At 41.4% G+C, this 72,089-nt stretch overlaps 1 pseudogene; it reads left to right on the forward strand.

Moving 5' to 3' along the window:
* Positions 1 to 22,879: 22,879 nt before the first annotated feature.
* On the forward strand, positions 22,880 to 31,778 carry LOC138426462 (pregnancy-associated glycoprotein 1-like; annotated as a pseudogene).
* The last annotated feature ends 40,311 nt before the right edge of the window (positions 31,779 to 72,089 follow it).

Below are 72,089 nucleotides of genomic sequence, written 5' to 3' on the forward strand. Positions count from 1 at the left end.
ATTTGAGGCTAACTACGTTACAATATTGTATCAGTTTTGCCAGATATTGTCATGACCCACCACACGTGTACACGGGTTCCTCATCCTGTACTCACCTCCATCTCCCTCCCCGTAACATCCCTCTGAATCATCCCAGTGCACCAACCCCAAGCATCCGGAATCATGCATCGAACCTGGACTAGCAATTCGTTTCACATAGGATAATATACAAGTTTCAATGCCATCCCCCCAAATCATCCCAACCTCGCCCTCTGCCACAGAGTTCAGAAGACAGTTCTATACGTCTGTGTCTCCTTTGCTGTCTTGCATACAGGGTTATTACCATCTTTCTAAATTCCATATATATGCATTCAGTTCAGTTCGCTTGCTCAGTCGTGTCTGAATCTTTACGACCCCATGAACTGAAGCAAGCCAGGCCTACAAGTCCATCACCAACTCCTGGAGTTCACTCAAACTCACATCCATCTCGTCCGTGATGCCATACAGCCATCTCATCCTCTGTCGTCCCCTTCTCCTCCTGCCCCCAATCCTTCCCAGCATCAGAGTCCTTTCCAAAGAGTCAAATTTTCACATGAGGTGGACAAAGTACCGGAGTTTCGGCCTCAGCACCATTTCTTTCAAAAAACGCCCAGGGCTGATCTCCTTTAGAATGGACTTGTTGGATCTCCCTGCAGTACAAGGAACTCTCAAGAGTCTTCTCCAAGACCACAGTTCAAAAGCATCAATTCTTTGGCGCTCAGCTTTTTTCACAGTCCAGCTTTCACATCCATATGTGACTATTGGAAAAACCATAGCCTTGACTAGACCAACCTTTGTTGGCAAAGAAATGTCTCTGCTTCTCAATATGCTATCTAGTTTGGTCATCACTTTCCTTCTAAGGAGTAAGTGTCTTTTAATTTTATGGCTGCAGTCACCATCTGCTGTGATTTTGGAGCCCCCCCCCCCCAAAAAAAAATAGACTCTGACACTGTTTCCACTGTTTCCCCACCTATTTCTCATGAAGTGATGGGACCAGATACCATGATCTTCATTTTCTGAATGTTAAACTTTAAGTCAACTATTTCACTCTCCTCTTTCACTTTCATCAAGAGGCTTTTTAGCTCCTCTTCAATTTCTGCCGTAAGGGTGCTGTCATCTGCATATCTGAGGTTATTGATATTTCTCCCAGCAATCTTGATTCCAGCTTGTGCTTCTTCCAGCCCAGCGTTTCTCATGATGTACTCTGCAAATAAGTTAAAGAAGCAGGGTGACAATATACAGCCTTGACGTACTCCTTTTCCTATTTGGAACCAATCTGTTGTTCCATGTCCAGTTGTTACTGTTGCTTCCTGACCTGCATATAGGTTTCTCAAGAGGCAGGTCAAGTTGTCTTGTATTCCCATCACTTTCAGAGTTTTCCACAGTTTATTGTGATCCATACAGTCAAAGGCGCAGGCATAGTCAATAAAGCAGAAATAGATGTTTTTCTGGAACTCTCATGCTTTTTCCATTATCCAGCGGATGTTGGCAATTGGATCTCTGGTTCCTCTGCCTTTTCTAAAACCACTTTGAATATCTGGAAGTACATGGTTCACATATTGCGGAAGCCTGGCTTGGAGAATTTGGAGCATTACTTTACTAGCATGTGAGATGAGTACAATTGTGTGGATGTTTGAGCATTCTTTGGCATTGCGTTCTTTGGGATTGGAATGAAAACTGATGTTTCCAGTCTTGTGGCCACTGCTGAGTTTTCCAAATTTGCTGGCATATTGAGTGCAGCACTTTCACAGCATCATCTTTCAGGATTTGAAATAGCTCAACTGGAATTCCATCACTTCCACTAGCTTTGTTAATATTGATGCTTTCTAAGGCCAACTTGACCTTACATTCCAAGATATCTGGCTCTAGATGACTGATCATACCATCGTGGTTATTTTGGTGGTGACGATCTTTTTTGTACAGTTCTGTGTATCCCTGCCACCACTTCTTTATATCTTCTGCTTCTGTTAGGTTAGTACAATTTCTGTACTTTTTCGAGCCCATCTGTGTATGAAATCTTCCCTTGGTATCTCTAATTTTCTTGAAGGGTTCTCTAGTCTTTCCCATTCTATTCTTTTCCTCTATTTATTTGCATTGATCACTGAGGAAGGCTTTCTTATCTCTTTTTGCTGTTAGTATACTGTATTGGTGTATTTGCAATATTTTATCAGTTTTGCCAGATATTGTCATGACCCACCACGTGTGTACACAGGTTCCTCATCCTGTACCCCCCTCTATCTCCCTCCCCTTTCTGGCTTACTTCACTCTGTATAATAGGCTCTAGTTCCATCCACCTCATTAGAACTGATTTAAAAGTATTCTTTTTAATGGCTGAGTAATACTCCATTGTGTATATGTACCATAGCTTTCTTATCCATTTGTCTGTTGATGGACGTCTAGTTTGCTTCCATGACCGGGCTATTATAAACAGTTCTGTGATGAACATTGGGGTACCCGTGTCTTTTTCAACTCTGGTTTCCTTGGTGTGTATGCCCAGCAGTGGGATTTCTGGGTCTTATGGCAGTTCCATTTCCAGTTTTTAAGGAATCTCCACACTGTTCTCCATAGTGGCTGTACTAGTTTGCATTCCCACCAACAGTGTAAGAAGGTTCCCTTTCCTCCACACCCTCTCCAGCATTTATTGCTTGTAGACTTTTGGATAGCAGCCATTCTGACTGGCATGAAATGGTACCTCATTGTTGTTTTGATTTGCATTTCTCTGATAATGAGTGATGTTGAGCATCTTTTCATGTGTTTGGCAGCGATCTGTATGTGTTCTTTGGAGAAATGTCTGTTCAGTTCTTTGGCTCATTTTTTGATTAGGTCATTTACTTTTCTGGAATTGAGCTGCAGGATTTGCTTGTATATTTTTGAGATTAATTATCAGTTGTTTCATTTGCCATAGTTTTCTCTCAATCTGAAGGCTGTCTTTCACCTTGCTTAGAGTTTCCTTTGTTGTGCAGAAGCTTTTAATTTTAATTAGGTCCCATTTGTTTTCTTTTTGCTTTTATTTCCAATATTCTGGGAGGTGGATCATAGAGGATTCTGCTGTGGTTTGTGTGGGAGAATGTTTTGCTATGTTCTCCTGTAGGAGTTGTATAGTTTCTGGTTGTACATTTAGATATTTAATCTATTTTTAGTTCATTTTTGTGTATGGTGTTAGAAAGTGTTCTGGTTTCATTCTTTTACAAGTGGTTGGCCAATTTTCCCAGCACCACTTGTTAAAGAGATTGTCTTCTCTCCATTGAGAGTTCTTGCCTCCTTTGTCAAAGATAAGGTGTCCATGGGTGCATGGATTTATCTCTAGGCTTTCTATTTTGTTCCATTGATCTATATTTCTGTCTTTGTGCCAGTACCATACTGTCCTGATGATTGTGGCTTTGTAATAGATCCTGAATTCAGGCAGGTTGATTCCTCCAGTTCCATTCTTCTTTCTCAAGATTGCTTTGGCTATTTGAGGTTTTTTTGTATTCCCATAGAAATTGTGAAATTATTTGTTCTAGCTCTGTGAGAAATACCTTTGTTATCTTGATAGGGATTGCATCAAATCTAAAAATTGTTTTGGTTAATATACTCATTTTCACTATATTGATTCTTCCAAGCCACGAACATGGTATATTTCTCCATCTATTAGTGTCCTCTTTGATTTCTTTCACCACTATTGTATAGTTTTCTATATATAGGTCTTTTGTTTCATTAGGTAGATATTGTCCTAAGTATTTTATTCTTTTCTTTGCAATGGTTTATGGATTGTTTCCTTAATTTCTCTTTCTATTTTCTCATTATTAGTGTATAGGAATGAAAGGGATTTCTGTGTGTTGATATATCCTGAAACTTTACTATATGCATTGATTAGCTCTAGTAATTTTCTGGTGAAGTCTTTAGGGGTATCTATGTAGAGGATCATGCCATCTGCAAATGGTGAGAGTTTTGCTTCTTCCTTTCCCATTTGGATTTCTTTATTTCTTTTTCTATTCTGATTGCTGTGGCCAATACTTCCAGAACTATGTTGACTAGTAGTGGTGAGAGTGAGCACCCTTGTCTTGTTCCTGACTTTATGGGAGATGCTTTCCATTTTTCACCACTGAGAATAATGTTTGCTGTGGATTTGTCATTTATAGCTTTGATTATGTTGATGTATGTTCCTTCTATTCCTGCATTCTGGAAGGTTTTATCATAAATGGATGTTGAATTTTGTCAAAGGCTTTCTCTACATCTACTGAGATATTCATATGACATTTAGTTTTCAATTGTTATTGTGGTGTATTACATTGGCTGATTTGCAGATATTGAAGAATCCTTGCATCCCTGGGATAAAGCCCACTTGGTCGTGATGTATGATCTTTTTATTGTGTTATTTAGTTCTGATTGCTATAATTTTGTCAAGGATTTTTGCATCTATGTTCGTCAGTGATTCTGGCCTGTAGTTTTCTTTTTTTGTGGCATGATTGTCAGGTGTTGGTATTAGGGTGATGGTGTCCTCATAGAATGAGTTCATAAGTTTACCTTCCTCTGCAAATTGCTTCAAGAGTTTGAGAAGGATAGGTATTAGCTCTTCTCTAAATTTTTGGTAGAATTCAGCTATGAAGCCGTCTGGTCCTGAGCTTTTGTTTGCTGGAAGATTTCTGATTACAGTTTCAATTTCTGTGCTTGTCATGTGTCTGTTAAGATATTCTATTTCTTCCTGATTCAGTTTTGGAAAGTTGTACTTTTCTAAGAATCTGTCCATTTCTTCCACGTTGTCCATTTTATTGGCATGTACTTGCTGATGGTAGTCTGTTATGATCCTTTGTATTTCTTTGTTGTCTGTTGTGATCTCTCCCTTTTCTTTTCTAATTTTATTGATTTGATCCTTCTCCCTTTGTTTCTTGATAAGTCTGGCTAATGGTATGTCAATTTTATTTATCCTTTCAAAGAACCAGGTTTTGGCTTTGTTGATTTTTGCTATGGTCTCTTTTGTTTATTTTGCATTTATTTCTGCCCAAATGTTGAAGATTTCTTTCCTTCTACTAACCCTGGGATTCTTCATTTCTTCCTTTTCTAGTTGCTTTAGGTGTAGAGTTAGGTTATTCATTTGACTTTTCTTGTTTCTTGAGGTAAGCCTGTGTTGCTATGAACATTCCCGTTAGCACTGCTTTTACAGTGTCCCACAAGGTTTGGGTTGTTTTCTTTCCATTTTCATTAGTTTCTATGCATATTTTGGTTTATTTTTTGATTTCTTCTGTGATTTGTAGATTATTCATCAGCATGTTGTTCACCCTCCGTAAATTGGAAATTTTAATAGTTTTCCTCCTGTAATTGAGACCTAATCTTACTGCACTGTGGTCAGAAAAGATGCTTGGAATGATTTAGATTTTTTAAAATTTACTGAGGCTAGATTTGTGGCCAAGAATGTGATCTATCCTGGAGAAGGTTCCACGTGCACTTGAGAAAAGGTGAAATTCATTGCTTTGGGGTGAAATGTCCTATAGATATCAATTAGGTCTAACAGGTCTATGGTATCATTTAAGTTTGTGTTTCCTTGTTAATTTTCTGTTTAGTTGATCTAGCCATAGGTGTGAATGAGGTAATAAAGTCTCCCACTATTATTGTCTCATTGTTAATCTCCCCTTTGATACTTGTTAGCATTTGTCTTACATATTGTGGTGATCCTATGTTGGGTGCATTTTTAATAGTTCTATCTTCTTCTTGGGTTGATAGTTTGATCATTATATAGTGTCCTTCTTTGTCTCTTTTCACAGCCTTTGTTTTCAAGTCTACTTTATCTGATATGAGGGTTGTTCTCCTGCTTTCTTTTGGTCTCTATTTGCATGGAATAACTTTTTCCAGCCCTTCACTTTCAGTCTGAATGTGTCCCTTGTTTCGAGGTGGGTCTCTTGTAGACAACATCTGTAGGAGTCTTGTTTTTGTATCCATTCAACCAGTCTTTGTCTTTTGTTTTGGGGGCATTCAACCCATTCACATTTAAGGTAACTATTGATAAATATGATCCCGTTGCCATTTACTTTCTTGTTTTGGGTTTAAGTTTCTACACCTTTTCTGTGTCTCCTGTCCAGAGAAGAGCATTTAGCATTTGTTGGAGAGCTGGTTTGGTAGTGCTGAATTCTCTCAGCTTTTGGGTGTCTGTAAAGCTTTTGTTTTCTCCTTCATATTTGAATGAGACCCTTACTGAGTACAGTAATCTGGGCAGTAAGTTTTTTTCTTTCATCACTTTCAGTATGCCCTGCCATCCCCTTCTGGCCTGAAGAGTTTCTATTCAAAGATCAGCTGTTATCCTTATGGGGACCCCCTTGTAATTGTGCGCTATTTGTTGTTTTTCCCTTGCTGCTTTTGATATTTGATCTTTGTGTTTGATCTTTGTTAATTTGATTAATATTTGTCTTGGAGTGTTTCACCTTGCATTTATCCTTTTTGGGACTCTCTGGGTTTCTTGGAATGGGTGATTATTTCCTTTCCCATTTCAGGGAGGCTTTCAAATATTATCTGAAGTATTTTCACATGGTCTTTCTTTATGTCTTCTTCTTCTGGGACTCCTATGACTCAAATGTTGGTACATTTAACATTGTTCCAGAGGTCTCTGAAGTTGTTCTAATTTCTTTTAATTTGTTTTTCTTTTTTCCCTTCTGTTTCTTTTATTTCTACCATTATATCTTCTACTTCACTTACCCTATCTTCTGCCTCTGTTATTCTACTCTTGTTTCACTCCAGAGTGCTTTTTATCTCATTAATTTCATTATTCATTACATATTGACTCTTTTTTATTTCTTCTAGGTCTTGTTAAACTTTTCTTGCACCTTCTCAATCCTTGTCTCCAGGCTATTTATATGTAATTCCTTATTGTTTTCAAGATTTTTGATCATTTTTACTATCATTATTCAGAATTTTTTATCAGGTAGCTTCCCTATATCTTCCTCTTTTGTTTGGTTTCGTGGACATTTATTCTGTTCCTTTACCTGTTGGATATTTCTTTGCCTCTTCATCTTGTTTATATTGCTGTGTATGGGGTCGCCTTTCTGTATTCTGGCAGTTTGTGGAGTTCTCTTTATTGTGAAGTTTCCTCGCTGTGGGTGGGGTTGGACAGGTGGCTTGTCAAAGTTTCTTGGTTAGGGAAGCTTGTGTCAGTGTTCTGGGGGGTGGAGCTGGATTTCTTCTCTCTGAAGTGTGAAGAAGTGTACAGTAATGAGTTATGAGATGTCAGTGGGTTTGGAGTGACTTTGGGCAGCCTGTATATTGAAGCTCAGGGCTATGTTTCCTGTGTTGCTGGAGAATTTGTGTGGTATGTCTTGCTCTGGAACTTGTTGGCCCTTGGGTGGTGCTTGGCTTCAGAGTAGGTTTGGAGGCGTTTGATGAGCTCTTATCGATTAATGTTCACTGGAGTGAGGAGTTCTCCAGTACTCTCAGGATTTGCACTTAATCCTCCTGCTTCTGGTTTTTAGTCTTACTCTTACAGTAGTCTCAAGACTTCTTCATCTATACAGCATCAAAGACAAAACATTTAGGTTAATGATGAAAAGTTTCTCCACAGTGAGGGACACCCAGAGAGGTTCACACAGTTACATGGAGAAGAGAAGAGGGAGGAGGGAGATAGAAGTGACCAGGAGTAGAAGAGGGGGAATCAAAAGAGGCGAGAGCAAACTAGCCAGTAATCACTTCCTTATGTGCTCTCCACAGTCTGGATCCCTCAGAGATGTTCACAGAATTACACATAGAAGAGAAGAGGTAGGAAGGAGACAGAGGTGACCAGGGGGATAAAGGTAGGAATCAAAAGGAGAGAGACAGTTCCAGCCAATAATCAGTTCCCTAACTGTTCTCCACAGTCCAGAACACACAAGAGATTCACAGATGTGGGTAGATAAGAAAAGGTGGAGGGAGGAGATGTGACCTGGTGGAGAGGTCCCCAAGGGGGAGAGAGCAATTGGGCCAGTGATTTCACTCCCAAGTAAAATTGGTTGCTGAAGATTGGGTTCTTAAAGGTACAAAATTGTTAACAAATATCAAAAAGCAAAGATTAAAAATCTAGAGTAGAGGCAGGATTCTCAAAATACAATAGTAAAGGAAAATAAAAACAAAATCACATAATATATATATATATACACACATACATATATATATATATATATATATACACATATATACACATATGAATTTTGCTTTAAGGAACAGGGTCTTTTTTTCAAACTAATTGTAGGTTATAATAATGAAAATTAAAGGAGTAATGGAGGACTTAAAACTCAAAAAAATAAACTTAAAGAATGAAAGTAGCAAATAATATAAGTAGGACTTTCTCTGGTGTTGTTGTGGACAGTGTGGGATGAGTTGCTTTCAGTTCCTTGATCGAGCTTATACCTCTCAAGATCTATAGGCCCCTTACTATGTAGTTGGTGCTAACTGCAGGGTTTTAATCTATTGAACCTGTCACTTCCAGGGCAGTTACTTGTGTTTTAGCTTTTTCTGTTTCCTAGTCTCTCGGTGTCTAATTTCTGCCCTGACCCAAAGGAGTGGTGGTGGACAATTTTTTAGGCTCACTTGTTCAGTTGTGCTGTGAGGAAGGATGGTTGCTGCCAACAGATAACAATGGCGTGTGCTTTCAGTAATTCGGCCACACTGGGTTTGCCACCGCTCAGACTGTATGCTCCCCCTGTCTAGACTGCTCAGTCTCTAGGTTGCTCTGCTGGGAACTGTCTGAGGCAAGCCCTGGGTTGCATGCACATCCCAGGTCTAAGCCACTCAAGTTCAGGTACTCGGGTACTCAAAGGAGAAGACTCGGTTGGGCCTGCGTTTTCTGCCCTTCCCATGTCCGAGCCGCTCAGGATATCAGGTGTTTGGGAAGCATGGTCACTGCGACTTACTGCCTCTCCCATTCCTGGCACTTGGTTTTCTGGGTATACAACCAGCACAACTTCTCAGGCAGTTGTTGACCGCCCAGAATCCCAAGAAGTCTTGGTTAGCAACAAAGCCTGCTTGCAGTTTGGTAGATGATGCCTCCCTGGGGCTGTGATTGCCCTCTTCCAGCCCTGGCTGCCCTCACATGCCTGTCTCTGGCAGGAGATGGGCCAGTCCGTAGCTGGCTAGCGCTGCTTACTCCTCTGTTCTGTGAGCAGGCCTGGCAATGTCTTACTTTAGGGCTTTTCCTGGGGTAGCTATCCCAGGATCTGGTTTGCTATCTCAAGTTAGTTCCCTCAGATTGCCCTTGGGGCATTCTGGCCCAGTCCTTACTCTAAGCAATGCAGCCAGCACCTCCCTGCCCAGCCTCCTCTTGCTAGTGGCAGATGCAGGTGTCTGCGCAGCTGCTCTGCTGGGAGTTACCTTTGGGCATGTAATCTGTGGGTTTAGATTATTTATTTATTTTTCCTTCCAGTTATGTTGCCCTCTGAGGTTCCAAGGCTCGCCACAGACTCGCCAGTGAGAGTCTTTCCTGGTGTTTGGAAACTTCCCTTTTTTAAGACTCATGTCCCAGGACGGATCTCCGTCCCTACCTAATTTATATCTCTTTTTATCTGGTACATTTTTTCCTACCTCCTTTTGAAGACAATGGGCTGCTTTCTGGGTGCCTGATGTCCTCTGCCTGCATTCAAAAGTTGTTTTGTGGAATTTACTCAGCGTTCAAATGTTCTTTTGATGAATTTGTTGGGGAGAAGGTGGGTTCCCTGTCCTATTACTCCACCACCTTAGGACTGACCCCAAAATTATTCATAATTCCCATGAGATCAATAGGGCCCTGAAGACAATATTGCCTTGCTAGTGGGGAATAGTAAACCTGGTCTAAAAGCTGGTTTCTCAGCTTAGACAACTTTACAGCAAGCCTTCAAAAATGCAATTGTTTCCAAGAAATTAACAGTGATTGCAAACAGAGAAAGGAATAATTTATAAAAATTTAAAAATATCCAGCATCCAAAGGTAAAGTGAGCACATCCACAATCCAGTTTAAAATTTCTATATAAATTGTGCAAGTATTTGTCCTAGTTTCATCTCAATATTGTAAGTTGATTATCCTCTGATTAAGATAATTAAATAAATTTAAAAAGAAAAAAAAATCCAGATGTGAAAAGAAGCCAGAAAATAACCATTATGAGGGAAAATGAACTAGTAAAAACACAAGTAAAATATATATTACATAATTAGCAGGGAAGGACAATAAAATACATCAGTTCAGTTTAGTTCAGTTCAGTTGCTCAGTCGCGTTCGTCTCTTTGCGATGCCATGAATTGCAGCACACAAGGCCTCCCTGTCCATCACTACTCCTGGAGTTCACTCAAACTCATGTCCATCCAGTCGGTGATGCCATCCAGCCATCTCATCCACTGTTGTCCCCTTCTCCTCCTACCCACCATCCCTCCCAGCATCAGAGTCTTTTCCAAATAATCAACTCTTCACATGAAGTGGCCAGTGTACTGGACTTTCAGGTTTAGCATCATTCCTTCCAAAGGACAACCAGGGCTAATCTCCTTTAGCATGGACTTGTTGGATCTCCTTGCAGTCCAAGGGATTCTCAAGAGTCTTCTTCAACACCACAGTTCAAAAGCATCAATTCTTCAGCGCTCAGCTTTCTTCACAGTCCAACTCTCACACCCATACATGACCACTGGAAAAAACAAAGCCTTGACTAGACGGACCTTTGTTGGCAAAGTAATGTCTCTGCTTTTCAATATGCTATCTAGGTTGGTCATAACTTTCCAAGGAGTAAACGTCTTTTAATTTCATGGCTGCAGTCAGCATCTGCAGTGATTTTGTAGTCCAAAAAGATAAAGTCTGAGATCGTTTCCACTGTGTCCCCATCCATTTTCTATGAAGCAATGGGACCAGATGCCATGAACATCGTTTTCTGAATGTTGGACTTTAAGCCAGATTTTTCACTCTCCTCTTTCACTTTCACCAAGAGGCTTTTTAGTTCCTCTTCACATTCTGCCATAAGGGTGGTGTCATCTGCATATCTGAGTTTATTGATATTTCTCCCGGCAATCTTGATTCAAGCTTGTGTTTCTTCCAGTCCTGCCTTTCTCATGATGTACTCTGCATACTAGTTAAATAAGCAGAGTGACAATATACAGCCTAGACTTACTCCTTTTGCTTTTTGGAACCAGTCTGTTGTTCCATGTCCAGTTCTAACTGTTGCTTCCTGACCTGCATACAGGTTTCTCAAGAGGCAGGGCAGGTTGTCTGTTATTCCCATTTCTTTCAGAATTTTGCACAGTTTATTGTGATCCACACAGTCAAAGACTTTGGTATAGTGATTAAAGCAGAAATAGATATATTTTGGAACTCTCTTGCATTTTTGATTATCCAGTGGATGTTGGGAATTTGATCTCTGGTTCCTCTGCCTTTCCTAAAACCAGCTTGAACATCTGGAATTGCACGATTCATGTATTGCTGAAGCCTGTCTTGGAGAATTTTGAGCATTATTTTACTAACGTGTGAGATGAGTGCAATTGTGGAGTAGTTTGAGCATTCTTTGGCATTGCCTTTCTTAGGGATTGGAATGAAAACTGACCTTTTCCAGTCCTGTGGCCACTGCTGAGTTTTCCAAATTATGTTAGCATATTGAGTGTAGCACTTTTGCAGCATCATCTGTCACGATTTGAAATAGCTCAAATGGAGTTCCATCATCTCCACTAGCTTTGTTCATAATGATGCTTTTTAGGCTCATTTGACGTCGCATTCTAGGATGTCTGGTTCTAGGTAAGTGATTGTCAATAATCCTTATATGCATGAAGCTGAAGAATATTCAGTATGTTAAATAGAGACATGCAAAATAGAGACATGTAAAATAGAAATGCAAACACCATGGAAAAAATTTATTGCACATCAGAGAGCTTTGAAGTAAATTTAAGTGTGCTAAAATATTTGTAAATGGAATCCCACAGGTAGTGAAAGACAGGAGAATAGAGCAAAAAAACTGCACAATTACTGGCTGAAAAATTTCCAGGAATGATGAATACTTTAAACCTGTTAACACGGAAGCTCAATTAATTCAAGGACAAGAAATATGACAACTATACAAAGGCACATCATAATTCATGGTTTAAGACAATAACCAAAGAAATGTAACCACAAGGAAAAACCGACACAGTAGAACAAGAAATGGGCATGACAGCAGATTAAGCAAAAGAAACAATGTTAGCCAGAGGACACTGGCACCACATCTTAAATGCTGAGAGGAACATAATGTACTCAGAATTCTATACCCAAGAAAAATACATATCAAAAACCAGATAAAGTACTTTTTCAGACATATAACAACAGCAAGACTGCATCACCACCAACAGACCAATGTAATAAATGTTTTTTTGAAAGGTTTCAAATCAGAAGGAATTTAAAACCAAGTGACAATCTGGGTCTACAGGGGGAATGAACAGTACTCAAAAATGATAAATATTTTATATGTATGAAAAGGCAAATATAGGGATTTCCTTGGTGGTCCAGTGTTTAAGGATCTGCTTTTCAATGCAAAGCATTTGCAAATGGCAAAGCATTGTTCCTTTGTCAGAGAACTAAGATCCCACATGCCACTGAGCACTAAGCCTGAATGTCTCACATAAAGTTAATGCTGCAAGTACTGAGCTTGCCCTCCTCAAATAGAGAGTCCCTAACACAAGGAAGTTCCTGCATGCCCCACTAAGACCCAGTACAGACAAAGAAATGGTAAATAAATAATTTAATAATTGTCATAATTAATAATGATAGAATAGCAAGTTAAAGATGCATACCATGGATCTTAAAACTACTTAAAAAAACAGATACAGTTAATAAAGTGACAAGATATAACAGGAAATCTGAAAAACTACTCAGCCACAGAGAAGTCAGGGGTAAAAAGAGACATGGGAAGAAAGAACATGGGACAAACTGAAGATAAAGAGCAAGATGATCGAATTAAACCCAACTAGAGTTAACTCCTCAGATGTGAACCCAGACTGAAGATATAACCCAGGGTCCAGACGACAGTAGATCCCCATACACTGCACTGTGCAGCCAAAACAGAGCCTGCCAGGCCCCAGGGACCCATGTGCCTGGGCACAGAACAGCATCAAAAGTTTTTATGGAACAGTACATTAGAAGACTTCAATCATACAATGTACATCCTCTGTTTATAAAAAATGGCATTAGAAATTAATGTTCACTGGACAGAAGAATAAGGTGCTAGCATAGTGCAGACATTCCCTCTTTTACAACTCTAATTCTTCTCAGGAGGGAGCAGATAAATTGACAGGTCTTACATCTCTTCAATACTAGACATACTTGACATATATGGACAACACTAGACATTCATGCTTGATTTTCATGGCTCAGTCTCCTCTCTCTTCTCCTCTTTTGCTCATCATGGGCAACAGGGACTGCTCATCTAAACCACAGCTCAACACTACACACAAAGCTGGATGATATTTGCCGAGTCTTTCACATAAACCAGTGAAAACTTGTTTCCTCCTATTTCGCACTCTTGGCTCTTTTCAACCAACCACGGCTCTCATCCTACCTCCTGGGATTCTGGTCCACTATCACTTGCAGCCATGTTCCCATACACAGGGCTTCCATTACACCAAATGAAATTCCTATTCAGAGTGGCCATAATACCCACAAAAAGGGGAAGAACAGGCAGCTCTTTACTCTCCTCTCTTGTTCCTTCACTACATACATCCACTGAAAACCTGTGTAGCAAGTTTGTTACATACAAATATTCAAGTAGAAAACTTTCAAACCTGTAAAAGTGCATTTGCAAGTGCAATCACATCAGTTAGTTCACAGATCTGACACACATTGTCATGGGTACATCCAAGACAAGTTGGTGTGCATTTGTGTACTTTACTGTACAGAACTGTATGGAGTACAATAGTGCATTACTTTTATTTCAAACCTATGCTGTCTGAAACGAAGAATAAATGCAGTGATAACATAGATGGCACTACTATTCTATTTTTAAAGGTGTGCTTACTTGCTCAGCTATGTCTGAATTTTCAACGAATGGACTGCAGTCTGCCAGGCTCCTCTTGTCATGGGGATTCTCAAGAAAAGAATACTGGAGTGGGTTGCCATGCCATATCCAGGTACTGCAAGATGAAAAATGTTTCTTTTGTTGTGTTTGTTTTTTTATGTTTTATTTGTGTGAAAAGTATCATAAAGCTATTAAACTACAGTAATATATAGCCAATTGTCTTAGTTGGCTACCTAAGTACCTTTGCTGGATTTATGAAGAAATTGGGATTTTTGAACACCCTTTTCATATGTAATTTGTTCATATACAGGGGACTCACTGTTCTGCTAAGACCTGTGGATCCAAAAGTAAATGCATCCCCTCCAGGTCCAAGGAAGTCACATTCTTGGTTGGGATTTTAGAGGAAACGTGAGATCTCCATAATTCTAGTCATTTCAGTCTTTTCAAAAGACCTTGATCAGGACAAACAACTACTAAAGTAGAAATAGTCATTCTGTTTCTACCCACTTCTAGAAAGTGTTGCTAAGTTCTCAATACTGGATATTGTAATGCTAGTGGACTAAATGGAGAAGTGATATGAATAGAAATAAGCTGAACAATTGAGAGAAATTTGGGACCTGAGTTGGAAAAGCAGTTTCAAACCAAATTGGGTCGTGTGGTATGTGTAATCCTCACTTCAGTCTTTAGAAGTCTCTCGTGACCAGTCTGCCTCTATTTCCTGGAGCACAGATCAGATCCATCTAGCTGTTTCTCATTGCTGCTCCTTTTCCCTGGCTCCCACACTGTGCCCAGCCGTTCAGGCTATTCCATTCTTGTGGTTGTTGTTATTGTTGTTCTTTAAGGAAGGCGCTGCAGGCTATCTACAAAATTATGTATTCCCTGGTTCTCTTTCAAAAGCAAAAATAGTTTGTTATATAGCCATCAGCCCAGTAGCTACAGAACTGCACTTCCTAACTACCCGTGCCCTTAGTTGTGACTGGTGACTTTGAGATGCAAGCAGATCTGTAAGAGGGATTTCTTAGAAGACTACTTTCAAGGAGCTGATTCAGCTGAGAGATGGGACTCTTCTTTTCCCCACCTACTTCGTAAGTAGGAGTTTGGTTTCCGGATTTTAGTTGTGATGGCTGGAACTCCTGCAGTTGTATTGGACAATCATGTAACCTTGGAGATAGATAGCTCGCAAGTTCTGGCTGGCCCACCTCCAGCTGTTTTTTCAGTGGGATAGAAAAATCAAATTTATCTTAATAAAGTTTTAGTTGTTTTAGTTTAACACAATGTGCATCCAAACTTAATCCTGATACTACTAGGTGTTTAATATGATGTAGACTTGTTATTTTGTTGTGTTTAGTGAATATATGTATATTTTACATTTCTCTTATTTTTATTTTATAAATTGATTTACCAACCATTATACCTAAATTGTATACATGCAAAATTATGACTATAAGCATGCTTTACTTTAGATTTTGAATTTTTATGCATTCTTATCTTCTTTCCATTCTTGTTTTTTTCCATATGTGTAGAGCCTGGGCCATGTCCTTTCTTAGAACCTCATCCATATCCATCTCTGCAGGCCAAAACAGACTGAGAGCTGTTTGGGAAGAACCAAAGAAGAATGAATACAGGGATATGAATGAAGGGTGGTGGCCCTTGTTGCTCATCGTGAATGTTATTCAGTAGGATCACATTCCCCTGCCCTTCTGTGTGCCCATAACCCCCAGGTTTGCCATGACAATGGAAGATACTTCGGCCAGTGGAATTGGAGTAGAGGTGATATGTCACTTCCAAATGGAAGTAGTATTTTCTGTCCCACTAGCTGGAATGGAGATATAATGACAGGAGCTGGAGCAGACATGTTAGACCAGAGGTAAGAAGCATAGGTGGAAGATGTGACAAAAAGAAGTGGGCCCTCATCTCTGTGGAGAGACCTGCAATAGCATTATATGAAAGATAATTGAAATTGTATTGTATTTAAGACAATATTAATAAGGTTTTGATTATAGTCATTGAACTTGTAACCTAACACTCGTAATAAAATAACTGATATTTGTGTTAGCCTTTTCTTGACATTAGGGTCTGAATGAGACAATATGTACTGAAGAATATTTACAAGTGAGTCAAGTGGCAGCCCTGCCCTCTGGAAGCTGTGCTCTAGTGTGGGATTCAGAAACTGAAGCAAGAACAAAGCCACATGGCAGGAGAGCTTCAAGATCCTGTAGGAACCCGGGGGCCAGGGGGCGGGGGGGACCTCAATCAGTCCTGATTTCAGGAGCTTACTTGAAGCAGAGACAATTCTCTATCAGTATTCTCATAAATAGTCTATGTTGCCAAGTTTCATGTAAAAGTGATTTATTTTAGATTCCATCCAGAGAGTTTCCCCTTTGAGCCAGTACTTAAGATATGTGCTTGAGACCTGGTTTGGGAAGATTGCAGATGCACCAGGGCAACTAAGCCAGTGGACCACAGCTACTGAGCCTGAGTAGTCTAGAGCCTGTGATCCACATCTAGAGATGCACAGGATTGAAAAGCCAGTGCACTGCAATTACAGAGGAGCCCCTGCTCGCTGAAAACAGAGAGGTCCTGAGCAGCAATGAAGACGTACTACTGCTTCTAATTCACTTCAGTTGTGTCCAACTCTGTGCGACCACATAGACAACCACCCACCAGGCTCCCTCGTCCCTGGGATTCTCCAGGCAAGAACAGTGGAGTGGGTTGCCATTTCCTTCTCCAATGAATGAAAGTGAAAAGTGAAAGTGAAGTCTTTTAGTCCTGTCTGACCCTCAGCGACTCCATGGACTGCAGCCTTCCAGGCTCCTCTGTTCATGGGATTTTCCAGGCAAGAGTACCAGAGTGGTGTCTGCCTTCTCCTCAATGAAGACATAGTGCTGCCAAAAATAAAAATAAAAATAAAATAAAGTAAAGTAAAATAAAATTCTCCCAGAGAAACCAGTGAGGCCTCAAGGGAAGCAGGACTTGGAAAAGGATTAAACCAGTCTGAGTCTGATATCCTGCAAGTCACGGAGAAGGAAGCTACAGCCTGTTTTCACAGGGGAATTGGGATATAAGCTGTGCCTCAATCGTGCCCCAAACCAAGGCTAGGGAGCTGGGATTTCACTCTCCCGCTAGTGCCTCCCTCTAGCCCTTCAACTAGCACCCAGCTGGTGTCTCCAAGCCCTTGTATTAGATCCTCCAAAGACAAATCAAAGGAGACACTAGAAGCAAAGGACACCAAAGCTCAGGAAAATGCAACCTCAGATAATGTCTAGATTTCTGCACCCAGTCTGCGGTCTCCAGCATCATATCTGACATCCTGCGAGACTAAAGAACTCCATGGGTCTCTACATGTAAGCATATATATATTTTTTAATTCAGGTTTTGGTTTGTATGGGAGTGTAGTTGACTTACAGCACTGTATTAATATTAGTTGTATGGGAAATTAATTCCCTTACACATACACATGGACCTATTGTTTCTTAGATTATTTTCTCCTAAGGACATTACAGACAATTGAGTAGAGTTTCTGTGCTGTACAGTAGGTCTTTGTTATCTATTAAATGAAGAAGTATACATATTTTAATCTCAAATTATCCCTCTCCCACCTTTCTACTTTGGTAAGCATAATTATTGTTTTGATGGAGGGAGGGGTCTACACACTTTTTGGATGAGGGTCTGTGCCTGTTAGAGTGCAGTGGCTGGGGAAAGCAAGCCTGAGAGACACTCATTTGAGACGATAGTATCACTAAGACAGAAACTTCAAAATGGATTTCTGTAAACCTTTTATTGCAAAACTATTTTGAAAATAACAAATATAAGAAAGAAGGGTGTCATGAACCCTATATTTCATCATTCAGCATCGATAACTACAAAACTAACCTCTGAGTCCCACAGATTGTCATAGACTTGAGACTATGCAACATCAAGGTGGTGGCCAATTGAGTTCCCAGCAGAGACAGTCTTGACTTGCATCAGTCTTTCTCATCTTGCTATGTTCTCACATGTGGTGGTTGAAGGGAAGGAAGAAGAGGGAGAATAAGAGAGAAAAAGAGGGAGAGTCTAATCTCATCATGAGGGACCACCCTCAAAACCCCATGTCAACCTGGGTACCTCCCAAAGGGGCTACTTCCTAATATCATTATATTGGGAGTCAAGGGTGGACACAATTCACTCCATAGCAGCTATGCATACCATAGCAGCTATCCGTTTTTAAATCAAGACCGGCCTTCATTTCATTCTCTCTTTTACTCCTTATTCATTTTTCCTGAAGTATTTTAGGAGCAAGATGAACATTTCTCAAAATACACATTTTGAGTATTTGTGGTAGAATGATAAGATATGAAAAAGCTGCTCTTTTGTTCCCAAGAAAATGAATATTTTATATCCAGTCTCTGTGCAAATTTCCCTGATTCTCAAAAAGCAGATACCTTTCACAGTTTATTGAAAGAATGTAGTCATATGTTGCATTTGGTTGTCCTCCTTTAGGACTACATAAGTGTTCCTCTCCCAATTTTAATGTCATTTATTCGTTCAGAAACGGGGAGGAAGCAAGGGTGTTTGTCCTACAGAATGTTGCACTATTGGTTTTAGAGCAGAAGTCCACAATACCAGCACAGTGGGTCAGAACCAGTACCAGTCTTTGGTCTATTAGGAACCAGACCTCCACAGCAGGAGGGGAACTGTAGTCCAGTGAATGAGGCATCATCTGTGTTATAGTTGCTCCCCATCACACTCTCATCACCCCTAGAAGGGACAGTCTAGCTTGTTTTCCTGGAATTGTTTGTAGTTACATAACTTATGCTTAATAGAAACAAAAATAGCATAAATATTGATGATTATTTTCCTTTCTCAGTGCTCACAATGGTGAATTGGTGCTCTAGCAGCCTATCACAGTGACAAATTAGATGTTGCCTATTAACATTTGGACACATTCGGCCAGCTTAAAATTAAAAATTAAAAAACTAAGATCATGGGCTCCAGCCCCATCCTTCCTGGCAAATAGAAGGACAAAAGTTGGAAGCCGTGAGAGATTTTTTCATCTTAGCCTCTAAAACCACGGTGGATGTTGCATGCAGCCATGACATCAGAAGACATTTGCTGTTTGGCACGAAAGCTATGACAAACATAAACAGTGTGTTGAGAAGCAGAAACATCATTCTGCCCCAAAAACTGGTAGGTGTTTGGCCTTTTCATTTGGACCCCTAAAACTTCTCTAGAGTCCCCGTTAGTTTTTGAAGTCCCTCAGCTTTCTGGTCCTTCACGATTCCCAACATTATTTTGCACATTTCTTTACCCAGTCCTGAAATCAGCCATCTCTTTAAGATTGTCTGATGGGAAGTGTATTTAGAAGCTGGATGTCAGACGTCAGAAGAGTCACTGTTATCAAGTTGTCACTGCTTCTATGCTTTAGAGTGGTCAGAGGAGGAAGTACACATCTTCCTTAAAAATTAAAATAAAAAGAAATATAATTAGCTGGTACAATCTTTTGCTTTCAGTTCAAGATTTAAGACAGCAGGATTTGAAATAAACTTTGATATATTATGTGTGAACCTCTTTTTTCTAGAGAGTGAAACTTATTTCAGAACATCAGTTTTAATGATTGTCTTGCTTTTACCTGTTAACATACGTATGATTCCATCACAATAACAGAAACAATATGAGTAACAATAGTTGTTGAATTATTGCTAGCTGCAGATGAGATGGCAGTGCAGATGCATGGCAGCTGTAATGGCAGTACAGAAGCGTGGTGGAGAGGGACTACCTCATGTCCAAATCAGGGGTGGCACCAAGAGGTTCTACCCTACTTCCAAGGTAAGGAGCAGCGGCTGTGCTTTGCTGGAGTAGCCATGAAGAGATACCCCACATCCAAGGTAAGAGAAACCCAAGTAAGATGGTAGGCACTGAGAGAGGGCATCAGAAGGCAGACAGACTGAAACCACAATCACAGACAACTAGCAAATCTGTCACATGGATCACAGCCTTGTCTAACTCAATGAAACTAAGCCATGCCATGTGGCATCACTCAAGATGAAGGGGTCATGGTGGGGAAGTCTGACAGAATGTGGTCCAGTGGAGAAGGGAAAGGCAAACTACTTCAGTATTCTTGCCTTGAGAACCCCGTGAACAGTATGATAAGGCAAAAAGATAGGACACTGAAAGATGAACTCCCCAGGTCGGTAGGTGCCTAATATGCTACTGGAGATCAGTGGAGAAATCACTCCAGGAAGAATGAAGGGATGGGGCCAAAGCAAAGACAACACCCAGTTGTGCATGGGACTCGTGATAGAAGCAAGATTCGATGCTGTAGAGAGCAATATTTCATAAGAACCTGGATTGTTAGGTCCATGAATCAAGGCAAATTGGAAAGGGTCAAACCAGAGATGACAAGAGTGAACATAGGCATTCTCGGATTCAGCGCACTAAGATAGACTGGAATGGGTGAATTTAACTCAGATGACCATTATATCTACTACTGTGGGCAGGAATCCCTTAGAAGAAATGGAGTAGACATCAGAGTCAACAAAAGAGTCTGAAATGCAGTACTTGAATGCAATCTCAAAAATGACCTCTTCATTTCCAAGGCAAACCATTCAATATCATGGTAATGCATGTCTACGTCCTGATCAGTAACACTGAAAAAGCTGAAGCTGAACAGTTCTATGAAGACCTACAAGACCTTCTAGAACTAACACCCCCCAAAAGATGTTATTTTCATTATAGGGACTGGAATGCAAAAAGAGGAGTTGAGAAACACCAGGAGTAACACACAAATTTGACCTTGGAGTACAGAATAAAACAGGGCAAAGGCTGATAGAGTTCTGCCAAGAGAACGCGCTGGTCATGGCAAACATCCTCTTCCAACAACACAAGAGAAGGCTGTCCACATGGACATCACCTGATGGTTGACATCAAAATCAGATTGATTATATTCTTTGCAGCCAAAGATAGAGAAGCTCTATACAGTAAGCAAAAACAAGACTGGGAGCTGACGATGGCTCAGATCATGAACACCTTATTGCCAAGTTCAGACTGAAATTGAAGAAAGTGGAGAAAAGCACTAGACCATTCAGGTATGACCTAAGTCAAATGCCTTAGCACTATACAGCAGAAGTGAGAAATAGATTTAATGGACTAGATCTAGGTTCATGACATTGTACAGGAGACAGAAATCAAGACCATCCCCAAGAAAAAGAAATGCAAAACAGCAAAATGGCTGTCTGAGGAGGCCTTGCAAATATCTGTGAAAAGAAGGGAAGCAAAAAGCAAGGGAGAAAAGCAAAGATATACCCATTTGAATGCAGAATTCCAAAAAATAGCAAGGAAAGATAAGAAAGTCTTCCTCAGCAATCAATGAAAATACATAGAGGAAAACAATTGAATGGGAACGACTACAGATTTCTTCAAGAAAATTAGACATACCAAGGAAATATAGTTGTTGAATATAGTGCCAGATTTATTTACCTTTTTTTTCTTTTGGTTTCTTTGGTATTGTTTTTGATGGGCAGTATTCTTGTTTTCCCTTAGAAGATATTCCACTCTGAATGTAGAGTCATAAGTCTGAATTTTAAGGCCACTTAAGTAATGTGTTGTGATAGGTAGCTTGTCAACAAGTTGATGCAATTAGATTTATTAGTCTTTGTTCTCAATTTGTTCACTTCAGTTCTGTCCTTCCCTTGTGTCCATCTCTTTGCAATGCCATAGACAGGAATCCATACCATCCAGGCTTCCCTGTCCATCACCAGCTCCCGGAGCTTGCTCAAGCTTATGTCCATCGACTTGGTGATGCCATCCAACCATCTCATTCTCTTTCATATGCTTCTCCTCATACCTTCAATCTTTCCTAATATCAGGGTCTTTACCAATGTGTCAGCATGTTTAGTATGCATTGAGTCTCTTTTAAAATCAACCAACATGTATTCAACTCCTCTCTGTCCCCACTGCACTCCCAAGTCTAGGCCAGACACAAAAACCTGCAGACTGAAGGCTGATTCCAGCACATTGCTGTGGAGATTTCATTCAAAATCTTTTTTTTTGGGGGGGGGGAGAATTTAGTTGCTAGCATTAAAGTCAATAGATTGTAATTCTCTTGAAAACATAGTCAACTGGCCTGCTTTCCAGCATGGGTGAAGTGGAGGAAAGGCTGCTCCCAATGGTAAGGCCTGTGCTGCCCTGATTCCCACATGGCCACCTAGTCCTAGTGTCATATCTCCTGCCTCCTGGGACATGAGTTTGTGAGAACTAGACTTCTAGCTCTCTTTAGATAAAGGCTACTTTTGCCTTGATCAACTTTGACTTTGAAGCCTGTAACTCAGAGCCTAGCACACAGTTCTTCCTTGTACAGTTGTTGGAGATATAAATTATTGTGGAAGCATATGACATTTCTTCCAAAACGGAAACCATGCAATCGAAGTACTGCTCTGTCCTAAATCATTGATGCAGACTGGCATCATAAGTGCCCCTGATGTCTGCCATTAGACTCAATACCTAAGCCAGTTGTATGTCCCTGGGTTGCCCCTGAAGTCTTCAGTTTGCCTTTTGACAGCTTATCCTCCTAGCAGTCTCCTCTCCAAAGAAAACAGCAATGTCTATCTCATCAAGTGGCTAGGAAGATGACATGAAACCAGAAGTGTCGAGCATGGCCCCTAGTATCCATTTTCATGATGTTCTTAGCAGTTTTTTCTCCAAATATGCAAGGTTTTTTGTCTTCTTAGATGTGCATGCAGATCAGTTTGATTTTCCATTCAAGCTTCAAAAAAGAGATTACAGTTCAATTCCCTGTATTCTGAAAAGCTTCAAAGGCCCTTGCCAAGGACACTCATGAAGATAAAGATTTTATCGAGACCTTTGTTGTTGTTGTTGTTGTTTTCAGATCTTTAGTGGCCTAAAGGGGAGAAGTAGGGTAGGTCAGAGCATATATAACTAGGGGCTCCTGGTCACCACTACATGCTAAGAACCTAAACTTCCTTGAATACTTGGAGCCAGGAAAGAAACATGAAGTGGCTTGTGCTCCTTGCGCTGGTGGCCTTCTCAGAGTGCATAGTCAAGTAAGTATGGGGACTGTATGTCACATCATATTCCTTTCTCGGATTTTTCATTTCATCTGATTATTCTTCCAGCCATCAGGTGTAGAAAGGAATGGAATATTTCCCTCAGAGTCTTAAGGTTCAACTCTTACTTATTGATAAACAAGTTTCTATAGGAACTGTGGATCTCAAGGTCTTGGTGCAGATTTGGGTTGCACAAATCTTGAGGACCAGTCATGTCATGACCTATTGAAAATGCAACTCCTTGCAACTGTTCAGTGCATAGTTTTTGCAGATGTCGATGTGCTCCTGTAGAATAGCATTTTTCTACATTTTATTCAACATGTCCTCTTTTATCCTGGTCTATTTCAGTGTGTATATGCCTATGTCTGCATCTCTGTATCACTGTCATTTATCTCTCCATCTCTTTGCAAGTCACTGGGAGTCTATTTCTCTTTGTGTTGTTTTCTTTTAAGTTTTCATTTGACTCTTCCTCCTTCTTAAGCCTCTTAAATTCCCTTACTTGTTCCCTATATCTTGGATTCTTCTTTCAACTCTCTCTTCTCTTTCAACTTGGAGAAAGATAAACCATTTTACACTGTTTTATATCAGACAAGCAGTGTGAACACAGTCAACTCAGAAACCTCTTGCATTTCAAGTTGCTCCCTTGTAAAAGAGGATAAGAGTCCCCCTTCTACCTCCTTCCTTGAGGTTCTATGAGAAGGAATGTGTGAGAAGGCAACAGCAATGCTAAAGACTGTCATGGTTGAGACTTCCTACTTATCAGGTACCTTATATCCATTACTTCACTTATCCTCAAGTTATTCTATTTGGAGGGTTTGTATTGCTACATTCCACCATTTTATCGAAGGGGTGACTTAGACACCACATGGTCATTTGGCTTACCAAAGATTGCAGATATGCATAAAATTCTGATAATAATGTGCCTCATAAAAATAATTAGAAAATGCACAGGACTATTACAATGACAGTTATACCTTAACCCTGAGAGCTAATTGGATTATCTGCTTTGATTTCTTTGTCAAATGCTTGGTGAAAGAATACCTCTAAGGAGAGTGAAGACCATGAGCAATACTGCCAGTGGAAAAAACATGCTGAACAATTTCCTGAAGGAGCATCCTTACAGATTGTCCCAGATTTCTTTTCGTGGCTCAAATCTCACTACTCACCCACTGATGAACATCTGGGATGTGAGTATTTTGGGAGGATGGTGCTCCACAGCGCCCCCTGGTACTCTAGCCTAGCACGGGGCTCATCTAGAGGTGCCAGGTGGGATGTTGGGGTTGGGGTTCTTGCAGGAGGCAGAGACACTGGAAAAGAGGGACCCCACCCAGAGGAGAAGGCACTCTCATTCTCAACTGTTGGTCTTTGTGATTGGGCCCGGAGATTACCAGGTGGCAGGTAAACATCCATTTCCGTATCAAACATGTGTCATTAGTTGGAGGGCGATTGTTCCTTATGAACTAAGTGAGCCGCTCAGTTATAGGGGAAGAGTGAACCATCACTGATCAAACGGTAGAACCAACTGCAAAGCAATTGTGAATCCCCAGGTAGAGGAAATCAGTTGCCACAGATGCAAGAACAACAGCCGTAAAAAGTTACTGAAACTATTCTGAGTATGGCCATAAGAATCACTGTGGTTCCTGTTTTTAGATTAGAAAAAGGGCTTACTTTGTGTTCAAGATGTCTTCAGAAAAGTGCATGCCAGCCTGAGAGATAGGCAAAGAGTAAATACATGTCAAATGAAAGGGTCACCTGTGTGATGTTGATTGGATGTGGTCTGAGTTTAGAGGAAGCGGCTGGGGTTGATCAAGAAGGACCTCCTGGAGAAGCAGGTGCTAATGCTGGGTTTGGAGAGACTACAGAGCTTCCCAAATGAAGGCACCAGGGCTTCCCTGGGTTTCCAGTGGTATTGGAGGCCCAATGGTATGCCTCTGGGCTTTCCATGCAGAAGGTACCACTTCAACGCCTGGTCATAGAGTTAATATCCTGCATACAATATAGCACAGGAAAAATATACCAAATGCAGATATGTCTGTGACCAAAGTCTGTGAGCTGCACGGTGGTTAGAAAGTGATCTCAAGAGATATGTGACATCCAGAGGGAAGAATCAGTTTGGGAATAGAGGGTGGCATCAGTTTGGGAATAGAGGGTAGCCAGTTCTGCACTAACCCACTCCATCCTTCTCCTTGTAGTCGGTCTACCTGGGTAACATCACCATTGGAACACCCCCTCAGGAATTCCAGGTTCTCTTTGACACAGGCTCATCTGACTTGTGGGTCCCCTCTCTCTTGTGCAACAGCTCAACCTGTGGTGAGTATACATACCCCCTATCCGGATCATCTTTCACCTGCCCTGCCACCCTGTTTCCACCCTTGGCACCTGATGGCACTCATCTCTTGTGTCTGCAGCTAAACACGTTATGTTCAGACATCATCTTTCTTCCACCTACCGGCCTACCAATAAGACCTTCACGATCTTCTATGGAGTTGGGATAATTGAAGGAGTTGTTGTTCGTGACACAGTTCGGGTAACAGTAAAACAAATGCTGAGGCAGGACTGGCTATGCAGTGACCACTGTTGGCAAAACAGATGCAGAACCATCTGGCAGGACCATTCCTAGCCTAACTCCCATAGCTATTGGCCATCTTACCCACAGGTTCATGTCTCGGGGGAGGCAGTGCCTGTGGTTACACTCGAGCAAAGAAATTAGCTAACCCAGAGAGTGGCTTGAGGTGTGGACTTGTAGCTCCTCTGCCCATGAGCAGTTCATGGTTCATTTTTCTGTGTGCGAGAAGAAGGCATAAAAGCACCCACTTTTATATTCACAGACTCTTCCAGGCACTTTCAGGTGATAACTGGTTTAATCCTGCAACAACCTAACAGCAGTTACTGTGATTAGCTCATGAGACATATGAGGAAACTGAGGTGCAGAGAGCAAGGGCCTTGCTGAGGGTACACAGGTGGTAAAAGGTGGAGTTAGGCTGGCTTTTCAGGACTGCAGTTGCTGTGGGGTGTTGGGAGACAGGGTAAAACTGATCTGGGGACCCTGGAGGTGGTCAAGGACTTCAGGTATCCAGAGTGGGAGGCCTGAGAAGTCAAGAGGCCTGATAAATGCATTATCACTCTAGATGACCCTTGAGTATCTGATAAACCTATGGCCTGCCTCCTCTAAAATACTTGAGCAGTTCCCCTCTCTCTTTTTCTCTCTCATACACACTCACAGAAATATACACAGATCCCCAAAAGTGAATTCCCCAGACAGTAATTTCATAGAACCCTGCAAACAAGATTGTGTTTTTGGCTTCTGTCTTCTTAGACAGATGCAGAATCCTGAGTAATTACAGAGAATGCAGTCCATTCCTGTCATTAGGTCACAGTGATGCCAAAGATAAGGCTATCTTGGCCTCGGTATTTTTGTCCCTCAGGTGGCACCTATGGGACCTGGCCTGACTCTTGGTTGCCCCACATGAACAGAAGCCACGAGGCCAATTTGACTCACCTAGGTGGTGTTTTTCAGAGTGGCAGATGCTTTATAATTCACAGGCTCTCTCAAATGGAACTGAAATTCCTCTCCCAGCTTGATCTAACTATCTATGGGCCACCAAAGACAGAGCCCAGCCTGAATTCTTCTCTGAGGATCTAATGGCAATGCACCCCAGGCCAGTGCTAGCCCCACTTCCAGTATCTGCAAGTGTCAACACTCTTCTCTCCCACAGATTGGGGACCTTGTAAGTACGGACCAGACCTTTGGTCTAAGCTTTGCAGAATCTGGGTTTGAGAACATAACTTTTGATGGCATCTTGGGCTTGAGCTACCCCAACACATCCTGCCTTGGAGCCATCCCCATATTTGACAAGCTGAAGAATCAAAGTGCCATTTCTGAGCCAGTTTTTGCCTTCTACTTGAGCAAGTAAGTCTGAGGTGGACAATATCTTTGTCCTAATTAGATGTAAGATGCTTTCAGGTGCAAGAAAATTACAGAATACTTGATAAAGAAGTACCCTGAGAGGTAATCTAATCCAGGATAACTATGGCCCCAGGGCCCAACTGGCTTCACCCCTGGCTTTTATAAATAAAATTTTATTGGAACCCAACTCTACTCCTGGGCTCAAGACCAGTAACATGGTCTAGGGGGTGAGTGAGGAGGAAGGCTAATGGAAGGCAACAGAAAACAAGTTGAAGGAAAAGGTATTAGGATTTGCTTATGAATTTGATAAGGAAGGAAGAAGAAGGATGGTGGATATCTTTCCTTCCTCATTAGCATTTCACTGGGAGTCCACGACCAGCTACCCAGTTTGTAAGAGCCAGTGAGAAATGAAAGTGTGGGACACAAAAGTGTGGGATCCCTTATTCAAGAAATATTAGGCATTTCAAGACAGGGAGAACAGAGGTGGAGTCCTTTCTGAGTATGTTGCTCTTTGGACAGTAGAGGTCTTAGGCCATTGGAGCCAACACTGGGTGATCTGAACCCACACCCTTAGAAGTCCCAGGCCTTGATTTTCCTGAAAAAATGACAAGGTGGACAAGGGGAAAGCCAAAGCATTTCAGCACTGTGTCCTCTGAGGGTGACTGAGCACTGAGGTCGGTGGAGGTCCAGGGGATCATCAGAAGACATAGTGCCTGGAGCCCAGCCAAGTGCTTCTGGCCTCCTCTGTTCCACTCACTAGCCAGTAGCAGACCACAGTCTGGATCTCAATCTCTCTTAGACTCAATTTCTGCATCTGTACATGGGGACCTTATTAGGGCCTTGATGGGTGGACCAGCACAGCTCTCAGACATTGCTGTTGTTTATGTCCTCCAAGGATCCCCCACTCTGTTCTCTCTACAGAGACAAGCAGGAGGGTAGTGTGGTGATGTTTGGTGGAGTGGACCACCGCTACTACAAGGGAGATCTCAACTGGGTACCAGTGATCCAAGCAGGTGCCTGGAGTGTACACATGAACCGGTAAGCGTCTCTCTCTGAGGGTCAGCCGAAGTGAAGTTCCCACTACTGTACATGGACACAGGCAGACACACACAAATGCATTCTCAGACACACAGTCACACAGACATATACACCATCTTCAACGACAGAGACAGACACATAAACAGATGGAAAGACACAAGCACACACATATAAACCTACACAAAGACACATATAAACATGCATATGCATAGCTAGTCAGAGACACACAAGCACACACAGAGACACATACAAACACACATACAAACTAACACACAGGCACATAGTTACACAAACAACCTATGGGTTCATAATCCCCAGGCCTTCTGAGCAAGGCTCTGGCCAGCGTTCTAAAAGGGACCAGAGAGGTCTGTGCAGATGGGAAAGCCCTGAACCCACTGCCCTTTGAGGTGGGGAGCATGGCTCGAGGACTCTACAGTGTGGTAAACAGAGGAACAGGCAGAATTTCTCCAGCCTGAACAGAGGTATGATAAGATGACCGACTGTCCAGGGCTACCTAGGACATAGGAAGTTCTCAGTACAAATAAATGTCATTTTAAAAACTGGGACAGTCCTGAGAAAATGGGGAAAACTGGTCTTATTAGGGAGCAACTAGCCAGCAGTGGAGAGATGATGGCTGCAGTCTGAAGATGTGAAAGCAACTAATAAAAATGACACCCCATGCTCTTGGACACACAGTGGGACAGGGGCTATAATAGAGAATCAGGAAGGTAGGATCCTGGAGTGACCTGTGGACAAGAGGCATAACTGATAGGTTTCTGTGTGGTACCTCAGAGAAAAGCTGACCTGTCCTTTGGAGTTTCTGTGGGCTAGTCATGTATTTCCTGGCCAGGGTCTCAGGGTCTGAGCTGGTTGTAGGCGCAGTGCTGGAAGACATGCTCTCCCAGAGGAGCCCCTCTCTCCTCCTACTATGAGAATCTGCTGCCCCTGAGAATCTCCATCTTCACTCTGTTTGAGACCTGTTATTTGTTCCCCATCAGATACAGCTCCCTGGATGTTTCTTATTATTTTCTCAGTTTTCATTCTCTCATTAAACAGAGAAGCGTTGGGCGTCCACTGTGTGCCAGGCACCTTAGGGAGGCAAGGAGAATAAAACCTGCCCTCACATCTAAGAAAGCAGATGTACATGAAGTGACTCACCCACATAGTGAATTGTGACTTTGGTATATGCTAGATATGAGGAGGATAAGGCAAAGGCCACCCATTCCAGTACTTTGCCTGGAAAGTCCCAGGGACTGTGGAGCTTGGTGGCTGCCCTCTATGAGGTCCCACAAAGCTGAACATGACTGAAGTGAGTTAGCAGCAGCAGCAGTAGCAGCAGACATGAGGAAGGGTCTACCGAGAGATACCAAGATAGGAGGCTGATAAACACTAGGGGAAAGAATTCCCAAAAACAATACAATTAAGGTGGAATCTGGAAGATGAGAAGAAACTTGCTAGTCAAAGGGGAGTGGAGTCTTCTAGGAAGGAAGACCAGCTTGTGTTAAGGTACAAAAGATCCTGGTGTATTCAAGTATGGCATTCGAGGATGTCAGGAAAGGTGCTGTGTCGAGAGTAAAGGAAAAGTGGGCAAGAGACGAAGGGCTGTTTATGAGACAGTCGGAAAGGGGGTAACGCTGAGGAGACTCAAGTGACCTTGATGCCAGCTTTCTTCCATTGTCTCTCAGCATCTCCATGAAAAGAGAGGTTATTGCTTGTTCTCTCGGCTGCGAGGCCTTTGTGGACACTGGGACATCACTTATCATAGGCCCAAGAAGACTGGTCAATAAGATACGGAAGCTCATTGGTGCCACACATTGGCTTTCCAAGGTGAAGGGTCATGCCCCAGGGTCACTCCCAGTCTCCACACACAAGGATCTCCAGGGCCAACCTCTCTCCCTCTCTTTCTAACAGCACTATGTTTCATGTTCTGTGGTCAATACCCTGCCCTCTATTATCTTCACCATCAACGGCATCGACTACCCAGTGCCAGCTCAAGCCTACATTCTCGAGGTGAGGGGACAATACTGAGGGTTGGTTCTCAAACTGGAGGTTGCAGGAACCCTTGGGCTGCTGCTGGAAGGAGGGCATCCTCTGGAGGCCATGTCACACCATTGGAGATGCTGTTGAGCCCTGTAGCTGGGCCAGTGACTCCCACAAAAGCAATCACTTGAAAGTAAAGGGCCGTGTGGGACACTGATCTTCCTGAAATAAATGTGGAGATACCACACCATATGGCATGGTGGGCGTCAGGGAGAAGGGAACACTAAGGTCCTCAGTCCTCAAAGAGCTTCAATTCAATCTGAACCCTTAGGTGCATGAGCATGAAAGTCAGCACTAGCAGTCCCTGAAATAGGCCATGTGACAAGGAGAATGACTGGGGACAGTCCCAGTGTGATGTCCCAGCATAAGTTAACAGTCTCCATTCCCTTCTCAAAGTTTTCCTGGTTTGGATGATAAATTACATGGTCACCCTAGTTCTCGGCTGCATCTTCCCCTTGCTGCGGTCAGGTGCCTCCTTTGTGAGTTGAGGTACCTGACTCCTCTGTGGGGAGGTTGCATACGAAGGTGAATAAAGGGCGCACAGTGACTGCTCACCCCTGGCAAGGGTGGAGGCTTCATGTCAGGTCCCTTCGAGAGTTCAGAGAAGGCAGATGGGCTCAAAGAAGGCTTTGAGAAAGAGGGAATTTCAGGAATTCTAAAACCACAAAGTCATTGAGCCATATGGAGGGTTGCTTGGTTCTAGGCAAAACTGCACGGTATTCCACGCAAATGGCATCTCAAGGTGCTCTGCACTGGGGCCCTGGGGACTTACGAGGGGTGATGAGGGCTACGGACTGACTGGTGGGGATGGGGAACCAGAGTACATTACTCAACCAAGCCTGGAATGGCCAAAGAGGGTGAGTTTGGGCCAAAGGAGGCTTCTCAGATTCCTGAGTTAAGTCTTCAACATCGTGTTGTGGGCACTGCTCTATTTAAGATGGATAACCAACAACCAGTTACTTTGCAGCACAGGGAACTCTGCTCAGTTATATGACAGCCTGGATGGGAGGGGTGTCCTTGGGACCAGGACACCTGGATACATACAGCTGAGTCTCTTTACTGTCCAACTGAAACTCAGAATATTGTTAATCAGCTATACTAAAAATAAAAAATAAAAAAAAGCTTTTAAATAAAGTATGGATTGTGAGGAGGCAGGAGGAGAACCAGCATTCTTTGCAGAGAAAACAAGCAGCAGAAGTCAGAAGGAAAGAAACAGGAAGTGAGAGGAACTTTGGACACACTTATTCTTTTCTAAAAAGTTATATTGAAGTGTGGCTAATCTTCAGTGTTCCATTAAGTTCTTCTGCACAGCAATGTGAATCAGTTATACATATAAAAATATATTTTTTTCTTATTCATTTTCATATGGTTTATCACTGAATATTGAATATAGTTCCTTACGCTATACAGTAGGACTTTGCTGTTTTTCATTCCTCTTTTTCCCCAACTCCCAGTCCTCCACTCATCACACCTTTCCTCATGGCAACCTCATGTCTTGGCCTTCTTTGGTTTTGGATGAACTCTCACATCCCCTGCTGCTGAGAAAACCCCTTGATACCAAAAGAGGGAAATAAAGCAAAGAATTGTGCTGGGTCTGGATATCGGGGGAAGTCACCTGTAAGGGCTCATGCTGACTGGTGTGTGTCTCTGACTCCCCCAGGTTTCTACAGGCTACTGTTATCTCGCCTTTGGTGAGCACGGTTTTATTTTATCTAGAGAGACCTGGTTCCTGGGTGACGTCTTTCTGCGGGTGTATTTCTCGGTTTTTGATCGAGGAAATGACAGGATTGGCCTGGCACGGGCAGTGTAAATGCTTGGAGTGGTTCAGGAATCAGAAGGCCGTTCCTAACACACACTCACTCACACGTTGAGCACTACTTCCAAGGATGCTTGTGATCTGTATTTGGTGGTCTGCACACCCTCTTCTCAGTAAAGAATAAAAGGTTTCACTCTTAATGGTGCTGAAACAAATGGTTGCCTCTGTTTGAGTCTGGGAGTGAAAGTTCTAGAACCAAGACTGAATCAAAATTGAGAGGAGCCCTACTCCAACTGGCTTCAAGGAAAATGGAGACTTATTGAAATTATTCTGGGAATCCAGGATACAAAAATCAGAGCAAATACAAAGATCTCAGTGACTGGATCCAAGAAATCAGAAGTCATCAATTCTCTCTCACCTTCACTGTTTCCCTTCAGTCTACTTTGATGATCTTAGCCTGGCAACTTTCTTCCTTAAGGCTTCAACACCTAGTGAGGGAGTCAAGCTACCTGCCCTAGGGTTTTGTATCCTGAATGCATCACCTAGTAAGGAAAAAAGATTGCAGACATCAGAGTTCAAGGGTGTTTTCTGAGAGACCCACCTCAGATTACATGTACAGCCCTAGATCAGCCATCCTGGCAGGGACATGCAGTCATATGACTGGCTTTACATGGTCTTTTGCCCTGACCCAGCAGCACACATGATTGTCAGTTTCCTCCAGAACTACATGACTGAAGCTGGGGAGAGGCAGCCCCAAGGATAGCGACTGGCAGATGATCTAGGCCGTGGAAGAATTTGTGATGACCCACCAACTCCACCACGTCCTCAGTCACAGGAATTATAAGGGGTAATGAAATAGACTCTCTTTGTCCCATCTGAGATGATCTTATCACTGGGCTTCTCCTCCAGGGGATTTTGGGTAAGGTACTTCATGCAGAGCTGGTTCACGCTAGTTCCCAAACCCCAGTCACCGGGTCTATGCCACATATACCTGCTCTGTCCTTTACTTGTCCCAGTTGGTAAGTGGTGGCCCCAGTGTATCCCTGAGCCATCCCCCTCCTCCACGTCATGCAATGCCCCTTCCTTGCCTCCAGTGCTGCTGGAGACAATGCAACGCATGTATCGGGGGACCCAGTGTACACATTGACTTCAGCCTTTCTGAGTTTCCTCCAGGGGTGGAGCTACAAACTATTTGCTTGGAGCTGCTATGGTTAGACACTTTTGCAGTGGAAGCATCCGATCTTTCCACCTGGAGGCCCTCAGTAGATGCCTCAGCTGAGTCAGCAGGGGTCAGAGGTTGATTTCCTTTCAGATTGACTGGTTTGATCTCCTTGTTGTATAAGGGACTCTCAGGAATCTTCTCAAGCACCACAGTTCAAAAGCTCAATTCTTTGGCATTCACCCTTTCTTATGGTCCAGACAGCACATCTGTACATGATTACTGGAAAAATCATAACTTTGACGTTACAGATCTCCGTAACCAAGTGAGTCTCTGCTTTTTGATACACTGTGCAAGTTTTTCATAGCCTTTCTTCCTTCCAAGGAGCAAGTGTCTTTTAATTTTGTGGCTGCACTCAAGGTCCATAGTGGTTTTGGAGCCCAAGAAAATAAAATCTGCCACTGTTTCCACCTTTCCCTCATCTAAATGCCATGATGTGGTGGGACTGGATGCCATGAATGTTGAGTATATTTTTGTTAATAGTTTTTCGAATGTTGAGTTTTAAGCCAGTTTTTGCCTCTCCTCTCCTCACCAAGAGGCTCTTTAGTTCTTTGCTTTCTGCCATTAGGGCAGTGTCATCTTCATACCTGTGGATGTTGCTATTTCTCCCAGCAATCTTTATTCCAGCTTGGGGTTTATGCAGTCCAGCATATCGAATGATGTAACCTGTATAGAAGTTAAATAACTAGAGTGAGAATGTATACCTTTTCATGCTTCTTTCAGTTGTTCTGTGTCTGATTCTAACTGCCGATTTTTGATCTATATACAGACTTTTCAGGAGACAGGTAAGGTGATCTGGTACTCCCATTTCCTTAAGAATTTTCCAGTTTGTTGTGGTCCACACAGTGAAAGATTTTAGCATAGTCAGTGAAGCAGATGGAAATGTTTTCTGGAATTCCCTTGGTTTCTCTATGATCCAATGGATGTTAGCAACTTGATATCTGGTTCCTCAAACCAGTTTGTACATCTGGAAGTTCTCCGTTCATGTAGTGTTTACGATTAGCTTGAAGGATTTTGAGCATTACCTTGCTAGCAAGTGAGATGAGTGCAATTGCATGATAGGTTGAACATTTCTTTGGAATTGCCTTTCTTTTGGATTGGAATGAAAACTGACCTTTTCCAGCACTGTGGCCACTGCTGCATTTTCCACATTTTGCTGACATATTGAATGCAGCACTTTTACAGCCTCATTCTTTAGGATTTTTAAATAGCTCAGCTGGAATTCCATCACCTCTCCTAGCATTGTTTGTAGTGTTGTTTCCTAAGGCCCACTTGACTTCATACTCCAGTATATCAAGCTTTACATGAGTGACCCAAGCATCATCCCTATCCTGGTCATTATGAGGGTTTTTGTACAGTTCTTCTGTGCGTTCTTGCCACCTCTTTTTAATCTCATCTGTTTCTGTTAGGTCTTTGATTTTTCTGTTCTTTATCGTGCCCATTCTTGCATGAAATGTTCCTCTGGTAGCTCCAATTTTCCTGAAGCTATCTATACCCTTTACAATTCTATTATTTTTCTCTAATTCTTGCACTTTTCACTTATGAAGACTTTCTTCTCTCTCCTTGCTATTCTCTGGAAGTCTGCATTCCATTGGGTTTATCTTTCCCTTTCTCCTTTGCCTTTCACTTCTTTTATTTTCTCAGCTGTTTTAAAGGCCTCCTCAGGCAACCACTTTGCCTTCTCACATTTGCTTCTCTTGGGGATGGTTTTGGTGACCACCTCCTGTACATTGTTACAAACCTCCATCCATAGTTCTTCAGGCTTCCAGACCTAATCCCTTGAATCTATTTTTCATTTCCACTATAAAATCGTAAGGGATTTGATTTAGGTTATAGCTGAATGTTCTACTGGTTTTCCTTAGTTCTTTGAATTTAAGCCTGTATACTGCTTGCTTCTGCCTAAGCATAGGTGCCGTATCACCACCCACCACTCCCAGTGGGTGTGGAGCAAAAACACACAATTTGAGGACTGTTACCCTGTGTTTGTGCTTGGCTTTTCACGTGCTTAGTTGTGTGACATTGTTCAAGTCCTTCAACCTCAGTTTTCTCATCCAGACAATGGGCATCATGAGGATAATTCCACATCTAGATGCATGCGTGCCTGCTAAGAACAAGTGGTCCTGAGAGGGCTTTCTGGGTTCATGAGTCTGGAACAAATATGAATTATTCTGCTACCTGGGAAGAAGAAAATCTTCTGTTTAGAGGTTATAGGTGCCATCCTTAAGGCTAAATATTGATTCACGCCAAATTACATCTGTCTCTGAACCTGACCCAGAACTCTGACTGAGCTGATACTTCTGTTTTCTGGGCCTCAACAAGAGCTAATGATTACTGGCTCAGATTGCTCCCTTCCTCAGCCTTACCAGTCAGCCTTTCCTTGTCAACTACTTCTAGCCTGAAATCACACTGCAAGGAGAGTTGTGAGGCTGTTGGTCTCTTTTCTGTTTCCCATATCTCCAGCGTAGCAAGAAATAGCTGTTATGGCTACTTGTCATAGCAACAGCCATGGCAACCTGTATAGTCCAATCTCAGCTTGTTAAATGAAGCTGTCCCACTTTGGCCCTTCATGTTTACATTACCTACGGTTGCCTTAGAAACCTTCCTACGTTTGCTGTTTAATGATCAATATGTGTGAACTTGATCTAGATTACTTTCCCAAGCATGATTCTAACCATGCAATGAACTTACCAGACATTTAGTCATCTAACTACCCACAGGAATTGACAAAAGCATACCACCCATCCATTTCTTGCTTGCCACAAACAACATTGAAGTGATCTGCTGAAACAATGTGATACATTGGCAGGTACACTCCAGAAGGAACACTTTTTGTGGATCCATTTTCCACCTAGCGCAGAATGTCTACCACAAGCCTTGCCCTGCAGCAGCTGGTCAGCTGGTATTTGCAAACTCAGCCCACTCCAGATCCCTTCGACATCCCTCAGTAAAATCTAGAGAACAAACTCAGTCAAAGCTCTCTCTCCTGCGGAAAAGAAATTTTGTTTTTCAGAAAACTATACTTGGTAACACATTCAAAATCTTGTGCTCCTTGCCTTGGATTCAAGGACCTGCCCCAGAGGATGGGAAGCCTCCCCTTCCATCTAAATCTTTCTCCACTCCAACCAGGACCAGAGCCTTCACTGGACCCTGTGTCCACATTGGTATCATTCAGTTGCTAAGTCATATCTGACTCTTTGTGATTACCTGTTCAGCAACAAAACAGGCTTCCCTGTCTTTCACTGTTTTGTATAGTTTCCTCAAACTCATGTCCTTTGAGTAGGTGATGCCATCTCACAATCTCATCCTTTTATTCCTTCTCCATCTGCTCACATGCTTCCCAGCATCAGGGTCACTTCCATTGAGCTGGGTCTTCACATCATTGGCCTAAGTGTTGGAGCTTCATCTTTATCATCAGTTCTTCCATGGAATATTGTGCTACCTCTTCCAAAACAACCCTCATGTTTCTAATTACCTAACAATATTGACCATTGATAAAGCTTAACAGAAAAGGGATCTAGTCCTCTGGGAAATCCAGCACTGCCACCCTGCCTTTCTCTTACTTTTCTCTCCAGCTGGCATAGAATTGCTTCCCTACAGCTTCTCCAGCTTGAAGTTGTCTGCTGACCCAAAATTGTCAGCTGTCAATGAATTGTTCCATCCTCCTTCCTTAAAGACTTCTGCCTGCTCCCTGATCGTCCTCTGTACATCAGTTCAGTTCAATCTCTCAGTCATGTCCAAATCTTTGCTATATCATGGGATGCAGCATGCCAGGTTTCCCTATCACCAACTTCCAGAGCTTGCTCAAACTCATGTTCATCAAATTGATGATGCCTCCCAACAATTTTGCTTTCTGTCTTTCCCTTTGCCTCTTGCCTTTAATCTTTCCCAGCATTGGGATCTTTTATAATGAGTTAGTTCTACCCATCAATTGGCCATAGAAATGGAGGTTCAGCTTCAGCATCGATCCTTCCTATTAATATTCAGGAATGATTCCCTTTAGGGTGGACAGGTTGGATCTCCTTGCAGTCCAAGGGATTCTCAAGAGTTGCCCAACACCACAGTTCAAAAGCATCAATTCTTTGGTGCTCAGCTTTCTTTATGGGCCAACTCTCACATCCACTCGTGACTTCTGGAAAAACCATAGCTTTGACTACACAGACATTTGCTGGTAGAGTAATTTCTCTGCTCTTTTGCATGCTGTCAAAGTTTTTCACAGCTTTTCTTCCAAGGACCAAGTTACCTTTTTTTTCACAGCTGCAGTCACTATATGCAGTGATTTTTGGAGCCCAGGAAAATAAAGTCTGCCACTGCTTTCATTGTTTCTCCATGTATTTGCCATGAAATAATGGAACTGGTTGCGGTGATCTTCGTTTTTTGATCTGTGTGTACCTCATCAAGACCATCCCCAAGAAAATACATTCAAAAAGGCAAAATGGTTGTCTGAGGATGCCTTAGAAATAACTTAGAAAGAAGAGAAGCAAAAGGCAAAACACAAAAGAAACACATATCAATCTGAATGCAGAGTTGGAAAGATAGCAAGAAGAGATTTGGAAGAAAAAAAAAAAAAAAAGCCTTCCTAAGAGATCAGTGCAAAGATATAGAGGAAAACAATAGAATGAGAAAGACCAGAGATCTGCTCAAAAAAATTAGAGGTAGGGAAGGATCATTACATGCAAAGGTGGGCCAAATAAAAGACAGAAATGGCATGGACCTAAGAGAAGCAGAATATATTTAGAAGAAGTTGAAAGACTATATAGAAAAACTAAACAAAAATAATATTAATGATCCAGATAACCACGATGGTGTGATCACTCACCTAGACCTTAGACATCCTGAAATGTGAAGTCAAGAGGGCCTTAAGAAGCATCACTATGAGTAAAGCTAGTGTAGGTGATGGAATTGCAGTTGAGTCATTTCAAATGCTAAAAGATGATGCTGTTAAAGTACTGCACTTAATACATCAGGAAATTTGGAAAGCTCAGCAGCGGCCGCAGGACTGGAAGGTCGTTTTCACTGCAATTCCAAACAAAGGCAATTTCAAAGAATGTTCAACTATCACACATTGCACTCATCTCACATGCTACCAAAGTAATTTCTGCAAGCAAATCTTCAACAGTACATGAATTGTGAAATTCCATATGTTCCAGATGGATTTAGAAAAGGCAGAGGAACCAGACATCAATTTGCCATTATCTGGTGTGTCGGGGGCCACGTTAGGTATTACTGACAAAATGGGGGCACGGTCCCCAGCCCCCTCTCCTCATTCCACAGGCACAGATCCAAGGGATGAAGCAGTTAGGCCTTGTAATTCTGACTTGTCTTTTCCTCTCCTCGGCTGAGTTGACTGAAAAGGAATATTAAGGTGCTTATTGTTCTCCAGAGGAGCATGACAAGGCACAAAGCCTTCTGCAGCATTGCTCAGAAAATAATTCATAAAGTTAATCATTGACATTTGTTCAAGGACTTTTACAAAAGAGTGTTCCAGGATGAGCAGATAGGCTGTAGCTTGAGGCCATGGGAGGGATTGATATATGAAGCCTATTTGTGAGGAGAACGTTTATGGCAAAGGAGTTTACTGAATTTAGGGTTTAGAAATAATTAGAATAGTTAGAAGTTAAAGATTTAAGGAATGTTGTAAAGTTAGCATATTTTACTACAGCTTATAGAAGCTAGGAATTTTTGGAGACACTATAGCTAGAAGCCTTTTTAAGAGATAGTGAGCTCCGGATGTTAGGGGCAAACAGGGAGATAAGTAGTAAACTGAGGAATGTACCATGAGTTACAATGTAATCACAAGTTAGGTAGAGGACACATTAGAAAGTGAAAGTGAAAGTGAAGTCGCTCAGTCATGTCCGACTCTTTGCGACCCCATGGACTGTAGCCTACCAGGCTCCTCTGTCCATGGGATTTTCCAGGCAAGAGTACTGGAATGGATTGCCATTTCCTTCTCCAGGGGATCTTCCCAACCCAGGGATTAAACCCAGGTCTCCTGCATTGTAGACGGACGCTTTACCATCTGAGCCAAGGACACATTAGAAGAGGTAGATAATAGATGACAAGGCTGATTCCAAGAGAATCACTGAAGCAGGAAATCTGTTTGAAGAGCAATGATGATTTATGGAGATAATAAATCTGGGAGAGGGGGAGCTGAAAATGTCAAACCTCTGGCCTAATGTTTTTGCAAAAGTATAAAGAGAATCTTAAACTTGAAATAAACAGGCAGTCCAAAGAAAAATGACAGGCTGCCTCATTGCCAAAACCACTCATCTCTTCAGACTGAATCCCTGGTTGCTGGAGTTGGACTCCGGCCCTGTTGGGTCATAGAAAAAGCAGAATTCCAGAAACATACCTACTTCTGATTTATTGACCATGCAAAAGCCTTTGACATTGTGGATCACAACAAACTATGGAAAACATACTGAGATTGGAATACCAGGCCATCTTACCTGCCTTCTGAGAAATCTGTATGCAAGTCAAGAGGCAACGGTTAGAACTGAACGTGGAAGAGCAGACTGGTTCCAAATCAGGAAAGGAGCAATTAAAGGCTGTATATTGTCACCCTGCTTATTTAAATTCTATGCTGAGTACATCATGCGAAATGGCCAACTGGATGAAGCACACGCTGGAATCACGGTTGCTTGGAAAAATATCAATAACCTCAAACATGCAGATGACACCACACTCATGGGAGAACATAAAGAGAAACTAAAGAGCCTCTTGATGAAAGTGAAAGAGGAGAGTGAAACATCTGGCTTAAACTCCACATTCAGAAAATGAAGGTCATGGCATTTCGTCCGATCACTTCATGGCAAATAGATGGGGGAACAATGGAAACAGTGAGATGTTTTATTTGGGGAGGTTCCAAAATCACTGCAGATGATGACTGCATGAAATTAAAATATGCTTGCTTGTCTGAAGAAAGCTATGACAAGCCTAGCAACATTTTTAAAAGCAGAGACGTTACTTTGCTGAAAAAGTTCAGTATAATCAAAGCTATGATTTTTCCAGCTGTGATGTATGGATGTGACAGTTGGAGCTAAAAGAATGGTGAGTAATGCAGAATTGAAGATTTTGATCTGTGGTGTTGGAAAAGACTCTTGAGAGTCCCTTGGACTACAAGGAGCTCCAACAAGTCAAGAAAATCAATCCTGAATATTCATTGGAAGGATCGATGCTGAAGCTGGAACTCCAATATTTTGGCCAACTGATGTGAAGAACTTACTCATTAGAAAAGATGCTATTACTGGGAAAGATCGAAAGCAAAAGAAGAGCATGACAGAGGATGAGATGGTTGGATGGCATCACTGACTCGATGACATGAGTTTGAGCAAGATCTAAGAGTTGGTGAAGGACAGAGAAGCCTGGTGTTCCGCAGTCCATGGGGTTGCAAAGAGTCAGACATGACTGAGCGAATGAACTGAACTGAACATGCTCCATAGCAAATGCTATTTGCAATTGTCATGTTTCTCCATCAAGACAGGGCTCCCCAAAGCCCCAACACATATCCCTAGTTAGTCTGCACCCATGCACAGAAGTCACTGCCTAGCATTCACAAGGCATTCAGTGAGTTCTGATTGCAGGGGGACCTCCATTTTTCTAGACATAGAGGAGCAAAGGACACATTTATTCTCCTGTCTCAAACAACTTGAAAATAGAAGAGATAAATGAAAGAGAAAATTTTTACATCAAATGTCAGGCAGCAGAGAATGGATTCCTGAGGCGGGGAGCAAGCAAGGTGAGTTCTACAATTGCCCCAACTCTAGAAATAGTTTCCAACACATACATGGAAGTACTATCTAGGCAGAGATAAACGGTCTCCCAAGAAGACAGACCTGAGGCTCTAGATAGTTAGAGTTCACAGGCGAGAGCTACATACAGAGAACTGTGTGAGTGTACAGGTGATACCGTTCCAGTTTTTAGCAGAAAGTTGACAGTACTGGTCAAGATTATAGGGAACAATCCTTGAGTCTCAAATTGCGCCAACTCATGGGGACACCCACGAGCATGGAAATTATTCATAATTCCCATGACATCACTATGGCCCTGAAGACAATATTACCTTACTAGTGGGGAACAATAAACCTGGTCTAAAGGCTGGTCTTATATCAGGTAAAAAACCTGAACAGCAAGCTTTCAAAAAATACAATTGTTTCCAAGAAATGAACAGTGTCTGCAAACAGTGCCATGAATAATTTGTAAGAATTAAAAATATCCAAGCATCCAAAGGGTAAAAATTGCTATATCCAATATCCAATGTAAAATTTCCATATGAATTGTGAAAATATTTGCCCTATGTCAATCAAAATATTGTAAAGTAATTATCCTCTAATTAAGATAATTACATAAATTTAAAAAGAAAAAAAATTCCAGTGTGTAAAGAAGCAAGAAAATACCCATAATGAGGGAAAAATCAATCAGTAAAAACACAGTTAAAATATACATTACATAATTAGCAGGGAAGGACATTAAAATGCTTCCTAGAGTAATACTCTTAATAGTCATGAAGCTTAACAATATTGAGTCTGTTAAATAGAGCAATGGAAAATACGAATGAAAAGACTGTGGGCAAAAATTAATTGTGCATCACAGATATTTGAAAAAAAAATTAAGAATACTGAAATATATGTAAATGGAATCCCACAGGAAGTGACAGAAGGACAATAGAGAAAAGAACTTCATAATCACTGGCTGAAAATCTTCCAGATATGATGAAAGATTTAAACCCATTATCACAGAAGTTCAGTTAATGCAAGTACAAGAAATAGGACAACTATTCAAAGGTGCATGATAATTCATTGTTAAAAACAGTCAAACCCCGCCCCCAAATGTAACAGAAGCAAAAACAGACACAGTAGAACAAAAAATGGGATAGAGAGCAGGTTAGGCATATGAAACAATGTTAGCCAGAGGACACTGGCACCACACCTTAAAATGCTTAGAGAAACATAATTGAATCAGAATTCAATACCCAGGAAAAATACATATCAAAAACAAGGTAAAACACTTTCTCAGGCATACAACAACTGTGAGACTGTATCACCACCAACAACCAATGTAACAAGAAGTGGTTTTTTTTTCAGTTCGGTTCAGTTAAGTCGCTCAGTCATGTCCGAGTCTTTGCGACCCCATGAATCACAGCACGCCAAGCCTCCCTGTCCATCACCAACTCCCGGAGGTCACTCAGACTCATATCCATCGAGTCTGTGATGCCATCCAGCCATCTCATCCTCTGTCGTCCCCTCCTCCTCCGGCCCCCAATCCCTCCCAGCATCAGAGTCTTTTCCAATGAGTCAACTCTTCGCATGAGGTGGCCAAAGTACTGGAGTTTCAGCTTTAGCATCACTCCTTCCAAAGAACTGCATCACCACCAACAACCAATGTAACAAGAAATATATATATACATTTGTTTTACCAGGACTCAAATGTGAGATCTCGATAATTCTAGCCATCTCAGTCCTTCAACAGACCTTGAGAGGGACAAACAAATATTAATGTAGAAATAGTCATTGTGTTTGTACCCACTTCTAGAAAGTATTGCTAACTCCTCAGTACTGGTCTTGCAATGCTGGTGGACTAGATGGAGAAGTGATGTGAACAGAAATAAGGAAGGTGAGACAGGTAGGTCAGAATGTGACGTAACAAAGTCAAGGTATTTAGAAGCTGAAGAACTGAGAGAGATTTGGGACCTCAGTTGGAAAAGCAGTTTTTAAACCAAACTGGTTCATGTGGTGTGTATAATCCTCACTTCAGTCCTTAGAAGATCACTACTGACCAGTCTGCCCCTTTTGTCTGAAGCACAGTTCAAGTCCATCTAGCTGTTTCTCATTGCTGTTCCTTCCTCCTGGCTCGCACACTGTGCTCAGCCATTCAGCCTAATCCATTCAGAAAAGATTTGTTCTTTAAGGTAGGCACTGCAGGCTACCTACAAAATGATCTATTCTCTGCTCTCTTTCAAAACTGAAAATAGTTTGTTATATAGCCATGAGCCCAGTAGCTACAGGACTGCATTTCCTGCCCACCCATGCTCTTAGTCATGATTGGTGAATGATATGCAAGCAGACCTGTAAGAGGGATTTCTTGGAAGACTGCTTTCCAGGAGCTGATTCAGCTGAGAGATGGGATTCTTCTTTTCCCCACCTACTTCCTAACTGCTGTCTGGATTTCAGTTGTGATGACTGGAACTCCTGCAGTTGTATTGGACAGTCATGTAACCTTGGAGATGGATACCACCCAAGCTCTGGCTGGGCCACTTCCAGCTTTTTTTCAGTGGGAGAGAAAAATCAAGTTTATCTTGCTAAAGTGATAGTTATTTTTGATATTTGCAATGTGCATCCAAACTTAATCCTGTTACTACTATGTGTTTAATATGATATAGCCTTATTATTTTGTTGGGTTTAGGGAATACATTTATGTTTTATAGTTCTTTATTTTTTTATTTTATAAATTGATTCATCAACCATTATACCTAAGTTGTATAAATGCAAAATTATGACTATAAGCATATTTCCCTTTAGATTTTGCATTTTTATACTTTCTTATCTTCTTTCCTTTCTTGTTTTCTCCATATTTTACAGCCTGGGCCATGTCCTCTCTTATAACCTCATCCATATCCATATCTGCAAGTCAAAACAGACAGAGAGCTGTGTGGGGAGAACGAAAGAAGAATGAATACAGGGATATGAATGAAGGGTGGTGGCCCTTGTTACTCATTACTCATGTTCTGAAGTGGGGTCACAGGTCACATTCCCCTGCACTTCTGTGTGTTCACAACCCTCAGGTTTGCCATTACCATAGAAGATAAGTTGGTCAGTGGAATTTGAATAGAGGTGATATGTCACTTCCAAATTGAAGTATTATTTCTCTTCCACTAGCTGGAATGCCGATATAATGACAGGAGCTGGAGCAGCCATGCTAGACCAGAAGTAAGTAGCACAGGTGGAAGATATGACAAGAAAGGACTAGGCCCTCATCTATGTGGAGAGACCTGCACTAATATTATATGAAAGAGAATTGAATTTGCATTGTATTTAAGAAAATGTTATTTAGGGTTGGATTACAGTCACTGAACCTGTAACCTAACACTCAGGATAATGGATTTTTGTGTTAGCCTTGTCTTGGTATTAGGGTCTGAATAACACAATATCTACTGACATATATTTACAGGTGAGTCAGGTGACATCCCTGCCCTCTGGAAGCTGTGCTCTAGTGTGGGATTCAGGAACTGAAGCAAGAACAAAGCCAAATGGCAGAACAGCTTCAAGATCCTGTAGGAACCCAATGGGAGGGGAACCTCAATCAGTCGGGATCTCAGGAGATTGCTTGAAGCAGGGGCAATCCTGTATCAATCTCCTCATAAATCGGCCATGGTGCCAAGGTTCATGTAAAAGTGATTTATTTAAAATTCCTTCCAGAGTGTTTTGCCTTTTGATTCAGTGCTTAAGACATGTGTTTCAAACCTAGATTGGGAAGATTGCAAATGCCCAAAGGCAAATAAGTCAGTGGGCCTAGACAGCTACCGAGCCTGAGTGTCCCTGAGGCTGTGATCTACATCAAGAGCACAGGATTGAAAAGCCAGTGCACTGAAATCACACAGTAGCCCCTCCTGCTACAAATAGAGAAGTCTTGGGCAGCAATGATGACCTAGTGCCGCCAAACGTTTTTAAAAAATTTCTCCCAGAGAAACCAGTGTAGTCTCAGGGGAAGCAGGACATGAAAAAGGATAAAACAAGTCTTGGTCTGACTTCATGCAAGTCATGGAGAGGGAAGCTATAGCGTGTTTTCACAGGGAACTTGGGATATAGGTTGCGCCTCAAACATGCCCCAACCCAAGGCTAGGGAGCTGGGATTTCACTCTCCCACTAGCCTCTCCATCTCATCTTTCAACTAACACCCACCTTGTGTCGCCAAGCCCTTGTAGAGTCCAAAGACAACCCAAAGGTGACATTAGAAGCAAAAGACACCAAAGCTCAAGAAAGTGTAACCTCCGAAATCGTGTAGATTTCTGCACCCATTCTGCCATATCCAGCATCACATCTGAAATCCTGCGAGTCATCTCATGCAAAGGGTTGACTCATTGGAAAAGACTCTGATGCTGGGAGGGATTGGGGGCAGGAGGAGAAGGGGACATCAGAGGATGATGGCTGGATGGCATCACTGACTCGATGGACCCGAGACTGAGTGAACTCCGGGAGTTAGTGATGGACAGGGAGGCCTGGCATGGTGCGATTCATGGGGTCGCTAAGAGTCGGACATGACTGAGCGACTGAACTGAACTGAACTGAAGGAACTCCATGGGTCTCCACATGTAAGCATTTTTAAAAAAAAAAATCAGCTTTTAGTCTATATAGGAGTATAGTTGATTTACAGCATTGTATTAATATTAGTTGTATGAGAAATTATTTCCCTTATACATAGATAAGTACCCATTCTTTCCTAGATTATTTTCCCCTACAGGATATTACAGACTATTGAGCAGAATTCCTGTGCTGTACAGTAGGTCTTTGTTGATTATCTATTCAACACAGTGCTATACATACATTAATCTCAAACTCTCAATTTATTGCTCTCCCACATTTCCATGTTGTTAACTATAATTATTGTTTTGATGGATGGAAGGGTTTAGGCACTTTGTGGATCAGGGTCAGTTCCTGTGAGAGTGCAGTGATCAGGGAAAGCAAGCCTGAGAGAGATTAATTTGAGATAATGCTAAATGTTGAGAAGGACTCAGCCATGCGAAAAGCTGGGAGAAAAATATTCTAGATGTGGGATGTAGCCCCTGCTAAGGTCCAAGGTAACCAAGTTTAATAAATGGCTACCCTTCCATTGCCAATCTTCCTTCCATGTTTGGAACTTGGCCTACAGGTCAACCACCATGACCTCATCCCATGCTTCAGTTGTGAGTTAGCAGCAATAGGCATGTCAGCATTCCCAAAAGGGAGAATCTGGGGCTATCATGAGGCTGAATATGCTCTAGACTCAGGGAAGTGTACACAGACTTGTTATCACCAAGAGCATCTGGTACCTGGGGCACCACCAACGCCTCTGACTCTCTCCATGTACTTGTTCTCAGAAGTAGAAACACCAAGGAACTGATAAAGCAAATGAACAAGTAATGACTCTTGTTTCATCTTACCCCGTGTGATTCCCATGGCCCTTTGACCACACTGCTCTCTGCCCCAAAACTCTTTCCTCTTTTGCTTCCTCTAAAGTGCCTTGTGAATTACATCAGCACCTGACTGTGAAGCCTGGTGGCTGGAACTCAACTCACGATCAATCCGCTGGGACCCAGAGACATCCAGCCTTTTCCTGAGTTTCTGTCCTTCCCTCCAACCAGATTCATAAACCAAAGTCCCTAAAAAACATAAGGGTGATTGTAATCCTCTCAAGACCTTTGAATCTCCAAGGCCTATTTGGAGCATCAAAGAGGGAACACATGCCCCTGCATCCAGGCTATCCTCGGACCTCTGCCTCCCTCAGCCAGGGCTTCCTTGAGGAAACATAAGACACTTATCTAAGTTGCCAGAAGGCTAAGAAGAGTTTCTCACTGTGAATGCAGGTTCATGTTAACCAGTCACCCAAAGGCCTGTGTTGACTGAATGAGGAGAGGGAGCTCTGGGGATTCTGAGCTGGGAGTGAGTCTATCACCACCTGCAAGACTGCCTCCTGGGGTCACTACAGCTGAAGCTCCCCTGCGGTGCCTGGACCCCAGAAGAAACAGCCTGCAGTATTGCGTTCCTGCTGCTACAAGAAGGCAGGTCTGCTAATAAAATCAGAAGCAGACTGGAGGGGTAACGGGAAAGGAACTTCCACTCTGGTGCCTGCAGATATCTGAGAGCTGCCCAGCAGTGGATGCAATGCAGTTTTCTCTCCTCTTTCCCTTCCTGGAAATCTCCTAACCTGGGAACCAGAGTTCCTGGGTCCCAAGTCTTCACTAACTTACCTACAGCTTTAGAGTGAATCATACAACCCAGGGTCATTTTCCCACCTCTTGGATGAGGGAGACTGGACGTATTCCAGAACACTTGTTTCAGAATGAAGCTCAGTGCCAATCAGTGGACAAGTGGCTCAGAGGTGCCTGTTGCTGAGGATGCTGAGTTAGCCTCTGGTGGGCAGGGGGCTGTAACTGTCTGGTGAGTTCAAGGGTCCTGGGATCAGAATTTGGAGTGGTAGGCCACTTGGCACAAAGCTGCTGTGACACCAAGAACCTTAGAGTCCTTGCCCACTGGAACTTACCGTCTTTTGGGTTCTGTGGGATGGGATCAAGTACTTAAAAGTCAGAAGTTACCCATGGGGAAGCTTGTAGATTCCTCAGGAGAAACCCAAATTAGGCTGATGAATCATCTCTGCTAAAAAAACTCTGGGAACTAGATATGCCAGAATTCTTAGACAAATTTTGTAATAGTTTAAATACTATTTAAAGTAGGTCATCCAAAAGATGACCTACCAGTTACTCTCTGGCTTGGGATGGTACCCACAGTTAGAGTGGAATGAAATGGCTCTGGGGGAGGCTGTCCCTCTTCTTATGACTCAGTAGGAGTGAGTATAGCTCTCTCCTTTCCACTTCTGAAGGAGGAATTCCAGCAGGAAGGACGTGACCTCCAAGTGTAACGGGAAGACTCAGGTAGGTCTGGCCCTCAGGTAGGCACTATTCTTTTCCCAACGTTTCTTCCTGGGTCCTGTGCAGGCTGCCCACCTCCTGGTTCCTGGGTTCTGAATTCCTGCTCCCTTCTCTTGCAAATATCCATGCAGTCCCACTTGTGGTTTCCTCTCTACCCAGGCCCAATCCCTCACCTGCAGATGGCATTAAAGAAGGGAAAACCAAGGAGGGGTCTGCCCAGTTCATTCTTTGTAAGAATGTCTGCATTCCTTCTGCTTCAAGACCCTGTCTTGAATCATTAACATCTCCAGCTGGATGATTCAGCTTATCAGAGGAATGGAGATGCAGATGGTGGGGGTAGTAAGGTTGTCAGGTGTGGGGGACGGTTTTCAGATGATAAGAGATGAGTTGGAGTAAGGAGCATGTTGTCCTCCAACCACTCATTCACTGGGGACCTGCCTAAATCTGCTATCTTGGGCTCCTCAGGGTAACTCTAAGACAGAAATTTCAAAATGGACTTTCTATAAACTTCTTACTACAAAACAGTTTCAAACATAACAAATATAATAAAGAAGAGTGTCACAAACCCTATATTTTATCATCTGGCATCAATACCTACAAAACTAACCTCTTAGTCCCACAGGTGGTTATATACTGGAGACTTTGCAACATCAAGGTGATGGCCAATCGAGTTCCCAGTGAAGACATTCTTGACTTGCATCAGTCTTTCTCTTCTTGCTATCTTCTCACATGTGGTGGTTGAAGGGAACTTGGAAGAGGCAGAACACGAGAGAAAAAGAGGGAGAGGCTAATCCCATCATGAGGGACCACCATCAAAACCCCATGTCAACCTGTGTACCTCCCAAAGGCCCTACTTCCCAATACCATCACATTGGGATTCAAGCGTGGACACAGTTCAATCCATAGCAGCTATGCAGAACTGTTTTAAATCAAGACAGACACTCATTTCATTCTCTCTTTTACTTCTTATTCATTTTTTTCCTGAAGTATTTTAGGGGTGAGATGAACAATTCACAAAATGTACATAATGAGTATTTGGGGTAAAATAATGGGAAGTTAAAAAAATGTTCTTTTTTTCCCAATAAAATGAACATTTACTATCCAGTGCACGTGCAAATTTCCCTGACCTCAAAAAGCAGATGTCTTTTCACAGTTTACGGAGAGAATGTAGTCATATGTTGCACTTGGTTGTTCTCCTTTAAGACAAAATAACTGTTCCTCTCACAGTTTTAATGAATTTCACTTGTTCAGAAACTGGGAAGAAGCAGGGTGGTTTGTCTTGCAGAATGTCCCACTATTAGGTTTAAAGCAGGAATCCACAATACCTGCACAGTGGGTCAGGACAAGTACCAGTCCTTGGTCTCGTAGGAACCAGACCTTCACAGAAGGAGCTGATCTGCAGGCCAGTGAGTGAGGCTTCATCTGTATTATAGCTGCTCGCCAACACTCTCTCATCAGCCCCAGAAGGGACAATATAGCTTGTTTTCCTGGAATTGTTTGTAGTTACATAACTTATGCTTAATAGAAACAAAAATAGCTTAAATATTGATGGTTATTTTCTTTCTCAGTGCTCAGAATGGTGAGTTGGTGCCCTAGAAATCTATCACAGTGAAAAATTAGATGTTGCCTGTTAACATTTGGACACATTTGGCCAGCTTAAAATTAAATATTAAAAAAACTAAGATCATGGGATCCAGCCCCATCCTTCATGGCAAACAGAAGGAGAAAAGGTGGAAGCAGCGAGAGATTTCTTCATCTTAGCCTCTAAAAGCACTGTGGATGCTGCCTGCAGCCATGACATCAGAAGGCATTTGCTTCTTGGCAGCAATGCTTTGAGAAACATAAACAGTGTGGTGAGAAGCAGAACCATCACTCTGCCCAAGAAACTGGTAGATGTTTGGCCTTTTCATTTGGATTCCTCAACTTTCTGTCCAGTCCCTACTGGTCTTTGAAGTCCTGTATCTTTGTGGTCCTTCACGGTTCCCAAGATTATTTTGTGCATTTCTTTATCCAGTCCTGAAATCAGCCATCTCTTTAAGAATCCATGTATCATCTCATGGGAAGTGTTTATTTAGAAGCTACATGTTAGACCTCAGAATAGTCACTGGTATCAAGTTGTCATTGCTTGTAGGTGTTACATTGGTCAGAGTAGGAAGAACACATTTTCCTTAAAAAATAAAATAAAAAGGAATATAATTACTTGGTACAAACTTATGCTTTCAGTTCAAGATTTAAGACAGCAGGGTTTTAATTAAAGTTCTTTATGTTATGAGTGAACCTCTTTTCCTAGCCACTGAAAGGCTGACTTCAGAACATTAGTTTTAATTCTTGTCTTGCTTTTACCTGTTAACATATATATGATTCTGTCACAATAACAGAAGCAATATGAGGAACAATAAAATGTGGAATATAGTTTCAGATTTATTTCCTGTATTTCTTCTGATTTTCTTTGTTTTGTTTTGTGTTTTTTTGGATGGGCAGTATTTTTGTTTTTCCTTAGAAGATATTCCACTCTGAATTTAGTCATAATTCTGAATTTTAACGCCACTTAAGTAATGTGTTGTTATGGGCAGCTAGTCACCAACTTGATGCAATTAGATTTATCAGTCTCTTTGTTCTCGATTTGTTCAGTCCAGTTCGGTCCTTTCAGTTGTGTCCATGTCTTTGCAACACCATGGACTGCAGCATGCCTGGCTTCCCTATCCATCACCAACTCCCGGAGTTTACTCAAGCTCATGTCCATCGACTCGGTGATGCCATCCAAACATCTCATCCTGTCTTCCCCTTCTCTTCCTGCCTTCCATCTTTCCTAATATCAGGCTTTTTTCCAATGAGTCAGTTCTTCCCATCAGGTGGGCAAATAACTGGAGCTTCAGCTTCAGCATCCATCCTTCCAGTGAATATTCAGGACTGATTTTATTTAGAATGGACTGGTTTGATCTCATCTCAGTCAATGGGACTCTCAAGAGTCTTTTCCAACACTATAGCTTAAAGGGCATATATGCGTGTCACTTGTCAGTGATGTCATGTTCCCCCTGATGCAATTTAACTACCACAACTGAATTTAAACAACATGCAAAAATGAGGATTAAGTCACAGTGCCCCATCTAAACACACCTGGCAACAGGAGAGGCTCCTGTTGTATTCAAGGGACAGGTATGGATATATCTCAAGCAGGAATAGGCCCTGGGAGTCCTGGATGAGTCATTAAACGCGATTGTATTTACTTTGGCTGCCACAGTAGTTTTGTCTTTGATTATTTTTGTATGTTTGGTTTGGCAGACAAAATCTTTCATGACATAGACCCAATGAGGAAATTATATCAGAAATATATCCATTTCTCTTCAGCAGTTAAATTTTGTTGGTTTGTATGTCCCTGATGACCTTTCTTTATAAACAGAAAGGAAACACACATGTTCAGTATGCATTCATTCTCTTTTTAAATCAACCAACATGACTTAAATTCCTCTCTGTCCTCACTGCACTCCCAACTCTAGGCAAGAAATAAAATCCTGCAGAGACTGAAGGCTGATTGCAGCACATCACTGTGGAGATTTCATTCCCATGGTTTTTTGGGGAAAAAAAAAATTTGCTAACATTAAAATCAGTAGATTGTACATAAATATCCAAACTTCTGATTCTCTTGAAACCATGGCCAACTGGCCTGCTTTCCAGCACGGGTGAAGTGGAGGAAAGGCTGCTCCAGTGGTAAGGCCAGTGTGGCCCAGGGTTCAACATGGCCACCTCGTCCTAGTGTCATAACTCCTGCCTCCTGGGGCCATGACTTTGTGAGAACTAAACTGCTAGCTCTCTTAAGATAAAGACTACTTTTGTTTTCATCAACTTTGACTTTGAAGCCTTTAACCCAGAAACTAGCACATGGTTCTTCCTTGTACGTTTGTTGGATGATATAAAATATATTGTGGATGCATATGACATTTCTTCCAACACTGAAACCAGGCAGTTGAAGTACTGTTCTGCCCTAAATCTTTGATGCAGCCTGGCATCACAGGTGCCACTGATGTCTGCCATTAGACCCACTACCTAAAGCCAGTTGTATGTCCCTGGGCTCTCCCTGAAGTCTTCACTTCACCATTTGACAACTTATCTTCATATTATCTCCTATCCAGTGAAGACATCAATGCATATCCCATGAAGTGGCTAGGAAGATGACATGAAACGATGAATGTTGAGCATGGCTCTTAGTATCCATTTTTATGATGTACTTAGCAGTAGTTTGTTTGTTTTTGTTTGTTTGTTTGTTTTTCCCTCCAAGTAGGCAAGGTTCTCCATCTTCTTAGGTGTCCATGCAGATCAGTTTGATTTTCCAGTCAAACTTCAAGGAAGAGGTTATAGTTCAATGTTCTGTATTCTGAGAAGCTTCAAAGTCCATTCGCCAAGAACACTGATGAAGATAAAGATTTTATCGAGACCTTTGTGTTTTCTTCAGACCTATTATTGGCCTAAAGGGCTAAACTAGGGCATGCCAGAGCATATATAACTAGGGCCACCCAGTCACCACTACATGCTAAGAACCTGAACTTCCCCGAGTCCATGGAGCCAGGAAAGAAACATGAAGTGGCTTGGGCTTCTTGGGCTGGTGGCCTTCTCAGAGTGCATAGTCATTTAATTATGGAGACTGTAAGCCACATCATCTTTCTTTCTGTGATTTTTTTTTCATCTGATTTTTCTTCTACTCATCAGTTTTAGGATGGAATGGAATATTTCCCTGGCAATCTTAAAGCTGAGCCCTTAAATATTGATACGTACCTTGCTATAGGAACTGTGGGACCCAAGGTTCTTTGTGTAGATTTGCATAGTTGCACAACTCTGGGGTCCAGTCATGTCATGACCTATTGAAATTGGAAATCTTTGCAATTGTTTAGAGCACAGTCAATGCAGATGTAGATGTGGTCCTGTGGAATAGCACTTTTCTACCTTTTATTTAACGTGTCCTCTTTGTTCCCTCTCTATTTCATGTGTATATGTCTATGTCTGCATCTCTGTATCACTATCATTTATCTCTCCATCCCTTTGGAAGTCTCTGTGAGTGGATTTCTCTCTGTGGTGTATTCTTTTAACTTTTCTTTGAATTTTCTACATTTCCAGAACTTGTTCCGTATCGTCTGGATTCTTCTTTCAACTCTCTTCTCTTTCAACTTGGAGAAAGATTGGGAGAGCTACTTATTCACTGTTTTATATCTGACGAGCAGTGTGACCACAGCCAATTCACAAACCCCTTGCATTTCAAATTCCTCCCTTATAAAAGAGGATAGGAATCCCCCTTCTACCTCCTTCCCTGAGCTTCTATGAAAAGGATACAGTGGGATGGCAGCAGCAAAGCTAATGACTGTCATTTTTGAGACTTCTTATTTATCTGATATATTCTATCCATCACTTCACTTAACCCCAAGATATTCTATTTGGAGGGTTTGAATCATTGCATTCCATCATTTTTCCGAAGGGGAAGCTGAAGCCCCACATGATCGTATGGCTTACCCAAAATTACAGAACAGAAGCTTTATTCAAACCTACGTCTTTTCCATGGAATATACATAAAATTCTTATATTAAGGTGACATAAAAATGATTAGAAAACACACAGTGCCATTACAATGACAGTTATACCTTAACACTGACAGCTAAATGTAGCATCTTCTTTGTTTTCTTTTTCAAATGTTTGTTGAAAGAATATTTCTAAGGAAAACAAAGACCATGAGAAATACCTTCAGGGAAAAAAAAATGCTGAACGATTTCCTCAAGGAACATGTTTACAGACTGTCTCAGTTTCCTTCTCGTGGCTCAGATATAACTATTCACCCCCTGAGGAACATCATGGATGTGAGTGTTTTGGGAGGATGGTGCTCCACAGCGCCCTCTGGTGCTCTAGCATAGCACTGGGGCTCATCTGGAGATGCCACGTGGGATGTTGGGGCTGGTGCCCCTGCAGGGGGCAGAAACACTGGGCCAAAGGGGCCCCACGCAGAGGAGAAGGCACTATCATCCTCAACTCTTGTCTTGGTGACTGGGCCCAGAAATTATCAGGTGGCAGGTGAACATCCACTTCTGTGTCAAAGATGTGTCACTAGTTTGAGGGAGATTGTTCCTTCTGAGCAGAAGGCAATGGCAACCCACTTCAGTCCTCTTGCCTGGAAAAACCCAAGGTTGGAGAGGCCTGGTAGGCTGCAGTCCATGGGATCACTAAGAGTCGGGCACAACTGAGCTACTTCAATTTCACTTTTCATTTTCCTGAATTGGAGAAGGAAATTGCAACCCACTCCAGTATTCTTGCCTGGAGAATCTCAGGGACAGTGGAGACTGGTTGGCTGCTGTTGATGGGATTGCACAGAATGGGACATGACTGAATCGACTTAGCAGCAGCAGCAGCAGCAGCAGCAGCAATTCCTTCTGAACTAAGGGAGTCATCTAGGTACAGATGAAGACTGAACCATCTCTGATCAGAAGGTAGAACCAACTGCAAAGCAATTGTGAATAACCAGGCAGATGAATTCAGTTTCCACAGAAGCAAGAACCACAGTTGTAAAAAGTTACTGAACCTGTATTCCGTGGAAGGCCATCAGAATCTAGCACAGCACTTACTGATTTTAGATTAGAAAAAGGGCTTATTTTGGCTTCAAGAATGCCCATGCCAGCCTGAGAGATAGGCAAAGAGTAAATACATGTCAAATGAAAGGGTCACTTGTGTGCTGTTGATTGGATGTGGTCTGAGTTTAGAGGGAGTGGCTCGGGTTGTTCAAGAAGGACCTCCTGGAAAAGGGGGTGCTAAAGCTTGGTTTGAAGAGACTACAGTGTTTCTCAAATGAATCCACCAGGACTTCCCTGGGTGTCCAAAGGGGCTGGAGTTCCAGTGGTTATGCCTCTGCGTTTCAAATGCAGGTTGTACCACTCCAACGCCCGGTCATACAATCAATATCCTGCATACAATGTAGCACAGGGAAAAAATATCAAATGCAAGCACCTCTCTGACCAAAGACTATGAGCTGTGCGGTGGTTAGAAAGTGATCTCAAGAGATATGTGACACCCAATGGGAGGCAGCAGTGTAGGAACAGAGGGTAGCCAGTTCTGCACTAACCCACTCCCTCCTTTTGCCATGCATCTGCACTGCCATCACAGCTGCAGCTAGGAATAATTCTACAACTTATTGTTACTCATATTGTTTCTCTTATTGTGATAGAATCATATGTATGTTAACAGGTAAAAGCAAGAAAATAATTAAAACTAATGTTCTGAAATAAGTTTTCACTCTCTAGAAAAAAGAGGTTCACATATAATATATAGAAGTTTATTTCAAACCCTGCTGTCTTAAATCTTGAACTGAAAGCAAAAGATTGTACCAACTAATTATATTTCTTTTTATTTTAATTTTTAAGGAAGATGTGTACTTCCTCCTCTGACCACTGTAAAGCATAGAAGCAGTGACAATTTGATAACAGTGACTATTCTGAGTTCTAACTTCAAGCTTTTAAATACATTTCCAATCAGACAATCTTAAAGAGATGGCTGATTTCAGGACTGGATAAAGAAATGCATAAAATAATCTTGGGAATCGTGAAGGACCGGAAAGCTGAGGGACTTCAAAGTCTAATGGGGACTCTAGAGAAATTTTAGGAATCTAAATGAGAAGGTCAAACACCTACCAGTTTTGGGGGCAGAATGATGTTTCTGCTTCTCAACACACTGTTTATGTTTGTCATAGCTTTCATGCCGAAAAGCAAATGTCTTCTGATTTCATGGCTGCATGTACCATCCACAGTGGTTTTAGAGGCTAAGATGAAGAAATCTCTCACTGCTTCCAAATTTTGTCCTTCTATTTTCCATAAAGGATGGGGCTGGATCCCATGGCCTTAGTTTTTTAATTTTTAATTTTAAGCTAGCGGAATGTGTCCAAATGTTAATAGGCAACATCTAGTTTGTCACTGTGATAGGCTGCTAGAGCACAAACTCACCATTGTGAGTACTGAGAAAGGAAAATAATCATCAATATTTATACTATTTTTGTTTCTATTAAGCATAGGTTATGTAACTACAAACAATTGTAGCCATTTCAGTCTTTTCAAAAGACCTTGATCAGGACAAATACTAAAGCAGAAATAGTCATTGTGTTTCTACCCACTTCTAGAAAGTGTTGCTAAGTTCTCAATACTGGATCTTGTAATGCTGGTGGATTAAATGAATAGAAATAAGGAAGGTGATACAGGTAGGTCAGGATGTGAGGTAACAAAGACAAGGTATTTAGAAGCTGAAGAATTGAGAGAGATTTGGGACCTGAGTTGGAAAAGAAGTTTTCAAACCAAATTGGGTCGTGTGGTATGTGTAATCCTCACTTCAGTCCTTAGAAGATCTCTACTGACTGGTCTGCCTCTATTTTCTGGAGCACGGTTCTCCAGAAGCATCACTTCTCCATTTAATCCACCAGCCAGTATTGAGAACTTAGCAACACTTTCTAGAAGTGGGTAGAAACACAATGACTATTTCTGCTTTAGTATTTGTCCTGATCAAGGTCTTTTGAAAAGACTAAAATGGCTACAATTATGGAGATCTCACATTTCCTCTAAAATCCCAACCAAGAATGTGACTTCCTTGGACCTGGAGAGGATGCGTTTACTTTTGGATCCACAGGTCTTAGCAGAACAGTAAGTCCCCTGTATATGAAGAAGTTACCTTTCAAAAGGGTGTTCAAAAATCCCAATTTCTTCATAAATCCAGGAAAGGTACTTAGGCAGCCAGCTAAGACAATTGGCTATATATTACTATAGTTTAATAGCTTTATGATACTTTTCACACAAATAATACATAAAACACAAATACAATAAAAGAAACATTTTTAATCTTGCAGTTCCTGGATATGGCATGGCAACCCATTCCAGTATTCTTGTCTGGAGAATGCCCATGGTAAGAGGTGCTTGGCGGACCGAAGTCCATTTGTTGAAAATTCAGACATAGCTGAGCAAATAAGCACGCCTTTAAAAATAGAATAGTAGTACCGTCTACATTACCACTGAATTTATGCTTCCTTTCAGACAGTGTAGGCTTGAAATAAAAGTCCTGCACTGTTGTACTCCATACAGTTCTGTACAGTAAAGTACACAAATGCATACCAACTTGTCTTGGATGTGCCCACAACAATGTGTGTCAGATCTGTGAACTAACTGATGTAATTGCACTTGCGAATGCACTTTTACAGGTTTGAAAGTTTTCTACTTGAATGTTTGTATGTAACAAACTTGCTACACAGGTTTTCAGTGAATGTATGTAGTGAAGGAACAGGAGAGAAGAGTAAGGAGCTGCCTGTTCTCACCCTTTTTGTGGGTATTATGGCCACTCTGAATAGGAATTTCATTTGGTGTAATTGAAGCCTGGTGTATGGGAACATGACTGAAAGTGACAGAAGACCAGAATCCCAGGAGGTAGGAAAAGAGCTGTTGTTGGTTGAAAAGAGCCAAGAATGTGAAATAGGAGGAAACAAGTTTTCACTGGTTTATGTGAAACATTCGGCAAATATCATCCAGATTTGTCTGTAGTGATTGAGCTGTGGTTTAGAGGAACAGTCCCTTTTGCCCAGGAAGAGCAAGAGATGAGAAGAGAGAGGATTCTGAACCGTAAAAATCAAACATGAATGTCTAGTATTTTCTATGTATGTCAAATATGTCTAATATTGAAGAGATATAAGTCCTGTCAATTTATCCGCTCCTTCTGGAGAAGAATTAGGGTTGTAAAAGAGGAAAGGTCCACACTATGCTAGGACCTTATTCTTCTTCTGTCCTGTGAACATTGATTTGTAATGCCATTTTTTATAAACAGAGGATGTACTTTGTATGATTGAAGTCTTCTAATTTACTGTTCCATATAAACTTTTGATGCTGTTCTGTGCCCAGAGAGATGGGGCTCTGGGACCTGGCAGGCTCTTCTTCACATGCACCGTCCAGTGTATGGGGATCTACTGTCGTCTGGGCCCTGAGTTATATCTTCAGTCTGGGTTCACATCTGAGCAGTTAACTCTAGTTGGGTTTAATTAGATCATCTTGCTCTTTATCTTCAGTTTGTCCCATATTCTTTCTTTCCATGTCGCTTTTTATCCCTGACTTCTCTGTGACTGAGTAGCTTTTCTGATTCCCTTTTATATCCTTTGTCACTTTATTAACTGTAACTGTGTTTTAAGTAGTTTTAAGATCCATCCTATGCATCTCTAACTTGCCAATCTATCACTATTAATTATGATAATTATTAAATTATTTATTTATCATTTCTTTGTCTGTACTGGGACTTAGTGTGACATGCAAGAACTTCATTGTGGTTCAGTTCAGTTCAGTTCAGATGTTCAGTCGTGTCCGACTCTTTGCGACACAATGAATCACAGCACACCAGGCCTTCCTGTCCATCACCAACTCCCAGAGTTCACTCAGATGCATGTCCATCGAGTCAATGATGCCATCCAGCCATCTCATTCTCAGTTTTCCCCTTCTCCTCCTGCCCCCAATCCCTCATAGCATCAGAGCCTTTTCCAATGAATCAACTCTTCGCATGAGGTGGCCAGAGTACTGGAGTTTCAGCTTTATCATCATTCTTTTCAAAGAATTCCCAAGGCTGATGTCTTTCAGAATGGATTGGTTGGATCTCCTTGCAGCCCAAGGGACTCTCAAGAGTCTTCTCCAACACCACAGTTCAAAAGCATTAATTCTTCGCCACTCAGCCTTCTTCACAGTCCAACTCTCACATCCATACATGACTACTGGAAAAAACATAGCCTTGACTAGACAGACGTTAGTCGGCAAAGTAATGTCTCTGCTTTTCAATATGCTATCTGTTGGTCAAAATTTTCTTCTAAAGAGTAAGCATCTTTTAATTTCATGGCTGCAGTCACCATCTGCAGTGATTTTGGAGCCCAATAAAATAAAGTCTGACACTGTTTCCACTGTTTCCCCATCTATTTCCCATGAAGTGATGGGACCAGATGCCATAATCTTTGTTTTCTGAATGTTGAGCCTTAAGCCAACATTTTCACTCTCCTCTTTCACTTTCAACAAGAGGCTTTTTAGTTCTTCTTCACTTTCTGCCATAAGGGTGGTGTCATTGCATATCTAAGGTTATTGATATTTCTCCCAGCAATCTTGATTCCAACTTGTGTTTCTTCCAGTCCAGCGTTTCTCATGATGTACTCTGCATATAAGTTAAATAAGCAGGGTGACAATATACAGCCTTGATATACTCCTTTTCCTATTTGGAACTAGTCTGTTATTCCACCTCTAGTTCAACTGTTGCTTCCTGACATGCATACAGTTTTCTCAAGAGGCAGGTCAGGTGGTCTGGTATTCCATTCTCTCTCAGAATTTTTCACAGTTTATCATGATCCACAAAGTCAAAGGCTTTGGCATAGTCAATAAAGCAGAAATAGATGTATTTTTGGAACTCTCTTGGTTTTTCGATGATCCAGCGGATGTTGGCAATTGAATCTCTGGTTTCTCTGCCTTTTCTAAAACCAGCTTGAACATCTGGAAGTTCTCGTATTGGTTCACGTATTGCTAAAGCCTGGCTTGGAGAACTTTGAGCATTAATTTACTAGCATGTGAGATGAGTGCAATTGTGTACTAGTTTCAGCAGTTTTTTGCATTGCCTTTCTTTGAGATTGGAATGAAAACTGACCTTTTCCAGTCCTGTGGCCACTGCTGAGTTTTCCAAATTTGTTGGCATATTGAGTGCAGCACTTTCACAGCATCATCTTTCAGGATTTGAAACAGCTCAACTGGAATTCCACCACCTCCACTAGCTTTGTGTGTAGTGATTCTTTCTAGGACCCACTTGACTTCACATTCCAGGATGTCTGGCTCTAGATGAGTGATCACAAGATCATGAATACTCGGGTTGTGAAGATCTTTTTTGTACAGTCCTTCTGTGTATTCTTGCCACCTCTTCTTAATATCTTCAATTTCTGTTAGTTCCATACCATTTCTGTCCTTAATCGAGCCTATCTTTGCATGAAATGTTCCCTTGGTATCTCTAATTTTCTTGAAGAGATCTCTAGTCTTTCCCATTTTGTTGTTTTTCTCTCTTTCTTTGCATTGATCACTGAAGAAGGCTTTCTCAACTCTTCTTGCTCTTCTCTGGAACTCTGCCTTCAGATGCTTATATCTTTCCTTTTCTCCTTTGCTTTTTGCTTATCTTCTTTTCACAGCTATTTGTAAGGCCTCCTCAGACAGCCATTTCGCTTTTTGCATTTCTTCTCCATGGGGATGATCTTGATCCCTGTCTCCTGTACAATGCCATGAACCTCATTCCATAGTTCATCAGGCATTTTATCTATCAGATCTAGGCCTTTAAATCTATTTCCCATTTCCACTGTATAATGATAAGGGATTTGATTTAGGTCATACCTGAATGGTCTAGCGGTTTTCCCTACTTTCTTCAATTTAAGTCTGAATTTGGTAATGCGGAATTCATGATCTGAGCCACAGTCAGCTCCTGGTCTTGTTTTTGTTGGCTGTATAGAGCTTCTCCATCTTTGGCTGCAAAAAATATAATCAGTCTGATTTCGGTGTTGACCATCTGGTGATGTCCATGTGTAGAGTCTTCTCTTGTGTTGTTGGAAGAGGGTGTTTGCTACGAGCAGTGCATTTTCTTGACAAAACACTGTTAGTCTTTGCCCTGCTTCATTTCACCTTCCAAAGCCAAATTTGCATGTTATTCCAGGTGTTTCTTGACTTCTTACTTTTGCATTCCAGTCTCCTATAATGAAAAGGACATCTTTTTGGGGTGTTAGTTCTAAAAGTTCTTGTAGGTCTTCATAGAACCGTTCAACTTCAGCTTTTTCAGCATTAATGGTTGGAGCATAGACTTGGATTACCATGATATTGAAAGGTTTGCTTGGAAACGAAGAGAGATCATTCTGTCGTTTTTGAGATTGCATCCAAGTACTTCATTTCGGACTCTTTTGTTGACCATGATGACTACTCCATTTCTTCTGAGGGATTCCTGCCAGCAATAGTAGATGTAATGGTCATCTGCGTTAAATTCACCCATTTCAGTCCATTTTAGTTCACTGATTCCTAGAATGTCAACTTTCACTCTTGCCATCTCTTGTTTGACCACTTCTCATTTGCCTTGATTCATTGACCTGACATTCCAGATTCCTTTGCAATATTGCTGTTTACAGCATCTCACCTTGCTTCTATCACCAGTCACATCCACAGTTGGGTATTGTTTTTGCTTTGGCTCTATCCTTTCATTCTTTCTGGAGTTATTTCTCCACTGATCTTCAGTAGCATATTGGGCACCTACTGACCTGGGGAGTTCCTCTTTTGGTATCCTATCATTTTGCCTTTTCATACTGTTCATGGGGTTCTTGAGGCAAGAATACTGAAGTGGTTTGCCATTCCCTTCTCCAGTGGACCACATTTTGTCAGACCTCTCCACCATGTCCCACCAGTCTTGTGTTTCCCTGCAGGCATGGCTTAGTTTCATTGAGTTAGACAAGGTTGTGGTACTAGTGTGATTAGATTGACTAGTTTTCTGTGAGTATGGTTTCAGTGTGTCTGCCCTCTGATGCCCTCTTGCAACACCTACCATCTTACTTGAGTTTCTCTTACCTTGGGTGTGGGCTATCTCTCCACAGCTGCTAAGGACTCTCTATTTGAGGAGTGCAAGCTCAGTACTTGCAGCATTAAAATGTATTTGAGACATGCAGGCTTAGTGCTCAGTGGCATGTGGGATCTCAACATGTTCTTGATGGTTCTCTGACAAAGGAACAAATACTTGTAATTTGCAAATGTTTTGCATTGAAAAGCAGATCCTTAAACACTGGACCACCAAGGAAATCCCTATATTTGCCTTTTAATACATATAACATTTTTATCATTTTTGAGTACTGTTCATTCCCCCTGTAGATCCAGATTGTCACTCAGTTTTAAGTTCCTTCTGATTTGAAACCTTTTAAAAAACATTTATTACATTGGTCTGTTGGTGGTGATGCAGTCTTGCTGTTGTTATATGTGTGAGAAAGTATTTTATCTTGTTTTTGATATGTATTTTCCTTGAGTATTGAATTCTGAGTCAATTATGTTTCTCTCAGCATTTACAATATGGTGCCAGTGTCCTCTGGCTAACATTGCTTATTTTGCCTAATCTGCTTTCATCCCCATTTCTTGTTCTAATGTGCCTGTTTTTCCTTCTGGTTGCATTTCTTCGGTTATTGTCTTAAATCATGAATTCTGATGTGCCTTTGTATAGTTGTCATATTTCTTGTCCTTGAATTAACTGACCTTCTGTGTTAACAGGGTTAAAGAGTTCATCATTCCTGGAAAATTTTCAGCCAGTAATTATGCAGTTCTTTGCTCTATTCTCCTGTCTTTCACTTCCTGTGGGATTCCATTTACATATATTTTAGAACTCTTAAAGTTACTTCAAAGCTCTCTGATGCGCAATTAATTTTTTTCCACGGTGTTTGCATTTCTATTTTACACGTCTCTACTTAACATACTCAATATTCTTTAGCTTCATGCATATAAGGATTATTGATAATCACTCACATAGAGCCAGACATCCTGGAAAGTGACATCAAACCGGCCTTAGAAAGCATCACTATGATCAAAGCTAGTGGAGGTGATGGAATTCCAGTGGAGCTATTTTAAATCCTGAAAGATGATGCTATGAAACTGCTGAACTCAGTATGCCAACACATTTGGAAAACTCAGCAGTGGCCACAGGACTGGAAAAGGTCTGTTTTCATTCCAATCCTAAAGAAAGGCAATGCAAAAGAATGCTCAAACTACTGCACAATTGCACTCATCTCACACGTTAGTAAAGTAATGCTCAATATTCTCCAAGCCAGGCTTCAGCAATATGTGAACCGTGAACTTCCAGATGTTCAAGCTGGTTTTAGAAAAGGCAGAGAAACCAGAGATCCAATTGCCAACATCTGCTGGATCATTGAAAAAGCAAGAGAGTTCCAAAAATACATCTATTTCTGCTTTATTGACTACGCCAAAGCTTTTGACTGTGTGGATCACAATAAACTGTGGAGTATTCTGAAAGAGATGGGAATAACAGACAATCTGACCTGCCTCTTGAGAAACCTATATGCAGGTTAGGAAGCAACAGTTAGAACTGGACATGGAACAACAGACTGGTTCCAAATAGGAAAAGGAGTACGTCAAGGCTGTATATTGTCACCCTGCTTCTTTAACTTATATGCAGAGTACATCATGAGAAACGCTGGGCTGGAAAAAGGCACAAGCTGGAATCAAGATTGCCAGGAGAAATATCAATAACCTCAGATATGCAGATGACACCATCTTTATGGTAGAAAGTGAAGAGGAACTAAAAAAGCCTCTTGTGAAAGTGAAAGAGGAAAGCGAAATAGTTGGATTAAAGCTCAACATTCAGAAAACGAAGATCATGGCATCTTGTTCCATCACTTCATGGGAAATGGATGGGGCAACAGTGGAAATGATGTCACACTTCATCTTTTTGGGCTCCAAAATCAGTGAAGATGGTGACTGCAGCCATGAAATTAAAAGACGCTTACTCCTTAGAAGGAAAGTTATGACCAACCTAGATAGCATATTGAAAAGCAGAGACATTACTTTGCCAACAAAATTCCATCGAATCAAGGCTATGTTTTTTCCAGCGGTCATGTATGGATGTGTGATTTGGACTGTGAAGAAGGCTGAGCGGCGAATAATTGATGCTTTTGAACTGTGGTGTTGGAGAAGACGCTTGAGAGTCCCTTGGACTGCAAGGAGATCCAACCAGTCCATTCTAAAGGAGATTAGCCCTGGTTGTTCTTTGGAAGGAATGATGCTGAGGCTGAAATGCCAGTACTTTGGCCACCTCATGCGAAGAGTTGACTCATTGGGAATGACTCTGATGCTGGGAGGGATTGGGGATGGGAGGAGAAGGGGACGACAGAGGATGAGATGGCTGGATGGCATCACCGACTCGATGGACATGAGTTTGAGTGAACTCTGGGAGTTTGTGTTGGACAAGGAGGACTGGCGTGCTGCAATTCATGGGGTCGCAAAGAGTCTGACACAACTGAGCAACTGAACTGAACTGATGCAGTTTAATCTCCTTCCCTGCTAATTATGTAATATATATTTTACTTGTGTTTTTCCTAATTCATTTTCCCTCGTTATGGTTATTGTCTGGCTTCTTTACAGATCTGGATTTTTTTCTTTTTAAATTTATTTAATTATCTTAGTCAGAGGATAATCACATTAAAATACTGAGATGAAACTAGGACAAATACTTGTACAATTTATATGTAAATTTTAAACTGGATTGTGGATGTGCTCACTTTACCTTTGGATGCTGGATATTTTTAAATTGTTATAAATTATTCCTTTCACCGTTTGCAAACACTGTTAATTTTTTGAAAACAATTGCATTTTTTGAAGGGTTGCTGTAAAGTTTTTTAAGTTGAGATGAAACCAGCCTTTAGATCAGGTTTACTATTCCCCACTAGCAAGGCAATATTGTCTTCAGGGCCCTATTGATCCCATGGGAATATGAGTAATTTCAGGGGCAGTCCTAATGTGGCAGAGAAATAGGAGAGGGAAACAACCTTCTCCCCAACAAATTCATAAAAAAAGAAAGAAAAAAAAAACACACACACATTTGAACACTGAGTAAATTCCACCAAATAACTTTTGAATGCAGTCAGAGGACATCAGGCACCCATAAAGCAGCCCCATTATCTTCAAAAGGAGGTAGGAAAAAATGTACCAGATAAAAAGAGAGGCAAATTAGGTAGGGATGGAGATACGTCCTGGGATGGGAGTCTTACAAAAGGGAAGTTTCCAGACATCAGGAAACACTCTCACTGGCGAGTCTGTGGCAAGCCTTGGAACCTCAGAGGGCAACATAAGTGGGAGGAAAACTAAATAAATGATTTAAACCCACAGATTACATGCCCAAAGGTAAGTCCCAGCAGAGAAGCTGCACAGACACCTGCATCCACCACTAGCAAGAGGGCGCTGGGCAGGGAGGTGTGTGGTGTATTGCTTAGAGTAAGGACTGGACCAGAATGCCCCGAGGGCAATCTGAGGGAACTAACTTGAGATAGCAAACCAGACCCTGGGATAGCTACCCCAGTGAAAAGCCCTAAAGTAAGACACTGCCAGGCCTGCTCACAGAACAAAGGAGTAAGCAGAGCTAGCAGGCTGCGGACTGGCCCATCCCCTGCCAGAGACAGGCAGGTGAGGGCAGCCAGGGCCAGAAGTGGGCAATCATGGACCCAGAGAGGCATCATCTACCAAACTGCAAGCAGGCTTCATTGCTAACGAAGACTTCTTGGGATTCTGGATGGTCAACATCTGCCTGAGAATGTGCGCCAGTTGTATACCAGAAAACTGAGTGGCAGGGACGGGAGAGGCAATAAGTCGCAGCGACCATGCTTGCCAAACACCTGGTCTCCTGAGTGGCTCGGACCTGGGAAGGGCACAAAACGCAGGTCCAACTGAGTCTGTGCCTTTGAGGAGTACCCGAGTACCTGAACCTGAGCAGTTTAGACCTGGGAAGTGCATGCAACCCAGGGCCCACCTCAGACAGTTCCCAGCAGAGGAACCTAGAGCCTGAGCTGTGTAGACAGAGAAAGCATACACGCCATGAGCAGTGGCAAACCCAGTGTGGCCGACTTACTGCGAGCACAGCCATTGTTATCTGTTGGCAGCAACCCTCCTTCCTCACAGCACGACTGAACAAAGGAGCCCAAAAAGTTATCCACCACCACTGAAAAGACTAGCAAACAAAAGAAGCTAAAACAGAGGGAACCGCCCTGGAAGTGACAGGTGCAAAAGATTAAAACCCTGGAGTTAGCACCGACTACATAAGAAGGGGCCTATAGATCTTGAGAAGTATAAGCTGGATCAAAGAACTATCTGAAAGTGAACTCATCCCAACTGTCCACAACAACACCAGAGAAAGTCCTACATATATTTTTACTAATTTCATTCTTTAAATTTAATATTTTTTTTATTTTTAAGTCCTCTATTACTCCTTTAATTTTCATTTTTATAACCTACTATTAGTTTGAAAAAAGACCCTGTTTCTTAAAGCAAAATTCATATATATATTATAATTTCTGTGACTTTTTTTTTTTCCTTTAGTAATGTATTTTTGAGAATCCAACCTCTACTCTAGATTTTTAATCTTTGTTTTTTGGCATTTTTAGCAATTTTGTACCTTTAAGAACCCAATCTTCAGCAACCATTTTTACTTGGGAGTGAGATCACTGGCCCGATTGTGCTCTGCCCCTTGGGGACCTCTCCACCAGGTCGCCTCTGTCTCCTCCCTCCTCCTTCTCTTATCTACACACATCTGTGAATCTCTTGTGTGTTCTGGACTGTGGAGAACAGTTAGGGAACTGATTGCTAGCTGGAACTATCTCTCCTTTTGATTCCCACTTTTATCCCCCTGGTCACCTCTGTCTCCTTCCTCCCTCTTCTCTTCTCTGTATAATTCTGTGAATATCTCTGAGGGATCCAGACTGTGGAGAACACATAGGGAAGTGATTACTGGCTAGCTTGCTCTCTCCCCTTTTGATTCCCCCTCTTCTTTTCCTGGTCACCTCTATCTCCATCCTCCCTGTTCTTTTCTCTGTGTAACTCTGTGAACAATTCTGAGGGATCCAGACTGTGGAGAGCACATAAAGAAGTGATTACTGGCTAGTTTGCTCTTGCCTCTTTTGATTCCCCCTCTTCTACTCCTGGTTACTTCTCTCTCCCTCCTCACTCTTCTGTTCTCCATGTAACTCTGTGTAACTCTCTGGGTGTCCCTCACTGTGAAGAAACTTTTCATCTTTAAATTAAATTTTTTTATCATTGGTGCTGTACAGATGGAAAAGCCTTGAGACTACTGTAAGAGTAAGACTAAAAACCAGAAGCAGGAGGATTAAGTGCAAATTCTGAAAACACTGGAGAACTCCTCACTCCAGTGAACATTAATCGATAAGAGCTCATCAAACGCCTCCAAACCTACTCTGAAACCAAGCACCACCCAAGAGCCAACAAGTTCCAGAGCAAGACAAACCACACAAATTCTCCAGCAACACAGGAAACATAGCCCTGAGCTTCAATATACAGGCTCCCCAAAGTCACTCCAAACCCACTGATATTTCATAACTCATTACTGGACACTTCTTTGAACTTCAGAGAGAAGAAATCCAGATCCACACCCCAGAACACTGACACAAGCTTCCCTAAACAAGAAACGTTGACAAGCCACCTGTCGAGCCCCACCCACAGTGAGGAAACTCCACAATAAAGAGAACTCCACAAACTGCCAGAATACAGAAAGGCTACCCCAAACACAGCAATATAAAGAAGACGAAGAGGCAAAGGAATACCAGCAGGTAAAGGAACAGAATAAATATCCACCAAACCAAACAAAAGAGGAAGATATAGGGAAGCTACCCGATAAAGAATTCTGAATAATGACAGTGAAAATGATCCAAATCTTGAAAACAAAAAGGAGTTACAAATGAATAGCCTGGAGACAAGGATTAAGATGATGCAAGAAAAGTTTAACAAGGACCTAGAAGAAATAAAAAAGAGTCAATATATAATGAATAATGCAATAAATGAGATTAAAAAGAAAACACTCTGGAAGGAACCAAGAGTAGAATAACAGGCAGAAGATAGGATGAGTGAAGTAGAAGACAGAATGGTAGAAATCAATGAAACAGAGGGGAAAAAAGAAAAACGAATTAAAAAAAAATGAGGACAATTTCAGAGACTTCTAGGACAATGTTAAATGCCCCAAAATTCAAACCATAGGAGTCCCAAAAGAAGAAGACATAAAGAAAGACCTTGTGAAAATACTTGAGATAATAGCTGAAAGCCTCCCTAAAATGGGGAAGGAAATAATCACACAAGTCCAAAAAACCCAGAGAGTCCCAAATATAAATCCAAGGCGAAACACCCCAAGACACATATTAATCTAATTAACAAAGATCAAACACAAAGAACAAATATCAAAAGCAGCAAGGGAAAAACAACAAATATCACACAAGGGGGTTCCCATAAGGATAACAGCTGATCTTTGAATAGAAACTCTTCAGGCCAGGAGGGAATTGCATGGCATACTTAAAGTGATAAAAGAAAAAAAAAAAAAAAAAAACCTACCGCCCAGATTACTGTACCCAGCAAGTATCTCATTCAAATATGAAAGAGAAAACAAAAGTTTTACAGACAAACAAAAGCTGAGAGAATTCAGCACCACCAAACCAGCTCTCCAACAAATGCTGAACGATCTTCTCTGGACAGGAAACACAGAAAAGGTCTAGAAACTCGAACCCAAAACAAGGAAGTAAATGGCAACAGGATCATACTTATCAATAATTACCTTAAATGTAAATGGGTTGAATTCCCCAAAACAAAAGACAAAGACTGGCTGAATGGATACAAAAACAAGACCTCTCTATATGTGCTCTACAAGAGACCCACCTCGAAACAAGGGGCACATTCAGACTGAAAGTGACTGGCTGGAAAAAGATATTCCATGAAAATAGAGACCAAAAGAAAGCAAGAGAAACAACCCTCATATCAGATAAAGTAGACTTTAAAACAAAGGCTGTGAAAAGAGAGAAAGAAGAACATTACATAATGATCAAACTGTCAATCCAGGAAGAAGATAGAACTATTATAAATGCACCCAAAATAGGATCACCACAATATGTAAGACAAATGCTAACAAGTATGAAAGGGGAAATTAACAGTAAGACAATAAGAGTGGGAGACTTTAATACCCCAGTCACACTTATGGCTAGATCAAATAAACAGAAAATTAACAAGCAAACACAAACTTAAATGATACCATAGACCTGTTAGACCTAATTGATATCTATAGGACATTTCACCTCAAAACAATGAATTTCAACTTTTTCTCAAGTGCACGCAGAACCCTCTCCAGCATAGATCACATCCTGGACCACAAATCTAACCTTGGTAAATTCAAAAAAAAAAAAAATGAAATCATTCCAAGCATCTTTTCTGACCACAGTGCAGTAAGATCAGATCTCAATTACAGGAGAAAAACTATTAAAAATTCCAATATACGGAGGGTCAACAACACGCTTCTGAATAACCAACAAATCACAGAAGAAATCAAAAAATAAATGAAAATATGCATAGAAACGAATGAAAAGGAAAAGAAAACAACCCAAACCCTGTGGGACACTGTAAAAGCAGTGCTAAGGGGAATGTTCATAGCAATACAGACTTACCTCAAGAAACAAGAAAAAAGTCAAATAAATTACCTAACTCTACACTTAAAGCATCTAGAAAAGGAAGAAATGAAGAACCCCATGGTTAGTGGAAGGGAAGAAGTCTTCAACATTTGGGCAGAAATAAATGCAAAAGAAACAAAAGAGACAACAGCAAAAATCAACAAAGCCAAAAGCTGGTTCTTGAGAGGATAAATAAAATTGACAAACCATTAGCCAGACTCATCAAGAAACAAAGGGAGAGAAATCAAATCAGTAAAATTAGAAATGAAAATTGAGAGATCACAACAGACATCACAAAAATGCAAATGATCATAAGAGACTACTATCAGCAAGTACATGCCAATGAATTAGACAACGTGGAAGAAATGGACAAAGTCTCATAAAAGTACAGCTTTCCAAAACTGAACCGGAAGAAATAGAACATCATAACAGACACATCACAAGCACAGATATTGAAATTGTAATCAGAAATCTTCCAGCAAATAAAGGCTCAGGACCAGATGGATTCATAGCTGAATTCTACCAAAATTTTAGAGAAGAGGTAATACCTATCCTACTAAAACTCTTCCAGAAAGTCGCAGAGGAAGGTAAACTTCCAAATTCATTCTATGAAGCCAACATCACCCTAATACCAAAACTTGACCATGATGCCACAAAAAAAGAAAACTACAGGCCAGTATCACTGATGAACATAGATGCAAAAATCCTTAACAAAATTATAGCAATCAAAAGCAAACATCACATTAAAAAGATCATACATCATGACCAAGTGGGCTTTATCCCAGGAATGCAAGGATTCTTCAATATCCGCAAATCTGTCAATGTAATACACCACATTAACAATTGAAAAATAAAAGCCATATGATTATCTCAATAGATGCAGAGAAAGCCTTTGACAAAATTCAACATCTATTTATGATAAAAACTTCCAGAATGCAGGAATAGAAGGAACATACATCAACATAATCAAAACTATAAATGACAAACCCACAGCAAACATTATTCTCAATGGTGAAAAATGGAAAGCATTTCCCATAAAGTCAGGAACAGGACAAGGGTGCTCACTCTCACCACTACTAGTCAACATAGTTCTGGAAGTATTGGCCACAGCAATCAGAACAGAAAAAGAAATAAAGAAATCCAAACGGGAAAGAAGAAGCAAAACTGTCACCATTTGCAGATGGCATGATCCTCTACATAGAAACCCCTAAAGACTCTACCAGAAAGTAACTAAAGCTAATCAATGAATACAGTAAAGTTGCAGGATATATCAACACACAGAAATCCCTTTCATTCCTATACACTAATAATGAGAACATAGAAAGAGAAATTAAGGAAACAATCTGTTCACCATTGCAACGAAAAGAATAAAATGTTTAGGACTATACCTACCTAATGAAACAAAAGACCTATGTATAGAAAACTATAAAACACTGGTGAAAGATATCAAAGAGGACACTAATAGATGGAGAAATATACCGTGTTCGTGGCTTGGAAGAATCAATATAGTGAAAATGAGTATATTACCCAAAACAATCTTTAGATTTAATGCAATCCCTCTCAAGCTACCAAAGGGATTTTTCACAGAGCTAGAACAAATAATTTCATAATTTGTATGGAAATACAAAAAACCTCGAATAGCCAAAGCAATGTTGAGAAAGAAGAATGGAACTGGAGGAATCAACCTGCCTGAGTTCAGGATCTACTACAAAGCCACAGTCATCAAGACAGTATGGTACTGGCACAAAGACAGAAATATAGATCAATGGAACAAAATAGAAAGCCCAGAGATAAATCCATGCACCCATGGACACCTTATCTTTGACAAAGGAGGCAAGAACATAAAATGGAGAAAAGACAATCTCTTTAACAAGTGGTGCTGGGAAAAAAGGCCAACCACTTGTAAAAGAATGAAACTATAACACTTTCTAACACTATACATGAAAATAAACTCAAAATGGATTAAATATCTAAATGTACAACCAGAAACTATACAACTCCTAGAGGAGAACATAGGCAAAACACTTCCACATAAATCACAGCAAAGTCCCTATGATCCACCTCCCAAAATATTGGAAATAAAAGCAAAAAGAAAACAAATGGGATCTAATTAAATTTAAAAGCTTCCGCATAACAAAGGAAACTCTAAGCAAGGTGAAAAGACAGCCTTCAGATTGAGAGAAAATACCAAATGAAGCAACTGACAAAGAATTAACCTCACAAATATACAAGCAACTTCTGCAGCTCAATTCCAGAAAAATAAATGACCCAATCAAAATATGGGCCAAAGAACTAAATAGACATTTCTCCAAAGAAGACATACAGATCGCTAACAAACACATGAAAAGATGCTCAACATCACTAATTATCAGAGAAATGCAAATCAAAACCACAATAAGGTACCACTTCACGCCAGTCAGAATGGCTGCTATCCAAAAGTCTACAAGCAGTAAATGCTGGAGAGGGTGTGGAGGAAAGGGAACCTTCTTACATTTTTGATGGGAATGCAAACTAGTACAGCCACTATGGAGAACAGTGTGGAGATTCCTTAAAAACTGGAAACGGAACTGCCATAAGACCCAGAAGTCCCACTACTGGGTATACACACCAAGGAAATGAGAGTTGAAAAAGATACGTGTACCCCAATGCTCATCGCAGCACTGTTTATAATAGCCATGACATGGAAGCAAACTAGATGTCCATCAAGAGACAAATATATAAGAAAGCTATAGAACATATACACAATGGAGTATTCAGTTCAGTTCAGTCACTCAGTCGTGTTCGACTCTTTTTGACCCCATGAATCACAGCACGCCAGGCCTCCCTGTCCATCACCAACTCCAGGAGTTCACTCAGACTCACGTCCATTGAGTCGGTGATGCCATTCAGCCATCTCATCCTCGGTCGTCCCCTTCTCCTCCTGCCCCCAATTCCTCCCAGCATCAAAGTCTTTTCCAATAAGTCAACTCTTCACATGAGGTGGTCAAAGTACTGGAGTTTCAGCTTTAGTATCATTCCTTTCAAAGAAATCCCAGGGTTGATCTCCTTCAGAATGGACTGGTGGAATCTCTTTGCAGTCCAAAGGACTCTCAAGCATCTTCTCCAACACCACAGTTCAAAAGCATCAATTTTTCGGTGCTCAGCCTTCTTCACAGTCTAACTCTCACATCCATACATGACTACTGCAAAAACTATAGCCTTGACTAGATGGACCTTAGTTGGTAAAGTAATGTCTCTGCTTTTGAATATGCTATCTAGGTTGGTCATAACTTTTCTTCCAAGGAGAAAGCA

The sequence above is a fragment of the Ovis canadensis genome, chromosome 21 (genome assembly GCF_042477335.2).
Source record: "Ovis canadensis isolate MfBH-ARS-UI-01 breed Bighorn chromosome 21, ARS-UI_OviCan_v2, whole genome shotgun sequence".
Taxonomy (NCBI): Eukaryota; Metazoa; Chordata; class Mammalia; order Artiodactyla; family Bovidae; genus Ovis; species Ovis canadensis.